Here is a 72089-nt window from a genome sequence, read left to right as displayed (position 1 = left end):
CCAAGCTCAGATTCCTCATTTTTATGTTGCCATTTTAGCCCCCGTTGCACATCCCCCAATGCACCATCTTGGCTTCTACTGTGCATGCCATAGCAAATGAATTTCCCTTGTACTGGTTCTCCTCTCCCTCCCACCGTGACACATGGCAATCTATAGGAGGGTGTCAGTTGTCCCCCAGGGAGATTGGAAAGCCAGTTCTTCCTGCCTGTTTGAGGAAGTTGAGGGATGCTAATCCCTTTGATAGAGCAATGCTGCTATCCCACAGAAACTTTAGCTTCCTACTTAATCTGGCTTAATTAGATGTCTGACTTCCTTCTTTTTCATTATTATCTAACTAGCTGTCTATGCTAACATTTTGTGTCTAAAACACTCAGAAATCCATCAACGCTATACTCATGCTATTCATTTTGTATGCCAGATTATTTAATTGACATGTAAATGTTAGGTTGTCATGGAAGTGTAAAATCTTGAGAAAATATTTAAGACTAAAAAAAGAAGCCTTAAAGACAATGAAAATAGTGTTCAAATTATATTAAATAAACTGATGGCTTCTTGATGATTGAAGAGAAATGATAATGACAAACTGGTTACAATAACATGTTTATTTTTATCCAAACTGGTGTCAGCAATTCTTATTTAATAATATATTTTGGGGAAATATGAATAAACATATGATAAAAAATTCCTGTATATGTATATTCAGTATAACTTTATATATTAAAAATTTAAAACCAACCAAACATTTAATGATAAAGCAATTATAAATAATAACTCTAAATTAACATGATATATTGGTAGTTGGTACATCACTTATTAGATAAATCTTTACAGACATGAGAAAATGGTCCTGATGAATTTAAAAAATAATGAAAATTAAGATTAAACATGAACATTATATACCATGAAATGTATAAGAAGTATATACATATATAAAAACAAAATACTACAAAAAAGAGACCGTCATGCTAACATTACTTTCTAAATAGTGGTCCTAAGTGCATTCTAAATTCTCTTGAGTAAAATCTAGGTTTTTCTGTTTTTAAATATATTCAGACAAGAGATACGATAAAAACCTTTCCAAAATTTTATACAATGACATCTAGGAGAAATGGTGCATTTGCCATCATAAAATTAAAAGGTAAAACAAAATAAATGTTGATTATGCCAAATTTTCTCATCCCATATTTACCATAGAAATATGTTATATGTGGATAAAATTAATTTTAATAGGAAAGCAATTAGCTTTCACTCAAAAATGATAAGGAAATTTCTAAATACCATAACATTATTAATGAAATTGTTTTATCCTGTAACTTCATAAATTAACTTTTATGTTAAATTTATTTCTAATAATTTATTTTATTTATATATTTTTAAGAATTGAGAATTCCCTTAACTTCTAAGATTATCTTTATCTTTTCAAATTTTGAAAATGAGGTCTCTTGGTTGAAGGATAACTTTCCTATGATTCTCAATTTGTCTTTTAAGAGTTCACTTGTGCCCTGGCTGGTGTGGCTCAGGGGATTGAGTGCTGGCCTGTGAACCAAAGACTTGTTGGTTTGATTCCCAGTCAGAGCACATGCCTTGGTTATGGGCCAAGTCCCTACCAGGGGACACTCAAGAGGCAACCACACAATGATGTTTCTCTCCCTCTCTTTCTCTCTTCCTTTCCTTGTCTAAAAAAATAAATAAATAAAATATTTAAAAATATGTTTTTCTTTACATTAAAAAGAAGAGCTCACTTGTTAAATTCTTAGGCTTTTTACTTAATTCAGATAGCAACCATGTTTAAAGATGCAAGACAAGTGCTACTGTAAATAAAATGGTTAGCAAACACGGAGTTATGTGTGCCAGCATGTATTTGTTTTTCTTGGGCACATTATATTTCTTAATTATAGTTTACCTAAATATATGTTACAGAAAAAAGAAACTCAGTTAATATTTGCAATTATTACACTGAGACATTACGACACAGAGGTTTAGTACTAAAATATTTCTGTGTAGTATTCAATAGTAGGTTTGACCATGGATAATCCATTACTTTGAGTATGACTGTACATATAAATAGCAATCTGATATCAGGTAATAAAAATAAAAATGCTGATCAATAGAAAAATCTTCTATCAAGATTCTAAAGTATTCTTGTCAGGCTTTCTGCTATAATTATCTCTTGATGGAGTAACATGTTTATTGTCTGTGAAATTGTACTTCTACAGAGACGATGCACATCTGGAAAAACAGCATGCACTTCAGGAGCCTCCAGAGTACCACACTGTGGAGCACACAACTTCAAATAGAGTCCTCACAGTGCAAATGAAGCGTATTCTTTGATATGCTAATGCCGTCTTGGCTGGGTCTCATTTTAGGCTTGCCAGTACCAGAGATTCTTCAGTGTGTGTGTGTGTGTGTGTGTGTGTGTGTGTGTATGGGGGTACCCTAAAGTTACAGTAGCATTTGCTTATTTTGGGGAGTACACACTCTTACGACTACATAAATAGTTTGGACCTTCTCTGTCTCACGATCACCTTATCATCTTTAATTAGTGCAAAGCCCATGAGTACCCAGCCTGTGAGATCAAATGGAAATGCCTGTTTGATGCTCCAAATGCCTTAAGAGGCAATTGAAGGAGCAGCTGTTTTATATAAAATGAAGGAAAACAGAAGGTGGCATAGAAGAATAGTGTGTGAAAACTTAATTATCCCCAAATGCTAAATGGCCTTGTCATAGTTATAAGATATGAAGGGTAATAACTGGAATTGTTTTCTACTGAGGGTTTTTGCTTTACCAAGAACTCTACCCTCTCAGCTCTAGTGCAGAGGGTTTGCTTGGTTCCAGAAAAGCGTAGCATCCCTTGGGCTAGTGTTAGGAACTGCTGGGTTTAGGAGTGTTCTTTGAATGCAATTTTGCAGTTTGAGCTCAAGTTTCCGCCCATGGAGGATAAACCCCACAGCCTGGAAGAGTTGCACTATGAGAGTTTGAAGTTCTGTGTCATTAAAGTGACAGTTCATTCTCATAAAATCTGTACTGTTTTAAGCCTGTGATACTTATGCTTAATATGTAATAAGATACTGGTATTCATTAGGTTTTTAAACACACTAGAATTATATGGATTACAAATTAAATATTGGGCTGGGTTTTATTCTTGGACATGAAGAACCAAAGCCCAAAATCCTACTATTGATTTTGTTTAGTCATAAGATTTGTAAAACAGAGATTTTAAAAAGTAAAAATGATTGTAATATGAATAGAAATATATATGTATACAGGGTGGGGAAGAGTAGGTTTTTAGTGTCTGCATGAAAAATGATACAATAATTGATAAATAACCTACAAGTATAAACTGTTTCACATACCAATGTAAATCTACTTCTACCACACCCTGTATATACATTAACACAAAAGTATTATCAATTATCAAGTTGTAGAGACAAAAAGTAGGTTTTTATTATGAACTTTGAGAACAATATCAAAGTACAATAAGACAAATGGAAATAAGAGACATAATGAAGTTGTTCTAATTATTATGTGATTGGAACTCTGGACTTAAGGCTATTATTCACAACTCATGATACTAATTTGACTAATCATAATTTATCATTCTTAGTTGAGAGAGTTAGAGAACATGATGCTTCATGTTACTGGTGTATTAAATTAAGTTAACTCAGCAGCTCAGAGAAATGGCCCTACAGATGAAAATTTCACTTTGGCAGCAGCTCCACCTCCAATATAGCCCTAGATGTTGATGAAGCTATTTCCCTTCTCCTTAGGCCCCAGAGAGTGACATCTCTAATACTATTTCATATTCTCATTGAAACAGAATGCCAGGTAATGCACTGTTTCTGAATAGACTATGGATTTTCATGTGCTTAAAGCAAGGGCTATTAGTTTTAGTGCTCTTGAGTAAAGTGATTAAACTATTGGCATGCATTTTGTGAGGGAGTACATAAGAAGGAGTGCAATCATCTTGATAAGGCATCAGACACATCAGAAAGAATGGATGTTTTCCTTGGAGCGTGATACAAGCAAGAGCTGCTACAGAGAAGGCAGTCCATTAAACAGCCATGGCCTAATTCACATTCAGTTCAGTAAGTGGGTCAGGATGCAATAACTCTCTATGGGATTATACAATTTTTAACCTAAAAGAACCAAGATGCTATTATGTGTACCCCTCTTACATAACTGAAGCTTGGGCTAAAACAGACTTAAACTCAAAAAGGAAAATGTGGGTGAAGTGGTAATGAGAATTTAAAAAATTTAGAATAGAAATAAATTTACATATACGTATTTCTTGTCAAATCTTTCATTTTGAGTCAATGAAACAAAGCTCAGAAAAGACATATGATAGGCTTATGACCCCATCTCTGATTACAGAACTGAAATTACACCTACGTGTTTTTAAAGAAGTCTTTAAGTCATTAATGTCACAGACTAGGTTTAGAATCTCCCTCCAACTGCACCTGTGGCTTCCAATAGGCTAATGAAGTCTTTTTGTGTGCCTTTGTTTTCTCTCTTGTGAAATGGGAATGAACATAGAATCTATTTTTTAATTCATATATCTATAGCATCACTTGTGCTGAGGTTTAAATGAACTGAAACATGTTAAGTGCCTAACTCAGTAATTAAAACATAGAAACTGTTCAGTGTCTGGGTGTGTGTGTGTGTGTGTGTGTGTGTGTGGTTTGTGAAGGTTGGGAGAATCATTGGGATATATTTAGCAAATGTGATATTTCCTTCCTAAATAATTTAGCTTTGTCAAGCTATTATCCAAAGGCCAAATCTGGCTCACCATCTGTATTTGTAAATAGTTTTTTAACTATAGTTGCCTTATTATTTTTATTAATAAAACAACAAAATTTGTAGCCTACAAGTGAGAATGTTGGATTTAAGAAAAAGGCAGTTATCCCCTAGCCATTTATACAATTATTTACTAAGCAGCCATTAAATGTGCTAATCAGGTAAGATCCCTACTTTCACAGAGCTTGCTAAAGTGGCGTAAATGACAAAGCCAGTATCTTTAATATTGACTTTAGTTTGTATTCGGTGTATTTGTAAATAGTTTTACTGGAATGAAGCCTTGTGCAGACATATTGCACATAGCATATTTCATGCTACAGCAGCAGGCTTGAGTAGTTGCGCACAAGGCATTGCACTACCGTAAATATTTACTATCTGGCCATATGCAGAAAAGCTTGAAGACCCCTGCCCTAGAACAAGGGCATTCTCTTACACAACACTAACATTATCACACCAAAGGATTTTAACATTGATATAATATTGACTAATATCTAGTCTATTTTCAAATTACTCCAGTTATCTGCAATGAGTTCTTCCACTGATTTCCCCATGCTCTTTCAAAGCCCTTCCTTTCTATCCCCAGTAGTCCGTGCTCTGATCCAAAGGTTCACAACCGTATTTTCTGAAATAGAAAAGGCCTGCATCTGACATGGAGTCAGGTTTTCACTCCTTGAAGGACTTTGCTACTTTATTTTTTTCCACATGATCTCTACCTAAAACTCCACTCCTGAGTGACACTACTTACATAAAACTGAAGTTTTTAATTTCTCTTATTTATGTTATAACCATGTGTTTTACTAATCTGTATACAGGAGATATGGATTGAGCACCTGGAAAATTCAAAGGCTCCCTTTTTTCTTTGTTCTGTCTGTTTTCCTTTTATTTCTTTAACCATTACCATCATCATCATCACCTTTTTCTCAACATCTCCAACCAATGTTTTGTTTTTTTTTGTACATTTAACAGTTAAGACTACAGAGATAGCAGTATTTCTGGAACAGACCAGAATCTATTGGGAGGAGGTGTTTGTAATATAATTGTTAAAATTAAATTGTACTTCCTTATCTTGCATTTTCTTTTTGTTTGTTTCCCTGTTATCTGAGTATATTTTTTATTCCTTGATAGTGGCCTTTTTCCTTCTTACTTATTTTCTACAGATTCAGGTATCTCTACCTTAGTAATGTTACATGTATATTTTATAACATTTTAACATTTCATGTTATAAGAAGGAGTTATATGTTAATTACTTGTATTTCTATTAATATTTCCAATTTATTACTGGGGAGGAAAATCATTGGCTACTTTAGATCTGGAAGGGACTTTAGAGATAATCTAGTATAGTGTTCTAGTATAAAGTGGGGTTTGCATCTTAAATTACTGAGAGTAGTTCAGCAAATGACACTATTAATTAAATATTCCATGGAGTGATTAAGATTGGTAGCCACTCATCTCATTTAAAGAACTCATTTTACAGATTTGGATGTTAAAATGTAAAGATTTTAAGTAGCACTGTTAGGATCTTAGAGAAAATTAGTATTGATTCTTTATTTGTTGGTTTATTTCAGTTTCCTTTATAGAAGAATTAGTTTAAAAAGCATCAAGTGAAGCTCATTGGAGAGTTTACACCCTGTCTAAAGGTAGATGTATGTTTTTTCCTCAATTAGTCATTTATTGTAAATCCCAGTAGAACTGTCGCCCAAACTCTTTTTGTTGAATCTGGAAGCTCATTTCAATCAAGTCCTTGTCTTCTAGGTGACAATACTTATAAATACTGAGATAAAATTTAAAAAGGTAAAGAGTTTTTATTTGATGGCTCCTTAGAAGAGAAAATGGTCTTAGCCCCAATAATGAATCTGCTTATTTTAATATACAATTTAATAATATATTCTAATGTCCTTATCCAAGTTCCAGCAAGTATTGATTAAGAAAAAGTACTGACAGAAGGATGCTTCCTCAGCTGAACCCCATTCTGAGTTGTCCCTATGCTACACACACAGAAATGGGGGGTATTAGCAGGGCCAAAGTATCAAAAGCAACATATTTATACTCATCTAATTGTGAGAAGTTAACTCCTTTTGCCCAGTGCTGATTTATCCCAAGCATCCTGGAATTATTATGTGACTACGTCACAATTATTCTGCCAACACGTCCTTTGGTTGGCAGCTGCTTCATACCACTCTCCTTATTTCCTCCACAGGTTAGCTTGGCCATGTATCCAGGTGTTTTACTTTAAAAATGGCATGTGTGTTGCTGATGTACAAAGACATTGCTATGTACTAAAATATTCATTTTAATCAGTGACTTCTAATCTCCAAATTTAGATATCCATGCTGCCTTTAAAATAAATAATTATTCTTGTCCATTTGCTAATATCAGTGCTGTAGTACATTCAGTAGAAATAGTCATAAAAGAGATCTTTGAATTTTATCTTGCTTCTATTATAGTCTATATGCCTTTTACCTTAGATACAGTTCATGAGTATTAATTAATTATTTAAAATATTATTTAATTGAATATTACATTAATTAATTAAAAGCCTATTGAATATAAATAATAATGATTGAATATACTATAAAACAATGAATGTTATAATTGTAAAACCACAGGATAATATAGAACACAGATGGGAGGCTATAGTGACCACAACAAGACTGATAGATAAATTTGACTGTAAGAAGGGAAGAATATTCCTACCACAGGAAAAAAATATAAATCACATGGCGATAGTTAGAGGTATGCAATATTCTTATAGTGAATGAAGACTAAGTAACTGAAACAGTCCCATCATCTAACACAATGAGGAAGAAAATTATAAAATAAAGAATGATGTGCTGACTGCTGTGGCTCAGGTAGTTAGGTGTTGTACCACAAAGCAAAAGGTCACTGGTTTGATACCTGGCCAGGGCACATGCCTGGGTTGTTGGCTAGGTCCTATGTGGGGTGCACTCTGGAGGCAACCAACTGATGTTTTCCTCTCACATCGATGTTTCTCTCCTCTTTTTCCTTTCTTCCCCCTCTATAAAATAAAATACATAAAATCTTTAAAAATAAAAAATAACAAATAAAAATGTCATCTCATAGGATTTAAAAAATTTTTTAAAAGTTTGATAAGTATTCTAATCAGCATTCTCACCAGGTCTTCGAAACTTAAATCTCAGGCAGGCAAATTAAAATAATCTTATGGAGAAGAGATATGAATTGGGCAGGGAAAACCTTGGGGGTTACATATTTTAACAGATCTTGCTCCTGATACAAATCATTATTACCAATATAAGAGCAACTGAGTGAGCAATCTAGAAATACAGTTTTTTTTATATCAGAGAATTTGGAGTCTACATTTATTTTAAAAGTTGTATAATTTCTAAGAAGTAATAATGTCTATGATGTAATCATGTGAAATGGGATGTAGAAAATCACTAAGGTTGAGGAGGTGATAAATTACAAAGCTCAGTTGTTGAATAAATGTCCATAATGACGGCATGATACAGAGGAGAGAGGAAGGCTCTGACCCAGATATAAAACTTTAATTGACAGAGAGGACTGGTATATTGCAGTGACATGGGTAAATGGAGCCTTGTACGTAGGGGTCAGTGATTTAACTGATAATGAGGAGAGAAATACTTGAAAGTATTTTGGCCAACATTACCACTGATGGATGTTTAAAGTCTTCTAAAAGTTGAATGAGATGGTTGAAATTAGCAAAAAAAATTGTCCTAAAATTTTGATGTGCAGGCTGATTCTGTTGTCTTGTTCTATGCATAATCTAAATAAAAAGATTCAAAACCAATAGTCTAATCTAATACAGGTTTTTCCTAATTATGGAATTAAAACTTATTTTTAATTCATCTTAATATGGCAGAATGGAGTCATCACTCAAAAGGGGAATGGACTTGGAATTGAAAGTTCTGAATATGAGCCCCACTTCTGTATGTTATAGAGCCTAACAGCTGAGTAATCACTCTGTCCTTTTGAGTTCTAAATTTTATATGCACTTAGGGTTATGTCTATACTTTATTACTATAGTGCTCTGTGTTTTTCATAACTTCTTTGCAAAGTACTTGTATTTTAAAGACCCTTTGACCATGAATTTTTAATTTTATAGACCCTGTTATAATTTCTTACCCACTTGTGACTAAAGAGTAATTGCTATCACATTTAAGAGTTACTTTTTATCTTCCAAAGTAAAATAAATAAATAAATAAATAAATAAATAAATAAATAAATAAATAAATAAATAACTTTCTGTTGCTCCACATTTGAAATACTATATTATTAGTTTGTTGTAAGCTTTATGCAGATATATTCAGCCTATGGCAATCAAACTTTATTGTTTAATCAAATGATAATAATAAAGTTTGGATTTGAATCACCTGAATTAGAATTCATAACATCGAACATAAAGACAAACTTAAATTTAATTTAATAATATTTACTATCTTCTAAGAATGATTGAACTTTGAATCATGAAAACTTTATATCATAAATATAGTAATAAAATATTTTTTCTCAAGAGGAAGCAAACATTGACATTTATAAGGAGAATAATAATAATAATAATAATCTTTGGAGAAGAAAATGTTAAAATTCAGTGTGAACTAAAAGTAAAAAAAAAAATAAAAAGTTTTTATGACACTGAATTTAAGATTTCCTTTTTTTTCTTTCACAATGCTATGCAGAATTACCTAGGTTTAGGTAAAAATTCTTCACATTCAAAGTAGAATGAAAAACTAACAAAAATATATTATTTATGTTTATCAATGTTTTTATTTATAGTATGCCATATTGATTTTAGGGAAAAATTGAAGGAGTGCTTGTTTTTGTTCCAGAATAAATAATGTTAATATTAATGGGAAAATAAGTATACCTCCATGTGGAAGGAATACTGTAGAGAACTTTATCTCTTGGGACTTTATAGGAATCAATAATCTTGAGTACAAAAATCTATATACAAATGGCAATAGAAGAACACAGTTATGTTAGCAATATATAACATTAAAGCAATATTCTAAGCCTGATGCGAAAGCTGTTTAAGATAATAATTAAGCTTATGTGACTACAACATCTATTGTGACTCCATGTCAGTTCTCTGCTCTAATGACTTGTCATGATGTACAAATTAGGAAACTAATCGCACTTTAACATTAAAGATAGGTTTTTTAAATATCAAGTTTTCATTTTTGTAGGGTTAACTTTAGAGTCTTTTTATTCATCATTTATCATGAAAAATATTTTGACCGAAGTTCTTTTTAACTTTATGTCATTAAAAAACTAAGCTTCTCTTCACTGGCATTAGGAGACATTAAAATGCTTTTTGAGTTAATGATCAGGATTACTGAATCATACCTAACCCTACACTGGCTAAAAACTAAATTAAACTCATTGATATTACTTAAAAAAATGAAACATAACTTTCAGTTTTTGATAAATGTTTTATATAAATCTATTTACCTTTTTCTTTATTCTTTATTTCCAGTTGGACAGGCTTCATTTTATAGCACTCCACCATGGGAAACGTCCCATTGATTGGCAAAGAATGCACACTGATGAATTCCACTTCGTCATACATTATGCAAACACCAAGCAGCCCGAAATATCTCTATAATGTGTTATTGTTCCCTTTGACAAAGAAGTAAAACTAATGGTGAATGCTGGTTGATTTTCACAACATTTAGAGAGGTCTTATGATTCTCTTTCTTTTTTCTTATTTTTACTGTTTCTGATTTTAGATTTTCTTTGTCAACACATTATATTTTCAATTTTACTCTATTTCATAGACTAACTAAGTAAATGATTTTAATTTGCATTTGATTACATTTTTCCCACTATTGTTAATATGGTGGGTGATAGTATATAGTCTATTGGAATTTGTGGTCCTTTCAAAACTAAATATTTGCTTTTTGCATCGATGTATGACAAAATTCATTAAATATATATGTACTTAGTTCTATATTTTCATGCATGTGCTTAGTTGATAATTATATGACATTGAAGCAGGGGATTCCAATTACTGCTAAAATAATTTTTAAAAGTTATTCAAATATTCCAGTAAAATATCAGTGTTTTGAAAGAACCCTGCCATCCACAAATAAATCTGGAAAAACTCTGGTTTAAATAAAGTTAAACATTTTATTTGTTGAAGAAGTTCAAATTTGATGTTTGTTCACAGAAAGTTTTTCAACACTGTAGGATTGTTAATTATAAAACACACTCATAAAATTGTAGTTTTGTCTTTTCCTGTTAATGATAATGCTTGTGCTTCTTGATTTCTTCTATAAATGAATATTATTCCTGTAACTAAGGTTTCAATGGAGCTCTCTCAGTGTTTAGTGACAGCAAAAGAAAGAAATACACTATAAAATGAGTCTTAGTCTAAATTTTTTTCTTTTTTTTCTATGAAGCATAATATGCCTATTTATTAGTTAATTTATACCATATACTGGCTATACACAATTAAGCTTATTTTTCCCAGACAAAAATCTAATTTTAGTGGTAGGATGTTAAAGTCATAAATATTATTAAAAGTATTTGCCAGTCATGATGTTTATACCACCTTCTTTGTTCATTTAACTGCCTAGACTTGGCTATAGAAAGACACAAATTTAAATATAGAGTTTACCATGAATGTCATGATACGAAAAATGAATTAAAGCAAAATATTAAAACTAAGGAGGAAAAAAGTGTCCCTATTAACATCTTTAAAAAATAAACAAAACGAAACAAAACAGATCAGTTAAAAGTTCTACATTTCAGATCTCCATTTGTTTTAGCCTGGAAGAAATTTCAGGGTAATATGGTTGAAATCATATCAACCAAAGATGAGTCAAAGCACATTTTGTAAATGCTATTAAAGACTCAAAGAAAATGGGGAAACGTTAACATTACTTGGAGAAAGAAAGTGTCATCTGTGGAAATCAGGCATTTCCATGTCATTGTGAGGAAGTATTCCAAGGACCTACGCCTGGGAGGTTGTGGTGTGGTAATCTGGTTTACTCAAGTGGAAGCTTACCCCTGGGTTTCCAATTTTCCATCTCCCTTCATCCTGTGATGGAAAAAGTTCAACTGTGTCCTCAGCAAGCCAAAACAAATCGGTGTCCAGTGTTTCTGCTTGATATTAAAACTTAGTCCTTTGGAGTCTGCTCTGGTAGCTGCTAGACTCTCGTGGTTACATGCTCTTGAGCAAGAGAGATGGTGCAAACAATTTTGGTGAGTTCATTACAGGGTGGATAAGAGAGAGAGAGAAAGTGCTTCTTTGTTTGTACCCTGTGATTATACCAGCTTAGGTTTGGGACTGACCAGGTACTTTTTCAAAATGACCAATCAATTTCCCATGCTTTTGTGGGCTTTTGATAGTCCCACAACCTAGTTAGATTGACAGGCCTCTTTGGCCAAGCACCTGCCCCTAGACCCTTCTAACAATCCAGAACTGGAAGAAGAAAGGGAGAAATGTTAATCCCCTGGTGGAGTGAAGCTATGATCCCATGGGGGTACGAAGTTATAGCTTCCTGATGAAGCAAAGAGGCTCACGCTTCCCAGTTTATTAAACTCAACATTGTAATTCCCTTTTCCCTTTTTTCCATTATTAATAACTAGTTAATTACCCGCAGTAACAGAAGAAATGCAGTTTTAAAATCAAATTCTCTGTGAAGCTAGAGACAAACTGCATTTCCATTTATGATCTATTCTGTTGGCAAGTTGTTCTTAAGATGAGGCAATAATAGAAAGATTATTCATCTTTGAATGAAAATAATGCAAATATTTAAAATTAATCTATACAAACTAATATTTTCCATATTTGAAATTGATATACTAATTACTTAGTCCTGGATTTAAAGTTGTTGTATCTTTCCACAAACAACTACAAACTAGTTAGAGCTAAGAGTATATCCACATGAAATTTAGTAAGTAATGTTTACTTTATCTTTGTAATTTCCTACACATTAAAAGGATAATTAATTATATACCTTTCAAATAATTTTCAGATTTGCTTTTGATATGTGATGGGAGAAAACATCATATGAAATAAGACGAACTTATTATATTTATCCTCATGATTACCTATTCAAAATTTAATTTTAACATGCAAAAATATAAAGCTGTAATCCACTTGTTTCTAGAACAATCTGTTATTTATTGTATGAGATACATACATACATAATGTGTGCATGTGATAAGGCTAGAGCAGGCTTAGCTCATTTCAAAGTGTTTGGTAACTTGGTCAACTTTTCTTTTTTAATTTTGTTGCTGTGAATAATTCACTCAATAAATCTGGCTAATTGGAACTTTATATATGCTTTGTCTTAGAAAATCCTGCAGCTCTCACAAGCATTTACTATTCTGATTTATAAGTATGATAGACAGAGAGACCTAACTTGATGTTTAGTGTAAAAGATCTCAGAAACCAAACAAGGCTGATGAGGCAAAGAATGGTATCCTTAGGAAACGCACAGTGAATGAAATATCACCAACAGCGCCATCATGTAGATACCATTGCAATGTTACCATTGCTAGATCTACCATTGCTAGATAGCAATCTACCGTTGCTAGATACCATTGCAGTGTTATACGCAGTGCATTAGGGTCAGTATTGACCCTGACTTTTTGAAGCTAAAAATGGTAAATATCAGAGAGATAAGATAACTTTTTAAGGCTCACACCTATTTATTAATAAGAATTCAAATCTGACACTTTCTAATGTTAATCTTCTGCTCATTCTAGTACAACAAATATCTTTACTTCTCTTATTAGTTTGAGATACTCATTCTTATTATAGAGTACTTCTATAGTACCTGAGGCTTGTTCTGACAGCACTATCATTTTAAACTGCTTAGCATAGGTGTATTTTAAACTCAAACTTTTAATTAGTTTTAGAAGATTTCTTAACAGAATAAGGTCCCCATCTCCTGCAGAGCTACAGAAATATATTCTAACCAGAGAAGATACACAAAGACCAACCAACAAACAAACAATACAAAAACAAGAACAAGATTATAAATGCACTAAAAATGCCAGTATGTTCAATCAGACATTCCATTCTACCTGTTTTCAGACATTAGGCTGGTTCTTCTTCAGAGAACAATGGTACTTAACTTACATGAGGAACAGTTTTCATGCCAGCCATATCTAGAGAAATCACTAGATGCACTTCAAACATCTAAAACTTGGACTTCCATTGTACTTTCAAGAGAAAAAGTCATTTTTCATAACTAAAAAGAAAAAGCTAAACCCATATATATCAGGTTTTTTTCCTCTTTATCCTTCTAGGTTCTCTGGCTGGGGACTTGCAAATTATACTGACAGAAGACAGATTGACAATGGAAAAACAGAGTTTGCATGTGTTAACAAAACACATGCAAGAGAAACCCAGTGATGAGTAACTCAAAGAGGTGCTTAGTTTGGGTTTATTTAGCATTTTAGCAAAGGACAATGCAAATTCTAGAGAAGAGACAAAAGAAAAGACAGAGGATTTAGACTTTGAGAAGTGGCAGACTGAAAATGTAAATATAGGGGGCAAACTAATGGTAGATAAGAATTGTTTTAGTGTGGTGTGTTACATAGGTTCCTCTCAGTCTACCTGTCCTCTGGGACGAGTGAGGGGTAAATGAGGAGAGGGCAGGAGCTCTCTGAGGTGTCAGCTGTTTCTTAACTGTCTTCAGTTCAAGATAATCCTTATGCCAAACTAGCATATGCTGATCCTGTGCACCTACATATTTAAAAATAATAGGGCTTTGCTAATTGTTAGACTATTTACATAATTAGTGATTCACTAAACAAAACCAGATAAAAAATAATGAGTCTATAACTTAATTCTTTATTGAGTTTGCTAACTGTTTCAGGAAGAAATTCAATGGTATGACATGAGAAATGCTTTATGTTTGCAAACATCTTTCTTTTCAGTATAGGATACATATATACTTATTATAATTTCCTCCAGTCAGTCTTGGGAAAAGAAGTAAATAAAATATTCATGTTTTAATGAAAAGACATAATCATCACTATATAAGGATGGTAACAGCATGCAAATCTACCCATTATGGCTATTTTTATTTAACCACATATCAGCAGACTACCAGCACAAAGAACAGTTAGTAAATTTTGTCATTAGGAAGAAATAATTTAGTGGTTGTAAAGTTCTTAGGGTAGCATTTGATATGTAGACAGTTCTCAATAAATATGAGCTACGATTTTATTAGACAACTACAAAACCGTTTTTTTAATGTAAAGCTTTGGTTAGGCCTTCAAATATACTAGTGTGTGTGTATGCAAGGGACACATGTGCAAAGGTGTGAGATCTGTAAAAATGAGACAGTGTCCTGTTCATTTAGAAATTCACCTAGAGCACCTACCAAATGATGAATTCCAGTGTGTTAGTATAAGGTTGTCTGCAGCCTGTGTCTTTAATCTACTGCGCTACAGAGCTCTAAATGTCGTAAATTGTACTACTTGATGTCCCCCGAATCTGTTCTGCAGTTTGCCCTCTGCGCTAGCTCTGTTCTTTAGGGAATATATTTTCAGATATTTATTTTGCAAAGGTTAAATTCATCAATAGCTAGCTAAAATGTATTAAAGTGAATTTTCAGAAAAGGAGGTTACAATACTTATTGTCCGTATTGATGACCAACCTCCATAGAGAACATAGAATTTAACAGGAGGAATAATGTCATTTACATCATACTACTTAGCAATACTTAATGAATGTGTTATTACCTTATTATTAATCTTTATCTTTCAATTTATCCTCAGCAGGTAAACCTATGAAAATATACAATATATGCATATAATATTTTATAAGTTAAAGAATCACAGGTGAGGAGGAATTAAATTACTTAGAATGATGCAATTTGAGAAGTGAAAGAAAGCTGATTAATCATCTAAGTTAGGTTAAAAATCTTGAATACTCTTAAGAATCACAAAGTTTTTAAAATCGCTAATGACTGGGCCCTAAACCAGTTTCAATTCATTTGATTTCATGTATGTTCATGGCCCTGTTTGTTTGTTTTAATTTTAAGAATACTAAAAAATTATGATTATGTACAAGGTTGAGAATCGCCAATCCATCGTAAATCTTTCACTTCATAGACAAGGTGATCCAAGTTCAGACAGCGCTTTTCTATGACCCTCTAATTATGCCTCCTTTAGAGACAGAACTAACCCTGGAAATGGCTCCTGATTTTTACTACAGGGTTGTTTCCACCAGCCAACAAAGTGGCCATCATCCTCTTAGCAATTTTCTAAGCATTTTATGTGAATCAACTCATTTAATCCTCATAATAACACTTGAAAGTAGGTCTATATAATTTTATATTTCTTATTTTACAGATGAGTATAGTGAGGACAAGAAAGAGTAACTTGAGTAATTAAACTTCCTGAGGTAATTTGGCTAATACACCTTAGAGCTGTGATTAAAATCTAAACCACATGGCTCCAGAGAATTTTCTCTTAACCATTGTTTTTTAATGACTCCATTCTTTCTATAGCGTGTGCCAAAATGGGTTGTTTTATTGTTATGAAATGGCACATACTGAGTCATAATTTTGGAGAGCTATGCATAGTTTATCCCAAAATGTTCACCCTTATTTAGTATATTCTATGAAACACTCTTGACTAGATTTTTAAAAATAAGTGACATACTATTGTTTAAACCTATAGCTATAAGACTTTAATTCTCAAAATTATGATTCAAAATGTTTTATGTTTACATTCACAGGTTGAAATGTGTTAGTATTCATATGTTCATCATTTATTTTTGCAACTTACTTTTAAGGATAACTCTATTCTATTATTTCTTCTGCCAATTTCCATATGTTGTCTAGTCATAAGAATTGTCCATATTAAAAATGACACTTGTGTTACATAATGAATAATGAAAAGTAATTCTTTCTATATTTACTAAATCATCAGTAAAATTGCTCAAATCAACAAAATGTTTTATGTACTCTGTAGGGACATAATTTATTGTCAATCAGTAATGATTAGTTTAATGACAGAGCTAGTAATTGAGATGTCAAGAACTGAAAGTCACTGTAAGAAGATAGTTTTTAAAAATATCATGAGTAAAGAGATTATGAAATATCAATATTCATGAATTTTTCAAACTTTGTGTGTAACAATTTGTAAGTGAATATTAGTCTCGTAAATTTAACATGAAATTTTGCAGTACCTATTTCCTTGCCATTTTAAAAGGGTTTGAATTCAGAATATCTTTAGTGGTACATGTTTTGTAGATCAGAGTTAAGAATATAAATAGAAAATGGATATTTTATAATAGATAATAAGTTAATATTTTATTTTATAAACTGTGAGCATTATTAATTACTGCTGACATATTTTTATCTTCAAGACATTGATAGCAATAGTCTTTAAAAATTTTTCTTCTTTGGGGACTTCCTCCAAGATGGAGGTATAGGTAAAAGCACTGCGCCTTCTCACACAACCAAGTTTAAAAACAACAAAGTTTTAGCAACAAAAACGCAGCCAAACCACAGAAAATTGAACTACATGGAAGTCTGACAACAACAAACCCTTCAGCCAAACCGGTAAGAGAGGCAGAGCCAGCAGCAGAGTGGGGTCAGGCAGGAAAGATCCACCAGACTGACCCTGCACGCAACCCAGGTGCACCGGCCGCCCTAGGCGGATCCCAGGTGTGGAGAAGCGGGTGACCCACTGAGGGCACAAGGCAGTGGACCCACTGAGGGCTGAACACAGTTACACGTTCGAGTGCAGATAAACCGATGAAGGAGCTAAGTGGTGAGACAGACCATGCAGGCCCCAGTGGCAGAAAGTGGCAGAGAGGACTGCCATTGTCCCTCTCTGACCCCGCCCCCACATACAGCGTCACAAACCAGCGACCTGGGTAGCCCCGCCCTGGTGAACATCTCCTCTTACATAACAGGCATGAACAGATGGAAGTACAGATAAAGTGTTTCTCAGATAAGATCAAATTCAAGGAGTTCATCATCACCAAGCCCTTATTCTATGAAATGTTAAAGGGACTTATCTAAGAAAAAGAAGATAAAAATATGAACAGTGAAAGGCAGCAAACTCACAGTTATTAACAACCACACCTAAAATAAAAGCAAACTTAGGGGACAGCTATATCAGGAGCGGAACCATAGAAATGGAGATGACAAGGAGGGTTAGCAATAGGGGAGTGGGAGGAGGAGAAGGGGGGAGAAGGTACAGAAAATAAGTAGCTTAGATGGTAGGTAGAAAATAGATAGGGGGGAGGGCAAGAATAGTATGGGAAATATAGAATCTAAAGAACTTGAGACACGTGGCCATAAACTAAAGGGGGGAATGGTGAAGGAGGGGTGTGCAGGGTGGAGGGGAATGAAGTGGAGAATAGAACAACTGTAATGGCATAATCAATAAAATATATTAAAAGAATTTCTTCTTTGTATACTCTAAAATGCTATAATATATATCCTCAAAATAGAGTGTTAAGCTATCTTTGAATAAAATCTAGTCTTTTTATTTATACTAAAGTTAATAACAACTTACAATTTCTGTGCTACTTATTAGCAGTGTTTAATTATCAGGTTTTAAATATTTTAATAACTATTTGTAGGACTTAAACTTCTGTCCCCTTATCCTTGGTCATGATAATTATCCTCTGGGAAAGCAAAATGAAAAAAATAATGCTGAGCAAATGCCAGTTTTGATCATTAGGCTGCGCATTTTCAATGTAATTTTTTCAATTTATCATGAAGATGTAAATGGATTTCAAAGTTGATTTTGTTTTTGATTAAATTATTTATGCAAATCATGATGCAAATTGATGCCCTTGAGTTTAGCACAATTTGACAATTGAATACCACTGAGACAAGCAAAAGAAACATGGAATATGGAAGTCAGTCTGTAGAGGCATTATGAGTATGGTCACTGGTAGTTATGTTAAGTTTGTCTTATGCCCTGGGCCAGATAGAAACTTAAAGACTAAAAATATTTGTAAATTCAAGCAAAATTATTACTCATGCAATCTTAGCTGAGCAAAAACATAGTGATTTTTAGAACCTGCATATTTAGGGTTTTTTCCCCCCTAAATTGGACTTGGTAATTTGGTTAAACCTATTAGATAAATGGTCCATCTACATCAATTCAAAGACATATATATGCTACATATATAAATAATATGTATATATCACAATGATTTTATGAAAAAAATAAGTTTATTTTGCCCTGGCTGGTGTAGCTCAGTGGATTCACAGGCCTGTGAACCAAAGGATTATAGTTCATTTCCCATTCAGGGCACATGCCTGGGTTGCAGGCCAGTTCCCAGCAGGGGACGCATGAGAGGCAACCATACATTGATATTTCTCTCCCTCTTCCTCTCTCCCTCTCTCCTTCCCTTCCTCTCTAAAGATAAATAAATAAAATCTTTTTTAAAAGTTTATTTTAATTTTTCCAGCTGAAAATAATTTGAAATTATGAGCAAAAAAATCTATAGTAGTTTTTCTAAATCTTAATTCTTAGAGATAAGGTGAGATAAGGGTATGGTTACAAAAATAGAAAAAATTTTGGCAATCATTTCAAATAATTTACGTGAAAATACTTTATAAACTTCAAACAATAAAACTCATAGTTTTGATAGAGATAATCTTATTTTCAGGCTTCACTTACATTTATTGTTCTGAGGTACTGACAAAAAGGAAGGCAATTTGGAAATACAAATTTTACTTTTAACAAATTTCTTCCACTTTTGTATTTGTTAATCTGAATTAATATTCTCTATATCTCTCCTGAATTAATAAAAGATCCCATGTCACATTGCTTATTACATATTTTTAACAACACCCTTGCACTAGTCACATCATGGAAGCACTGGAAAGCCCTACACAATGCAATTAATTCAAATTCACTTACGTTTATTACTAATTATGCAAAAAGATTACTAATGTCAGAAAATAATTTAACATAGAAGGCTTTTGCAATTTAAAATATCCAAGACTCAATGGAGTTTATTGTGATTCTTTACAATCTGTACACATTTTATTTAATTTTATTGCCTTATGACATCAACAAGGACTTCTAGTTTGATGTTGAAAAGGTGGTGCGGCGAGGCACACTTGCCTTGCTCCTAATCTTCTGGGGAAAGCTTACAATGTCTCACCTTGAAGTATGATGCTAACTGTAGGTTTTCTTGTTGCTAATCTTAAACAAGTTGAGAACACTGGCCTCTATTTCTATTTTGCTGAGAGGTAGTTTTCATCATGATAGGTGCTGTATTTCATCAAATGCTTTTTCTGTACTACAATTATTATGCAATATTTTTTATTCTGTTGATATGATGGATTACATTAATTGAATTTCAAATGATTTACCAGCTTCATGTACCTGGGAAAATCCTGCTGGGTTGTGGTATAGTAAAAGTACTTTATAATGACAAAATAATGAGTGACACGAAGAATGGAAGAGAGAGACTAGGAATTAGTACAAACTAGTGATAGGACTATAAAGTTACATATGAAAATTAATGTAATATATGAATGTATAGTTCAAAATTAAGCAGTAGATTTAAATTCAATTTATATGTAAATAAAATAGTGCATATTACAAATATTAGCAATTGAGCTATGATAAACAGTGCGTATAAAGATTGGGATGATGTTAAATTAATATTTAAAAAATAGAGACTAAAAGGAAACTATTAAGAAAAAAGGAAATATTGAACACCTATGAAATAAGCAATAGTTCAAAGTTTAAAAAGTAAAATATTTCAAAAAAGTAAGTAAGTAAGTAGAAACTCTTCATAAACCACCCATAGAGTTTATCTAACTCTGTTATTTAAGTATGATGCTTTGGAAAAAGCCTACAAACTTGATGGACCTCTGAAAAGATTAATAAAGAATAACAAAATTGGGCCCTGGCTGGTGTAGCTCAGTGGATTGAGCGCAGGCCTGCAAACCAAAAGCTCGCAGTTCGATTCCCTGTCAGGGCACATGCCTGGGTTGCAGGCCAGTTCCCAGCAGGGGCCAGTCCCCAGCAGGGGATGTACCAGAAGCAACCATACACTGATATTTCTCTCCCTCTCTCCTTCCCTTCCCCTCTAAAGATAAATTAATAAAAAATATTTTAAAAAAAGAATAACAAAATTAATAATTCAAATAGTGAAATATCAGAAATGATAAGTGTGACATATATACATTCCAAATAGATAATAAAATAAGATTAAAAAACTTTACGTCACAGTGTTGTAAATTTAGTTAAAAATGAAAAAAAAACTCCCTAATACTTATTAAATTGATACAAGAGCAACAAATGACTTGAATATATTTGTAATAGCCACAGGAATTGAATCCACAGTTGTAATATTTTCCATATGAAAGAATTCAGAGCCCACAGCTGGGTTTGTTAATTCTTTTTTGCATCTAAAAATAAATAACTTCAATTACTATACAAACTCTACTAAGAAAACAAGTGGTAATATCTCCTGAACTAGTTTAAGATGCTATCATTAACATAACAAAATCTAACAAGAAAATTAATGATGAAGGGAATAAAAACCTCTCTATGAACATAAATGTAAAACTTAGAAACAGGTTATTACCAAAACGAGCCCCTGATATGTAAAAAAAGGAAATATATACTGACGGAGTACTTTCAGAACTCCAGCTTAGCCTAGCAGAATTAAGGAGAAACATCATTCAGTCACTACAATAGATGCACAAAATAGCTAGCAGACAAATTGACATCTAGTGTGACTTAAAAATGAATATAAAGTAGCATCCTTAAACTTTTCAGTGTGTAACTTGCAAAAACCTGCAAGAATCATATGGTACAACATATGTTCCAATTGTTAAATTAAGTGAATCGCATGTTAAATTTACCTTAATTCAGAATTCGGCATTATACTAGAGGTTTGGGATTTGCAGTATAAAGGAGAAATGTTATTTATTCCAAAATATCAGGAAGAATTTATGCTTATTCTCTGACAGTGGGACTTAACACATAGTAAATCTAAGAATGATGACGTTCTCCGAATCGCTGTACTGCCTTGAAGAAAGTGCCCTTCAACCCTTTTCACCTGATGACTGGAAAAAAAAAGAGAAAAAAGATCTACACATAAAAACTAGATAGACTGATAAGAAAGGTCAATTAGAATTGCAAGTATAAAATCAACATACAAAAATCAATTCTATTTTTACATTGCCAACAAATAATTAGGGAGAAACAGACTTCCAACATTTCATTTACAAAATTATAAAGACAGTGAAATTTCTATATATATTGTAAACACAATAGGATATAGTTTGCAGATAAAAATAAGACTTTATTGAAAGACGTTAAACACAATTCCAGTGTAGTGAGATATTATAATTCATAGATTGGAAGACTGAGTGTTGTAAAGGTTTTAATTTTTCCTAAATAGGTTTAGAGATTGAAATAAATCTCAGATAACCATATGTTTTGGAATTGATACATTTAAAAATATTTATAAGGGAATACAAAATGGGAGAAGATTTTCTTCTAGGTATAAAAAAAATAGTGACAAAATGAATGGAATATCCCTATCAGACCTAAATATAAGTGCACACAAAATTTATTAAAATGGTAGAACTATGAAGTAATAAAGCATGAATAATATTTTCAATAAATAATACTCGGACTATTGATTATCTTTTTAAAAGTAATAAAAATTATTTAAACATGTTTCTCAGAACACATTTTTTAAAAGTCCAGACTGATTATATATTTAAAAATCATATATAATTTATTATAATTATATATTACTTATATATTTAAAAGTGAACACTTAAAATTAAACAAAATTCACTATCATGCAATGATTGATACACAATACAAATTTCTGTATATCAAACTATATTATAAAGTAAAAACACAAAGAGTAAGCAGATGTATTTGTCATATGTGTGTGTGTGTGTGTCAATGAACCTATATACAGAATTAAAAAAGCATTCATAGGCCAATGTGTATCTGTAGATAGTCAACCCCACAGAAAATAAGTGCAAAACACTTGAGTAAGTGTGGCAGTATAGAAGACAGACACACAAAAACTACACACTGTATGATTACATTTTATGAAGTTTCAAATATGGGAGACCAAGCTACGTTGTATCAGAATGTATATTTAGATGCCTAAAGAGAGTACCAAAAAGGTAAATCATGATTTCTTCCTTCAGGTGGGGATGGTATTGAGATCTGTCAGAACTATAGGCAAAATCTGGAATTCTGGCAAATTTATATTTTAAATCAGGAGGTTTTATGTAGGTGTTTGCTTTAACATAATTTGTTAACCTGCATATTTATGCTTTTTTAGGTCTTTTTCTGCATGTCTGTTCCCTTATATAATAACAGTGTTAGATAAAAGAAATAGAGTGACTGGGAAATTGGTAATGTACAATGTCCATAAAAATAATATTGACACATGTAGTGGAAGCAAAATAATTTTCAATAATCATAATCAGTGAAATAATTCTACTATAGTATCTACTCTGGATATAAATTTATTATGTAACACAATTTTAGGCTTAGTCCTCTTAGAACCTGTTGTTGTTTAATGAAGACCTTTTGACTGTCAAAGAATTTTTGTCAGGCATTTTAATTAGATATTAATCATTAAAGTACAGTTAGCATTTAAGTAATACATCAAAATTTATTAAATGAACTTCTTAAAATGTTTATTTACATATGCACATAAAATATTTAAAATTCCTTTAATTTTTAACCATCTGCTTTTCTGTATGCAAAATTTAAATAAAAAGAAAAAAGGAAATAATGAATGGTGAAAGATTTCTAAGGGAAAATAATTGTATTTAAAATTTTTATTAACTTTTAGTGTTTCATTTGGTTAAAAAATAAGCTGCTAAATTTAATTGACCTAGAAGCTGAACATTATAATAGTCCCAACAGCCCTAATTAGTAGGAGAAACTAAACTTTTACCATACAACCTTCAAATCATCTGTTTGAATTTACATTTTGCTTCTAAATCTCACTGTTTCCCCAAGTGTTTTACTTGTCTCATTTCATATTGTTAATGAAACAACTCAATCAACAAACCAGGTTTGTATGTGATCAGAGTTCTACTGAGGTGGAATTAAAAGCCAACCATTGTCCTGCAAGCTTTTATTTTTCTTAAAAAAGAAACCTGTTAGTACCTTATAATAATGTATTTAAAATGTGCCTTTTAACATGATCATATTTTCTCTATACATCCCCCCCAGCGAAGCACAGATCTGCAGGAAAACCATCTTAATAAGATGTATCCAGCTTTCCTGTTTTACAAAAGGAAACACCGACACTTTGAGTATTATTTTATTACTAAGAGAGGATAAAAGCCTATAAGCACTTTAGTGGCATTTGGAGCTGTTCCTTGAAATAAATGCTCTGGTGCTCGCTGTGAACGTCAGCAACACCACCTGAACAGATTTGCTGGCTCCTCTCCATCTGGAAGTCACACAACAAAACTGTACTTTAGTTATACAAAGGGAACCTCTTTCCCCTCCCAATTTGGAATAGGAGACAAGTATGCCACAGCACAACTTGATGATAACCTTTGCCAGGCCCTCCAGAGAAGAGCCAGACTCTAAATGTTAAAGGATTTAGAGTCTTTGCAAGCAGAATGCTCTAGAGCCATGGGTACATAAACTTCGTGTGCATTGTTAGATTTTTTTGTTTCAAAGAGGTTAAGGCTGTTAATAGAACATGCAATAGGTAACTGGGCTCTGAAAAAAGTGAGAATAGTTTTCTTTTCCATGATACTTGAGGTACACAAGAGAGTCTAACCTCTAATGAAATTTTAAAAATCTGAAAATGAACAAACAAAAAAAGAGCCAGTTATTGAACCATTTAGGGTAGCTCCCCAAGATGGCATTTTGATAGTAAAATGGTAATAAAAAGGGTAATAGATGAAAATGAACAATAAATTTGCTTGATGTACATTCTCTTGTCATGTCTTTTATTGGATAAATTCATCTGGAAGCTGGCTCAAAAAGGAACTTGAGAAACCTAATCTTTCATGTGTCAGCCTGACCCTCTCTCTGTCCCATTACAGAGCAAAGTAAAACTAGAGTGAGAAATAGATCTGAAAGCAAATAGTCAAACTGTTAGGGCACAGTCCCCGAAAAAACAATTTATCTTCAAGGAATGCTGAGTAGACATGGTAAGTCATGGAAGCTGAAGTGAAGTCATGATCTTATATACCACAGGGCATCCAATCTACTAAAATGAGCTAGAGTTGCCCTGGTAGGTGTGGTGCAGTGAACTGAGTGCAGGCCTGTACATGCCTGAGTTGCGGGCCAAGTCCCCAGTAGGGGGTGCCTGAGAGGCAACTATACATTGATGTTTCTCTCCCTCTTTCTCTTTCCTCCCTTCCCCGCCACTAAAAATTAATTAATTAATTAAAATAATAAAAACAAATGAGCCAGAATGTTCACAGTAGCAAAGACAGTTATGTGTCTGTATGTGTGTACTGAAGTAACTAGTTCAATAAATTCAACATTTCAGTGCCCAGCTTTACTATTAAAATACTACCTTAATCACCCACACAGCCATCTGTGAACTTAACCCTGGAAAAGGAGTCTCCCCCTTTCATAATGAATAGGGAAGGGAGTATTCCCATTCCACGATCCTTTCGAAGCCTCGAACATCATGAGTTCTAATATTGTTACTGGAGCAAATAAGCAGAGCGTTACCCCTCGAAGTGTTCACATGCCCTTGCAGGGCAGGACTGATCTGTTGATGTGTCCATCCAGATCAGTGGTGCTATGGCACAACTCAGTGGACTAGAGACCTGTCCAGAGGCGTAGAGCACAGCGATGGCGAAGCCGCTTAAATGGCAATGATTAGTGTCAGAGCAGATGGATTTATGGCTGCGGGTCAGACCCCTCTGCGGTTTGCAACAAACCCTTGTTTATGTTAAAATATGTAGAGATAAATACACACATTTTTAGAGAACAATATTTGATTCAATAAGAAAAGATGGGGTAATAATATTAGGGTATAGATATTGATGAAAATGTTTTCTTAAATACTGGCAAGATCTGATACCTAGGCTACATGACATTATTAAAAAATTAATCAAAATAACATAAATCTAATAATAAGTTTTCTGTTAACTAACTGTGATTTTAGCATGGGAAATCACATCTAGATATACTGTATTTGAAATTTAATAGTGTAAATTATTGCTACTATACACATACACACATGCACATAAGACAGAATAGGCCTGTAGCCCATTACAAAAGGCCTGTAGCCTTGTCTCCAAAGTTGTGGAATACATTTTATAACATGAGCTAATGCAACGTAAGACTATAAATATAAGTAATGAGTTTACATAAGCTCATAGAGTATATATTATTATTGCAATTTATATTATTGGCACAAAATCTACATGGCATATTAATTACAATATTTATAAAAATTAAAAAATACAGGGTCTGGCACAAGTAATGCTCCTTTTTTATTACAAAAGCTGTTTTTACACAGTCATAATCATGTAATTCTGTAGCATAACAATATCACACTCAAGCACATTATATAACATCTTAGGTGTTATGTTCTAATTAAAACTATAAATTATTACACTTCTATTATTGCCGTACCAACCACACTCAAGTAGGCTGTACTTCTGTATGTCTGACCTTAAAAAGAGAATCAAAGACAAAGTCTGGTTTGTTATTTGTTAGGCAGTACGAGCCAGATGGTTGGGGCTAAACGTTTACTCTCGGGTGTCCAATGTGATATCAAAGAACAGGAAAGCAGAACACCCTGTCTCACAAAACAGAAACGAGTTGGAGGACATTCACAGAGAGGTAGGATCGGTCGATTGAAGGGGCCTCTGAGGACACTTTTGTGCTCACTGCCACATTAAACTATTCAGGGTTAAATTAGCCTCCTAGCTGGAAAAAAACAATGCACAGCAAATTGGGGAAAAATGGACAGAAACAGCGCAGGTAACACAAGGCAAAGTTCTTTCAAGAAGTGATTTAGCTCACCCCACTGAAGAAACAAATTAAAGTATGTTTTAAATCACCACCAAAGACAATATTTAGTTCAAAAAATCATGTTACTAGCACACTTATGTGTGGAGGCCTCTGCCTAAATTTTCACAGTGGTATTTCTGGATACTTTTTCATCTGATATTTTATGAAAAATAATCACCTGTGATATTCTTTGGTTTGCTGCTTTTATGTAGAAATGCTTGATGTGTATACTGTCTGAATTAGCTTAATATTAGTCGTCATTATCTACTTAAATAAATAATTTTCCTCTGCATTTTCACTTTGCTAAAAACCAAAATTTTAATTACATAATTGTAAATGAATATTTAGGCTTTCAGAAATGTAATTTTCACTCAAGTAGTCTTCTGTTATTTCAGGATTTTGGCTTAGTCACTCACACAAACGTCACTGACCCTCACCTTCCCAAGCCTCGCTGCTTCTCCAGAGACCCCATTTCAAATACCCAGGCTCTTTCTGCACATGAAATGCAAAAAAGTGCAGGTTTACTCATTCTTTACCTTATAAATTGATGTATATGTCTTATACAACTAAAGAAAAATATTATTGAAATAAATAAATAAATGAATGAAATTCTAGTTAGTGAAGAATCATTTTTACATAAAAGAAGAAATGCAATTTATTAGTTTTAATTTGTACCACTCACCAAGGGTGTTGTTAAACAAAGGGATTTTTATAACTGTCATCGTCTTCATACAGGTCATTTCCAGCTTAAGGGAATGCTGAGTGGTCAAAGAGAGGGCCTTTCTCCCCACTGCAGAACTGATGAGGATGTGAGGTGCGCAAGCGTTGAACAACCTGGAAGAGGTGAAAGTTCAGGGAGAAGGCAGATTTATGTGTGTAGTGAGAAATGCGTGTTGTAGATGCTGTGGTGGGCTACCAGGTCAGCACTTCAGAGGTCAGGCTCTCTTCTCTTCAGCTGCCCAGATTGTGGCTGCTGAGTCCTTCCTAAGTTACTGCCTGCTTCCAGCTGAAAAAAAGAGTTCCTTTGCTTAATGCTGTCCTTGTCTTTGGAATGACTGATTTGGGAGTATGAAATCTCTTTCCCCTTCCTTTAATTTAGGACAACTCTAAAGAGATAGCCCAGTTCAAGAAGGATTGTGGATCAGCAGAGACTTTTATTGGGATGAATTGAAGTTAACTTACTCTCTTTGCCAAGATTTCCTCTTCTTCAGAAAGCACACCAGTATATTTATTGCATGACAGTCTTCATCTCCATCCCAGGAACCCTAGCCTAAGTTCCCACAGGAGGAAGAAAGAGAACAATTCTTGGTGGAGTGCCTAAGAAAATGGTTTGGTTTGAAAGAATTCTCAGTTTGCGTTTTGACTTAAATAATTTAATTTTGGCTACAAACCTGTCTCTACTTACCCATCAAAAGCATTAATAAAATAATACTATTTGAGTGAATTTCTTCACCAAAAATATATGATTCTAATAATCATAACCTGTGAAAGGTTGTACACATTTCACAAATCAGTCTATTGCCAGACATCAGCTTTAGAATTTAGCCATGGTTTGGACAAAGGGATACAGTTAAATAATCTCAACTACATTTGAGAAAGCTATTCATCATTTATTTATTAATATGATTTGTTGATGATTTTTAGAAAGGAGGTGAGGAAGTACTTGGCCTGTGAAACATTATAACCTAGAAGTAGATGTTCAATTTATTCATAGATGTCAAAAGACAAAGATTGTCCAGTATAATAAAACATTTAAATAACTAAACAACAAGAGTCAGAGAAAACAATGATCACTTCTTCCTTGGAATATCCTAAGAGGTCTTCTAACACATTTCACGTGCGTAGCAGATAAGGTTGAAGGGAGAGAAGTTTCTAACTGTCTGAATGCTGGGGTAAAAGTTTCCATATTAATTTAAAATTAATTAGCAAGAATATGAGAGGAAGAAGAGCTGCAATGACAGGAGAGATGGCTGGTCATTAGGTTTATTATGGGAGCTGACATCCAAAATGGCATTTAGAATTGGGATACCCAATAGGTTAGCTGCTTGGGCCTCAAACAAAATACCACCTACTCCTTAATTGCTGAAGTTGTCATCTTCTTTGCATTGTGTGTGTGGAAGCTTGTGTGTCCCAAGCACCAAGAAATCAGTGCCTAGTCAGTGATGGTAAGAGGAACGATGCTTGCTACAACTCTCTGAAATGGCTGGGAGCCTTAGAAAAGAAGGCAGAGCATCAGTTTGTGGGCAAGACTTCCAACAGGTAACCACTCCCTGTCCCTCTGTTCCAACACACTACCTGATGAAGGGGCGGAGAAAACCATTTATTGACATTAGCATGTGTGTCTTACAAGTAATCTTGGAAGTGATGGGTTCTTTTCTTGGCATAGTTTGATTTTTCCTTTACACCTGACTTTCAAAATGAGTTGTTTCTACTTTTTATGTGAAAATGAAATAATTATCATTTACAACATGAAGTGTAACCAATCACTTCTTAATGGTCAGTGCCATGCAATAAAATATATCTATGTCAGATTGTCATTGTTATAAAATACACATAATTTCAACATTCTAATCTATTAATAAACTCTCATTTTAATATAATTCTTTGCTCACTTATTGCAGTTATCTGCATACACACACACAAAAGTGGAATTTATGTCACCTTATTAAATAAAATGTGATAATAGATAGAACATTTTAAGGATTAGTCTACAGCCATACCACTCTGAACATGCCCAATCTTGTCTGATCTCAAAAGCGAAGCAGGGTCAGGCTTGGTTAGTACTTGGATGGGAGAACATTTTAAGGATTAGTATACATCATAATTGACACATTAAAACGGACACATTAGCATACATCATAACTGGTGCATTAAATTGAACTGAATACAGTCCTAGATGGCTTAGCTCAGTGGATTGAGTGCAGGCCTGCAAACCAAAGGATCATGGTTTGATTCCCAGTCAGGGCACATGCCTGGGTTGCAGGCCAATTCCCAGCAGTGGACGCACGAGAGGCAACCATACATTGATATTTCTCTCCCTCTCTCCTTCCCTTCCCTTCTAAAGATAAATTAATTAATTAATTTTAAAAATAAATAAATTGAACTGAATACTTATATATTCTCTTCCCTGAAGTGGATTCAAAGACACTGACCCAGTCATCTATCTGAAGCAAGAATGAAAGCAACCACTCTGAAATTAGAACAGCAGTAGTTCAACAGCTCACAATAACACCTCTTTGGAGCAAGGCAATTAAATGCTGCATCCAGTGAAAACTACCATGAGAATTTAGGTAGGTAAAGTGTAATTAACTAAATTAGATGTAATGAAAATGCTGCACTTAAACAGTAGTAAGATTGTGTAGAGACTTGATATACTACGGTGGTTTGTGGTCCAGTTGAACTCCTAGATGCAATTAAAAGACATTCCCTCTGAAAAGATCAAGAGATTTTTATCAGGGAAAATTGCTGCTGCTCACCACTCCTTCCTAATGAACTTTCAAATGCCCATATTACACGTGTGCCAATTGGCCCTGTTTTGTCTTCCAGCAGGTGGCCGCATTCAAGCTCATGTCACTGCAATCTGGACGATAGTGATGGGAAGTCCCAAAGTCCTTCAGATCTAGTCTCATATTCAGACTCTTGCAGTTTGTGAATATTTACCATTTCCTAATAAAGGATACATGGGATATAGTTACACAGCAATAGCTATGATATCAAATTGCTTCCATCCATTATAATCCCAACTAAGAGCTAATATTGTAAAATAAGTATATATTTTAAAATTATGCTTCAAGATAGCAATTGTAAATTTATTACCTTAAAAATGACTTTTAAATAAAATACTTTATAGAAATGCATTGATTGATGTATATGTTATGTTAGAAAATTACAAAAATTTTACTATGTATGTATATAGTTTTAAGCAGAATAATTTCACTAAAAATTTTATCCATTTCTTTGTCAAAATGTAGGTCATGGAATCATTATAGACAGAGGTATTTCAGTTATCACCCAAACCCCACACAATGTTATTAAAAATATGTAATAAAGACTAAGTTTGGATGGGTTAATGTTGTCTGAATTTTAAACTATTTTTTCAAATCTCTATATACATTGCAATCACACTAACACATCCAACCAGAGTGCATTTTTAAGAAGATTGTTGGTCTGTAGGTGAACTTAACAAAAGCTATGAGATAATTATAATATTTCAGGTTTTTCTTAACCAAGATAAGTAATAGAATTTATATTGCTGAAAACATATAAAACATAGCAATAAAACAAAAAGTCAATATATTGTTTTATTCACAAAAATGTATGTTCTCTTAATTTGTATTTATTGTCCTACCAGAAAGTCTCTATTATGCTTCGTTTGTGTCCAAAATAATATAACCTCAAAATCTCACCCATGATTCCTCTGAAATGTAAAGCCCGGCATTGAATAAAGATTAATTAAAGGAAAAGGAGTGCTCATCTTATGATCCAAAATTATATTCTAAATTGTGAGTATACCACCTACTCACAAAGGCTGAATGCACTGTGACCATGAAAGTGGTTTTTTTTTTGTGTGTGATAGTGGAGTCAAAACTGGAATATTCAAAAGCTTTTATGAGATAAACACTATGAGGAGATTTGAAAATTTAATGTAATTAAGTAGACAATACATAACAAGTATTCCTTTATGGTTTTAAATACGACCTAGTAAGTGTCTACCAAATGCTAAACAAACATGTAACTATTTATATTAAAAATAGCCAAATTACATAGGATATAAACATAATATGCACATAAGCCTTCTATAAAATTGTTTAAAAAATAAGAAAATAGTTTAAAGAAATATATTAAAAAATACTTATCTTTGTAAAAAATCACTAAGAATAATACATTGTGTTCTCAGTGTTAATAGAAAAAATAGAAGTGCTGACATGGACTTAGGGTTTCAATTTCAAGTAATGTTTGCAAGAGTGCAACACATTTGTGTCAGATCTTGATAACACATCAACTCTTAAATTTTTCTAGCATATTGTCCTGAATATAGTAAGTTCTCAATGCATACTTGTTCACACTTAATTAAAAACACAAAGCTATTAATTTAAAGTTGTGAACAAGAATAGATTGTTAGGGTGTTTTATACAATCATCTTGTTTGGTTAACATGTTGGGTAGATGCTGTGATCTGTTCTTAGAAGTGAAAAATAATGACATAAAATACATAACTCTTTATAATGTACATAATTTGGTCACATGTATTTATTTTTAATATCACCATCACTTACAAATGAAACAGTCACATTATTTATAGCTATAAACCTGAAACATTAGTGCATCATTGAGGAAATAAATGCCTCTTTTTGATATTTTAGCATAACTTTTATGTTAAATTAATTATATCTGTTGAAAAATAGTTATCATTCAGCATACATTATTAATATGAGTTTTGAAGTTACAATAGGCCCCAAGTTTTTTGGACTAAAATAATCATTTACATTAGCTGTCCTTTTATTCTGAAAGCTATAAACTTTCTGTGTAAAGTGGATTTTATAAAGTTCATAGATTTTAAAAAGCCACAGTTAATCATTCTGAAAGTGACCCATCTTAAATGTACATGCAGAAGGGTTATGGTAATTTGCAAGGGTGATACATAATAAAATGTTGAAATTTGAATCATAAAATTAATGTAAAATGTACATTTTTGCAAATATTATCTTATTATTGAAATATCTTAAATATCGATATTCCTTTAATATATATTAAAAATAAAAATTCTATTTCTTATGTTTTATCCAATGTTATAAAATATCTAAGAAGGGAAGCTGAGGAAGGAAAAATGAAAATGTGTGATTTTAGAATTTATAAAACCAATAAATTTACAAAAGTTTTATTTAACTAGGCGTATTCTACAAAGTATTTTGGTAGAGTGATAGAGATAGAATCTATGCAACACAGTACAGTGTTCTGTAGCATGAGCAGATATGGGAGGTTGACAGAAAGGGGAAAGATACCTACTGCTATGGAATAAAGAACCAGCAAGCCTTGGTAACTGAAAATTGAGAAATAAATTTGAGACAACTTCTCAGGTTTTATATAACAGAGACTGTAATAATTATAACAAATTACAGACAGGATCATTAATAGTGGGATTTCAGTTAAATGGGAAGATGTTGATTTTTTTTTAGATATTAATAGGCAATACAGTTTTAGCTTAAAATTTTACATAGACGTAAACAATGTTTAGTTGCTCTTGTTTTAGTATGTATGGGTATAAGGAAATACATTTTTGAGCTCTAAAAACAAGATATGGATGAATAACCTTGTGGAAATTTAGAATACTAAATCATAATAGCTTAGGTCTTTAAGTGACTGTAGAAAGTATTTACCTGAGGTCTTTTATTAAACAGGGAGGTGGAAAGTCAGATTTTAAGCTATGCTTCTCACATCTGCATGGAGAGAAACTGACAAAACTATGACAGGAAACGAGAGCTCATGTACTGTACGTAGTTCAGAGCTGTGTCCTCACGGCCATGCTGCCTGATCAATGTCAATTTAGTGTCTTTGTTTGTATTTGACTGACTTATGTAAATAAAATTTTAGAGCCCTGTCTGGTGTGGCTCAGTGGACTGAGCACCAGACTGAGAAGCAAAGGGTCACTAGTTCGATTCCCAATCAGGCCACGTGCCCGGGTTGCAGTCCTGGTCCCCAGTAGGGAGGCATGTGAGAGGCAACCACACATTGATGTTTCTCTCCCTCTCTTTCTCCCTACCTTCCCCTCTATCTAAAAAGAAATAAATAAAATCTTTTAAAAATGCATTAAATTTTAGAAATAATACAATAGTGATAAATAATATTGTATATAAGTGTTTTGTCATTGATCATAAAGTACTAAATCAGACATTTAGTATAGCTTGAAAAACAGACATCTTAAACTCAATTATTAAGTGTGAAGACAATGGATTAATGAAAACCCAGCTTTATAAACAGAGTTATTTTAATAATTTAGGAGCAAAAACAATTCAATTTGATGGATGTGTTTTTTCATTATAAATTGTTACATAAAATAGCCCATTTTCACCAGTCAACCATCTTTTTTTGGTCACTTGATAATAAATCTGAAACTCTCAGTTTTTATTATAAATATGAAGTAGAGAATTTAATTTTATAGCATCATATTCTTTAAAAATTACTATGGTATAATTGAGTAGCATGATGGGGAAACAAAAAATATTGTACCAGTAGCTTGTTATTTTCTTCTTTACTTGGATGATCGGTGTACATCTATTAAAAACAATTCTTTTTAAATTTTTTTAATTTTTATTTTTTTATTGATTATGCCATTACAGTTGTTCTATTCTCCCCTTCATTCCCCTCCACCCTACCCCCATCCCCACCATTACCCCCCCTTTAGTTTATGACCATGTGTCTCAAGTTCTTTAGATTCTACATTTCCCATGCTATTCTTGCCCCTCCATCTATTTTCTATCTACTGTCTATGCTACTTATTTTCTGTACCTTCTCCCCCCATCTCCTCCTCCCACTCCCCTGTTCCTAACCCTCCTTGAGATCTTCATTTCTATGTTTCCACTCCTGATCTAGCTGTCCTTTCAGTTTGCTTTCATTTTAGGTGTGGTTGTTAATAACTGTGAGTTTGCTGTCCTTTCACTGTTCATGTTTTTTTAACTTCTTTTTCTTAGATAAGTCCCTTTAGCTTAAAAACAATTCTTAATTAAGATAATCTCTCTGGAAACTAAGGTATACAGTAAAAATATACAACAGAAACTTTTCTTTTTCCCACAGTAAGAAATCCACAACATGTTCAATATCTCAGTATAGTACAAAATGTAAAAGTAAAGTCGCTGCCAATTTCCAACATGGCATGTTACCATTCACATTTCAATATAACAACAGGGTTTTGTATCGCCATTAATATAATTAAAAACTTCAGAAAACTAGTAGAAAACAAAGAATAAGAGTGGTTTTGAGTCACGCCTCTGTTACTTTCAAACTATGTGACCTGGGGGAAATTACATTCCTGCTGCCTGTCTCCATTTTCTCATCCGTGAAGTAAAATTGATAATCTGATAATATGACTGCTGTCCAAATGGGATTTATGTAGGAATTAACTAAATTAATACATAGTAAGTGCTTAGACCTGTGCTTGGCATGCAGCAGGTATTTTCTTAATATTAGGTATTATTATCATTAATATTTTTCATTGTATATTCATGCCAAGTTTTCATCTTGTTAGTGGTGTAGAGAAAACAGGGAAGAAGAGTGTGAAGGATTTTAATTTAAGCACTTGAAAAAATGTACCAGATCATTTCAGAGCCACTGTGTGATTTTACAAAAAAGATCCAACATTTTTTCTTTACCACAATAATAGTTTAAACTTTCTGAATGAAAATAAATAGAAAGAAAAAAAAAGAATCACATGCTTTCACAATTACTCCATCAATTTTTAACACAATATATATTAAAAAGTAGTAAGGCTTTTCTAATGTGGATATTTACCTGAATCTGTATGTTAATGTGCAAATACCAAAAGACGGCCGGTTTCTTTAGTCTCTAAGAATATTGTCTAGAATAATTGATTCCTTTGAGACCACTTCAGGTAGAAATATCTGTGCAACATGAGAGCAACTATACGGGAATAAGAAAATGAAGATTGGATTGAATATTAAATATGGAAATATGATTTGCTACTTTTCTCATGATCCTGCAAAACTCTTTATTATATGCCCCACAAAATGAAATATAAATTTTAGAATTTCAGAAACAATTATGGGAACAATTATAGTATTGCATTTAATTTAAAGAGGACATATCAGATAAACTAAATTAAAATAAGAACTTCAGAGATAACAGAAAAAACATAAGTACATGCTAAGAGAGCACACTATTTTTTTATTGTTTGCCTCAAAACTATTTTATTTATGTGTGTGTGGTATTTATATAAGAAAGGGGGAATCATGAATAAAATGCGCGATGTGTATTGAATTCTAAATATTTAACTAATGTTTTGTCCAAAAAAAATTACCATGAAATTATCATAGCAAAAATAATATAGGTGATGACATACTATAAATTGAAAAACAATATTTGTTAACACACAAATTCATAAAATTACTTATATTTTCATTCTTAATTTAGCTCATACTTTATTTTATTCCTTTGATAATGGTAGTATTCAACCCAGAACACATTTAAAACTGATAAACCATGTTGCAGAATGAAACAATAATTTTCAGTATTCTATAAAGGTAGCAACTATACCCAAATTTATCTAAAGACTTAGTGCAAAGTCAATTTAAATTCCAAGGAATCTGTATTGTGAAAATTTATATCTCCAAATCAAAGTTTATGTAGAAATACAGGTAGTTAAAAATAGCAACATCTTGAAAATATATGAGCAAAACTAAAGGACTTACTCTACCACACACCAAGACTTATTTTACACTTGGTTTCATTTTAAAGTGTGATGTTAGTTTAGTGATAGGCAATAGGCCCGTGGGGAAGTGTAGGAGACACAGTAATAGGTCCATATGTACAAAGACACTTGATTTATGATATGAAAATAGGGGAAGAATATTTTTTCAATACATGACACCTTTCACAGCATTCAAAACACATTAGGGTGAAAGCTATATCTAAAAGTAAAAAAAATAAAATAAAATTTTGAGAAGAAAAACACTTTCAAGGAATCAATGGAGTAAAATCAGTCTTACAAAGCAAAAAAAAAAAAAACCACAGTAGCATATAAGGAGAAAGAGATAAATTATACCTATTGAAATGTTAGATATTTATTAGTTTCAGACAAATTGAGTGAAAAAGAAAACCACAGTGTGGAAGAAGCTGATTTCAGTGCATATAACCAATCCAACGCCTGTATTCAGTGAATATAAAGATGTCTAAATCAATAAATAAACAGAAACAACCTAGACAGGAGGCAAGGTACCTAAATACAAACTTCACAAAAGTGTATCTAAAAAAAGCGGCCAACGAACATGACAGTGAAAGGAAGTCCATACATCAGTTTTTCCTTCTAAGACTCCGACCACATATATTTTAGGCCTGTTAGAGGTAACACCTCAGATCTCTGAGGAAATGTGTTTTGCTTTCAAACATTTTTTCTTTGTCTTTTAGATTGCTTAATGTTTGTTGATTTAGAATCAATGTATTGGATTCATTCTTCAGTCATCTCCAAAGTGCTTAGAGTCCACCCAGTTCATTTTTAAAATTTAGATATTGAATTTTTCAAGTTTACATTTTTCATTTGGTTGTTTTATAGAGTTTTCATTTCTCAGCTTATGATTTCTATCTGTTCTTTCATAGTAGTCATTTATCAATCGGAATCCTTGAATATATTGATAACAGCTGCTTTAAATCATTGTTGGGGAAGACATATACCTCTTGACAAGATAAAATAATAGGGACTGAATATATAGTTGTCCCTATTAAGTTGTTTCAGTTGAAACAACTGAAAAATAGACTTAGAAAACAACTATTTCTTATGCAGTGAACAAGAAGGAAGGAAGAATAGTGATTCCTGACTGGCAGGAGATAAATGAATTTAACGTCTTCAAAAGAAGCCAGGGAAAAGGGAACAGATAATAGTTGGAAAAATAAAAATGAGTAGAAACTTGGTTTTAAACTCATAGTATCAAATATTACATTTAATGTATGTAATATGAATATAATAAACAGGCAGAGATTTTAAGATTAAATTTAAAAAGCAAAATTCAACTATATGCTGCTACAGGGAAGTCATTTTGCATAATAAAGTCATAGATGTCACAAAAGTGAATAAAATGAAAAAGGTGCACTATGGTAACATCAAACTAAAGGAACATGGAGACTATATTAATATCATATGAGGTAGATTTTAGTAAAAAAAAACACGGTGGTTAAAGTGGTCACTCTGTTATGATAAAGTGACAACATGTTATCTGCACTTTGCACTTGATGAAATTTTGTTGTTTTCTTTGGCTGCATTTGATCTATGTCAGTGTAGCAAACCACAAAATTCTGAGAATTCTACTCCTCACAGCGGATCCCAAAGTAATAAATGTATATAATAAGTTGTTTTATATACGAGGTCAATTGCCTATAATAAATCATAAATGGGGGGCAAATTATCGGGAGAATGTAATAATCCTAAAGTATTCTGTGTCTAGAGTGGAGTTTTAGAAAACACAGAGCATAAACCAAAGGAGTTGTATGAAGACACAGACAATTGCATAGTTGTAGTAAGATATTTTAGCGTTTCTGTCTCAAATGAAAAGAACAAGTACATCGAGATTTGACATTTATTTGGGAGACTAAACAACACTATCAACAGATTTGGTTTAAATGAAATTTATGAAGTACTCCCCATAAAACATGAATACACACCGTGTTCTCCTCCACACTGAAAAACGAAGCTGCTGTGGTGATCCTTGCCATGCTGGGCAGTGAAACTGCACTCATAATCCTAAAAGACTCCAGTTATACAGAGTATGTTCTCTGACCCCAAAGGACTTAAATAAAAAATTAACAAAAAGATAGTCACAAAATTCTCAAATATTTGGAAACTCAATAATACATTTCTAAATAACCTTTGTGTATTGGCTAGGGTACCCATAACAAAAACACCAGAAATTGGACACTTAAAGAAAATGAAAACATGTTTTCAGTTTTTGAGGCTAGAAATGCAAGAATAAAGTGTTGGCAGGTTTGAGTGCTTCAGAAGGCAGTCTCTGTGGCTTCACTGTGTCCTCACATGGCCTTTTCTCCGTGCACACATATCCCTGATGTCTCTTTTTGTGTACACATTTCTCTTCTTATAAGGACATCCACCAGATTGTAATAGGACCCACATATATAATCTCATTTAACTGTAAATGCTTCTAATGTCTCTGTCTCCAAATGTAGTCACTACATTCTGAGGTCCTGGGGAGTGGGTTAAGGGTTTGAACATATAAATTGAGTGGGGCTCGACACAATCAGCCTGTAAATACCATGTTTCTCATTAGAAACATAAAAAGAAAATTAAAGAACACCTGAACTGAATTCAAATGAAAGCATAACATACCCAAATTCATGGGAAATCATTAAAGCAGTGGTTAGAGGGAATCCATGGCACTGAATGCTTGCATCAGAAAAGAAGAAATCTCTCAAACAACCTCAGTTCCCAGCAATAGAAGGGGGGAAAGGACAAAGAAACCCCAAATCAACAAAAAAATAAGAAATAGTAAAAGACTGACAATAAGATAGAAAATAGAAATAATGAAAAAATCAATTAGAAAAATAAAGCCTATAATTGGAGAACAATAAAAAGAAGAGACAATACAAATTGCCAGCAACAGGTACGTTTCCATTATTACAGCTTCTACAGATATTAAAAAGCTGAGAAGAAATATTATGAAGTTTTATAAATTTAATAAACAATTTTTATGAAATGGCAGTATTTTAAAACACATAAACTATGAAATCTCATTCAAGAGGAAATAGATAACATGAATAGGTCATTCATCAGAGAAATGAAGTATGTAGTTAAAACCTTCATAAACACAATAAAATTCCTCCAGGAGCTGATGGCTTTACTGTGGAATTGCACCACCCATTTAAAAAATGAAATAACACAAATGCTACACACACACTTCAGACATTGAGGAAGAGGGCACATTTCTGTCCTTTTATGGTGTCAGTATTACTCTGATGCATAGTTAAGAAAACTTATTTTTAAAGCATTACATTACAAATATATTTAAAGATGACAGGGTTTTTTTGAAATAAATAAAATCCAGCAAAAGAGAAAATTATATACAGTTGATCCTCATTATCCATGGAATTTACATTTACTAATTTTCTATTGGCTAAAATTTATTTGTAACCTCAAAGTTGTTATTTGTAGGATTATCACAGTAATTTGCAGACATGTACAGAGTGAGCAATATTTTGAGTCACCTGATGCATTACTGAGATTAAATAAGGATATGCTCTTTTTATTTAAGCTCTTACAGTATAAAAACATGTGTTCTACTTGGTCTATTTACTACTACATTTTTAACATTTTTGTTGGTGGTTTTGTTGCTTAAAGACCTTGAGGGCAGTACTGAAGTACTGTTTTGGATTCTTCATTACAAGAAGAAAGTTGGGGGATACAGGTATTAAATGAGTTTCATTAAGGTGCATGTTATGATGCTGTTAGCTCTGAGTTCAATGTTAATATAGCAACAATATATATTAAGCAAGGTGTCTATACCCAAACACTAATTAAGGTTATACAAGGCCTGTTTAGAAAGTATCCAGCCATGTAACATGAAAAATAGACACATACATTGAAAAAGGTACAAGAAACATTGTATGTAGAACAACAACACCTTAATCCCCTTCAAAATAAGCAGATTGGGATCTCACACAGATCTTCCAACACCTTTTCCCAATTGAAAACACTCTGCTAAATCCTTTGTTGGAATTACCATCCACTGCCTCAATATGTTTCATGCTTAGCTCTTACATTAAAATTTAGGACACAGTAGTTTTTGAGTCCCCAGATCAGCTTCTAGTTCTCACACTGTCAGTCATCGATCTTTGTTGATTGCAGCCTGTACACGTTCAACATTCTTAGGTGTTCTTGGTGCAGGCCTTCCAGAACATGGATCGCTTTCGACAGATCCTTGACCACCTTTGAAGCATGTGTGCCACACTTTTATTTGTGCTGCACTTATTGCATCATCCCCAAAAGCCTTCTGAATCATCCCAATAGTTTCTGCAGTGGAACATTCAAGCATAAATGAAAATTTGATGCAGATTCGTCACTCTGCTCACTCAGTCATTTTGAATGTGACAGCCACATATTGCACATGCTTATTCAACAGCTTCTACTGCTCCCCACTGACTAGTAGAATGAAGTTGTTATTGTTCGTGAATGTCCATTTGGGTCCACTCTCCTCGGCTGTCAGGTTACATTGATGTCATGCAAACTGTTCTCATTATGTTAACAATGGTTGGACTTTTTTCTGGACACACCTCATGTGTTGATGGGTAAATGTATATGTTGTGACCAGAGGCTCACAGGAACCTAACTGCAATTTCTCTAGCAGCAGAGGTTTAGTATCTGCTAAGTCAGTGTTCACATTGAATTTGTACAATATAACTACCAAAGTGGCAGTATATTTTCACTAAGTGGGTAATATCCCATGAAGAGGAGGTTAGTTGCTGAGGTAAGGTTACAGAAAAATAATTTTCTGTAACTCACCACATTATCAGACTAAAAAAGAATGTTCATGTGATCATCTCTGTATATATTGTTGATCTTATATGTATTCTCAATTTTAAAAATCTCTAAACAAACTTGGAATAAAAGTAAATCTTCTCACCTTATGAGAATCAATTGCTAACATTATATTTAAGATGAAAACTGAATATTTTCTATCAAAGAACAGAAACAAAGCATGGATATCTACTACTAATATTTCATTTCTGTATTATACTGTAGGTTCTAACCATTTAAATAAAGCAGAAAGAAAAGAAACTATCATGATTGAAAAATAAATAAATAAAACTATATTTAAGATTGCAAATTTATCTGTATATAAAATCTACTGGAACAGAGACAAAATCTGCAAGATTCATTTAATGAATTTAACAAAGTTGTAAGGTTTAACATTTATATATGAATAAGTTGTATATTTATATACTAGCACTGAACACACAGGAGGATGATTTTGTGTGTGTGTGACTCAGAATGACTTTACTCAGGAGGTAGAGTGCCATGAGTGCCCAGTGGTCCAGTTTTTGCAGAACCTGGATGCGAAGAGGCGGCTCCTGTGTAGGAAAGGTTCAGGCTGCGAAGTCTTGCCTGCTGACGAAAAGAGCCTCCCCACCCTTCACGCCAGAGGTGCAGGCTCGGGGATCCACTACTGGGTCTTGCAGTCCCCATCACTGCTGTGAGTCATCTTTACCTTCTTCGGCATCTCCTGCAGCTCCGACTCAGCCACCAGGAATTTCTTTGGCTTCTTGTAAGAGATGGTCAGGGTGCAGTTAGCAGAAGCAAAGCACAGCGAAGAATCGCCCAGTGGCAGCTGGTGTCTGTCCAGGTCAGGAACAGAGAAATTCTCGTAGTACTTTTTGTTGGTTGTTCTGACGAAGACGCAGCGCTCCTTCCTGTCCACAGAGACACTATAGACATCCTTAGGCTAGGGGAGGTTTCGAATCTGCCACTGGAAACACACCTTGGTGTCCTTGCTCAGGAAGATGGTATTGTCATTGCTTTCATTGATGAGTTCAGGCCCCAGGTTTCCTGCTCCATGGGGTGCTGGCCCTCCCACCTCAATCTGCCTCTGGCCCAAGGCTCTCAGAACACTGTTTACACGCCATTTTCTTAGGAAGAGTTCCTTCATCTTCTCATCACATTCTTCGGCCATTTCCTTCCCGTCTGGGAACCAATAGTGCACCTTCCTTCTCCCATCGTGCAGCAGGGAATGGCTTATACAGCAGGGCTCTCTTCTCGGCATCCCGCAGTCTCTCCAGCCACTCCGTCACGCCATCTTCCCTCCGCCCAGGAGGGTGGGATTTTTCAAAAAACTAGTAATTTATATTTGCTTCAAAGCATACAATATTTATGAAATGTCTGAAAAAAACACTGTCTAAGATCTATAAACTGAATACTATAGAAAAGTCTTAGGGGACTTTAAAGAAGACCTAAGCAAGTGGAGATATGTCATGTTGAAGTACCTGAAGGATCAATAATATTAACATATCAATTATCCAAAATGTGTTACATAAACTCAGTTCAATCCCAGTTCAATTTCTACTTGTTTTTGGAAACTGAGAAGCTGATTTGAAATTTCCATTATTTTTTTAAAAGTACAACAGGTAACTCATATCGCAAAATGAAAAAGAAATGCTTTTGATGTGTACTATCTTTATATTTACAATAAAACTACAGTAATGCAGTGTGGTATTGGCATAAAAAATAGACAAATAGATTGAAGATGCATAAACTAAGATACAATATTATAAGTTGTGATGAAAAAGGAGTTTCTAGTATATTTAAAGTATATTTCAAAACAACAAAAATATAGAAACAGAAAAACAAATGCATTTAAAAAAACAAGCAAATGATTTGAACATAAATGATCTGATATGTACATACAAGAGAATATTATTCAGTCTTAAAAATGGACATTCTGCTCTTGTGACGTGACTGGATCTAGAAAACATTCTGCTAAGTAAGATAAGCCAAATGCAGACAAAACTGCATGTCTCACTTATGTATGGAATCTAAAATAGTCAAATCCGTAGAAGTAGAGTATTACCAGGGTGTAGAGGAAGAGAAAATGGGAACATAATTAAGGGCGTAGAGTTTTAGTTCTGGAAAATAAAAAAGTTCTGGAGATCTGCTATATAGAATAGTAGTTATAGCTAACAGTACTATACTGTACACTTAAAATTCTAAGAAGGTAAATCTTGTGTTGTGTTCTTACCACAAACATCATCATCATCATCAATATTATGATCATGGAGAGAACTTTGGGAGGTCATGAATATGTTCATGACCTTTATGACGGCCGTGTTTTCATGATGCCTAGTTACCGTCAGACTTACTGAGTGTACATACCTGTGTACAACTTTGTACTTGTCAATCGTAAATTTTAAGAAACTAGTAAAAACTATCATATGGCAGATAAGCACATGGAAACATGTTTATCACTAATAATCATTAGAAAAATAAAAGAATTATCTATCCGTGTTTGTGTATGTATATATATGTATACACACACACACATATATATATATATATATATATGACTAAAATTAAAGAATGACTATACCAAAGTTTGGTGAGGTTGTAGAACAATCAGTCTCATACATCACTAGTTAGAATTAAAATTTTATGACCTTTTTGAAAAATATTTTTATGTCCTTACTTAAATCTACATCTATCATATAACTCAACTATTCCACATGCAGAATGGATAAATAAAAATGGAAGTATGTTTGTATAATACTTTGTACATAAATATTCATAGTAGCTTCATTTGTAATAAATAAAAAGTGGAAGCAGCTCAAATGCCCATCAGTTGTGAATGAATACATATATTTTGGTATATGTATACCATGGACTATGCATCATCAATACATATAAATAAATCTAACAAAGACACAAAGATCAATGAATCTCAAAATAATTATGATGAGTAAAAGAAGCCAGAGTAAAAAATAGTTCAGGCTGCATGATTCCATTTTCATTAAATTTGGTTGTTGCCTTGATATGGGAATTTGGGAGAGGAAAGAGGGAGCAATTGCAAATATGTACTAGAATATGCCAACACTTACCAAGTTTTATGCTTTACTGTGTGCAATTTCTTTATATCAATTATACACCTGTAAAGCTTTAATGGATACTCTGTTAGAGCAAAGAAATTATACACGAAAAATTCTCAATATGATTCCGTTTATTTAAAATTCCATAGTAGGTAAACCAATTGTTGACTTTTATGGGATGGTGTAGGACTTGGACGTATTGGAAAGGGGTATGAGGGAACTTTGTGGAATGACTGTACCCTCTATATCTTTATAGGATTTTGACTAACACCTAAATTGGTCAAAATTCTTCTATCGATAAATTTAAGGTAAGGGAAATAAACCAAATCTTTGGTTTATTTTTACTTTTCTCTATGAAAAGGACATAAACAAATAGCAACCTCCAGTTTGTGATAGGCTTGCTGAGTGTTTAGGGGTGTAAGATGATGTCTGTAACTTACTTTGAATCACATTAAAAAATTAAGAATGGCTTATAGATGGTTATAGGGATTTATTGATGGATAGATAAGTTTTGAAGAAAATGACTGCCAAATATTAATTGTAGAATTTATACAATGACTATAAGAGAGTTAAATGTATAGTTCTTTCCAATTTTCTAAATATTTGAAGTATTTCATTAAAATATTCTACAAAAATCATACTGAATTGAGATTATGGACTCACCAAAATGTCTAAAATTAAAATACAACCAGCATTATTCACAACAGCCCCAAACCTGAAACAACTTTCATTTTCCTTGTCTTCTGATCATTGGACACACTATGCGCTGCATAGGTACAGTGCAGTCCTACTCAGCCATAAGAAGATGAAATGTTGCCACTTGTGACAACACAGGGGGAAAATGCAGTGAATTTGGGCCCCAAAGCGTATAGGAATATAATAATATTTGCTGAAATGATTTGAAACTGATAGAAAATGCTTCTATTTATGTGTCCTCTGTACAATTGAATCAAGTATTAATGGGAATGACAGTACTAACAGTCGTGTGTCATTTGTTTCTCAAGGTTTTTCTGAAGGGAGATCCTGCTTATTTCATATTATGGCTGTGGAAACACGGCTTAGAGAACTTGAGATACAAGTCTAATGTGAGGAAACCACTGTAAATATATGGGTCTGTCTGACCCCAGCAGCTGTGTTGTCTGATTTCATTTACTTCTACAGTCTACCAATATTTGAAAAAACGTACCTATATAATTTGTGTGTTTTTGTTTCATGTGTAATTTTTGGATGCCTTTTTGAATTGTAAAAAAATAAATTGTAAAAAATAAATTCAGAATTTATTTTCTTTCAACCAGCTTTCAGGAGAGAGGAAAGCAAAAGAAACTCTTTTGTGTCACCCTCCTCATGAAAAACAAAAATCAGTAGAAAATAAATTGATATTAAAAAAATCATGACATTAAAGCTGCCACCGCAAGGGTTACTATATTATATTTATATCATTTTTCTACTTTGCTGATCATTTTCTATATTTAGGATAATAGCTAATATTTTAAGATATTTTCAGTATTTAGAAACTCAAAGCTTTTGTTTTGTTCTGATGTATGAATGATGTTATTAACATTACTGTTACACTACTGCCCTCTTGTGACCGCCCAGAATTTCTATTTTTGAAAGGGTTTGTAAATTGCATAAGCATACTGTAGAGATGTTATGCTATTTTCCTTTGATGATATAATACAGATTATAATTAAGTATACTTTGCAACCAAAAATTATATTTAATTTAAAAGAGCTTTAAGTAACTTCAATATAAATTTTATGCAGAATCATTCTTTTTTTTTTTTTTTTTTTTTTTTTTTTTTTTTAATAATTTTATTTGGTTACTTTTCAAGTACATTTTTTTTCCCTCTTCCCCCCCCGCGGTCTCCCCCTTCTTCCCCCCCCAAGTCCTTTCTGTGTTTCACTTGTTCCTCAAAATCCCTCCCCCTTTTCCCCTTAAGTTCCCTTCCCTCTCCCCTCTGGTGCTGCTTGTTCTCTTTGGTTTTTTTTTTTTTTTGTTTTTGTTTTTTCTTTAGCTTCCTGTCAAAGGTGAGATCATTGGTATTTGTCCTTCAATGCCTGGCCTATTTCTCAGCATAATGCTTTCAGTTCCATCCATGTTGTTGCAAAAGGTAGTAGCTCCTTCTTTCTCTCTGCTGCATAAAATTCCATGGTGTATTGTCACAATTTTTGGATCCATTCATTTATGATGGGCACCTGGTTGTTCTCTTGGCTATTGTAATTGTGCTGCTTGAACATTGTGGTGCTAGGTTCTTTGAAATGATGTTTTAGATTCTTGGGGTATAATCCTAGCAGTGGAGTTGTTTTCCTTTTTTTTTTTTTTTTTTTTGGCATTCTTAGCTACTTATTTTAGCCACATATTTCAACTACTTGTATATGTACACATATAAAATATAACTTAGGCCAAATTAGTACATAGTAGATAGGACCTTTAGAGAACACACCAAAATTTTGAAGAGTAAACTTTTAAAAAGAGAATGAAGCAATATTTTCTCTCATAGTGTCTATTTTTTCCAGTAGCCTTATAAACAGCTAGGTTCCAGTGAAGAAACTTTGGTCAGTGCTTACAGAAGGTGTGTGTTGTTGATATTGTGAGTGTGTTTAGTGCTGGGAGTCTGATTCTTTGGGAACTAATCACGTCAACTCTTCATTTTACTTGCCATTAATTTAAGAAAAAGTTTTGGGGTATAACTATTAAGAAACAATAATTCAGCAGTCTTTCATCAGGAAAGTTGTCTTTTTTGAGCAGAACTAAAGTAATAACATATAATCTTTTGAGTCTCTGAATTTCCTGATGTTATTTAATATAGTCTTAATTTGAAAAGAAGACATATTTTCCACATTCCTATTATGTTTCACAGAAAATAACATGCTTTATTTAAGAAAATGTGTTAAGATAGAATAATATTTCTTTAGGATAGGTAACACTAAAAGGATAAAAGACATGTAATTATGTAATATGCTTGTAGCATTTGACAAGAAAATGAAGAAAATTCAAAGGTCTAAATGTTTATTTTATTAATTTTTGTCAAAAATTTTAAGTGATTGGTTGGACAACTTAGATGTTTGCCAACCATTGAGATCATAATATCACCTTACACTAAAAAATCATCTATTATATATCAATAACTTCACAAATGATTGTGCTGTATTAAAAATCAGTTATGCTTGCACAGCCATTTTAAGACATATTTTGTTCACCAAAATTAATTGTCTCTTTTCAAAAGAGACCTTCATACATACAACAAAAGTTGGGGTATTTAGTATGTAAGTTGAATTTAGTTTGTGGTTAACCTAAATAAAAATGTTCTTTAGGTTAGAGAAATAACTAATAACTACTAAAATACTAAGTGATATACAACTATTAATTACGAAGGAGTGAGGTTTTCTAGGCTAGCAAGAAGAAGGAAAGAGAAAGAAAAACTAAGAAAGGAAGAAAGGAGAAAGGAGAAATGAAGAAAAACAAAGGAAGGAAGAGACAAAATACAATAGGAAGCCTTTACGATCTGTAACAGAAAGAGAAACCCAGTTGGTTTTTGCAACTTTCATTTAGAATGCATTTACACATAACATGTGATTAATTTTCAAAATTTATAAAGTAAAATAATTCTAAAACCCAATTTTACTTCATAAATGCAATCATGTTTTTCAGAAGACTATGTAGAGGACTAGAATCAGAATGAAAACATGCTTTTTCAGGGCATATTTCTGTAGAGCAAGATTGAATCAAACAACTTTAGAGTGAAAAGCAAAGCTGATTCAGTAGTGGCTGTTTTAAATAAGTGATTTAGAACAAGAATGAACACAAGCCTTAAACAGTTACTACTGGTGGAAAAGCTGAGAAAATTAAATGTCATATAATCTCCTCTCTCAAAGTATGCAACGACACCAAAAGATTGCAACAAGACTGGCTATCATGCTATGATAAGTGAAAAATTACTGGAATGTTTCTTTTCTCTATGGAGGTTGTTTTCTTTTTCTGTTCTATCAGCTAAATTTTGCTTAATTTTTAAAGTATATTTTATTGATTGTGCTATTATAGTTGTTCCAGTTTTTTTCCCTTTGCACCCCTCCACCTGGAATCCCCCTTGCCTCCAGCAATAGCTCTCTTAGTTCATGTCCATTGGTGGTACATATAAGTTCTTTGACTTCTCCATTTCTTACACTTTTCTTCATATAACCCTGTATGTTTTGTACCTACCAGTTATGCTTCTTATTCTCTGTACATTTTCCCCCAATCTCCCCCTTTCTCCTCCCGCTGATAACTCTCCATGTGATGTCCATTTCTGTGATTCTGTTCCTGTTTAGTTGTTTTTTTTTAAATTCAGTTGTTGGCAGTAGTGAGTTTGTTGTCATTTTAATATTCGTAGTTTTGATCTTCTTCTTTTTCTTAAATAAACTCCCTCATATAATAAAGGCTTGGTGATGATGAACTCCATTAGCTTTACACTGTCTAGGAAGCACTTTGTCTGTCCTTTCATTCTAAATGACAGCTTTGCAGGAGTAATCTTGGTTGCAGGTCTTTGCTTTTCATCATTTTGAATACTTCTTGCCTGTCCCATCTTGCCTGCAAAGTTTCTTTTGAGATGTCATCTGATAGTCTAGTGGAAACTCTTTTGTAGGTAACTCTCTGCCTTTCTCTTGATGCATTTAAGATTCTTTATCTTTTAAAGGTGAGATCATATGGTATTTGTCTTTCAACACTTGGCTTATTTCATTCAGCATAATACTTTCCAGTTCCAACCATGCTATTGCAAAGGGTAGGAGCTCCTTCTTTCTGCTGCATAGAATTTTATTGTGTATATATACCATAATTTTTTGATCTATTCATTTACTGATGGGCACCTAGGAACCAGAGTGGAAGGGGGAGGGAATTTCAAGGGAAAAGGGGAAGGATTCACAGGAACAAGTATAAAGGACACATGGACAAAAACTAACGGTGGTGGAAATGGGAGGGAGGTGGGGAGCACTGGGGGGATGGTCTGGGATGGGAGTGAAAAACAGAAAACTGTACTTGAACAATAATTAAATAAATTTTAAAAAACATAGACATTAAGCCAAAACTAAAAAAAAAAAAGATTGTTTGTATTTGACCTTTGGCATTTTAATTATGATATGTCTTGGTGTGGCCCTCTTTGGGTCCAACTTGTTTGGGACTCTCTGTGCCTTCTGGACTTGTATGTTTGTTTCCTTTGATAGAGTAGGGAAGTTTTCTTTCATTATTTTTCGAATAAGTTTTTAATTTCTTGCTCTTCTTCTTCTTCTCTGGCATCTCTATGGCTTACGTGTTAGCATCTTTAGAAATGGGCCAGAGTCTTTGTATTTTCTTCTAATTAAAAAAAAAATTCTTATTTCTTCATTCTGTTCTGGTTGATTGTTTATTTCTTCCTTATGTTCCAAATCATTGATTTGAACACTGGCTTCTTTCCTTCACTATTGGTTCCCTGTGAACGTTTCTTTATTTCACTTAGTACAGTCTTCATTTTTTCCCTTATGCTTTTGCCATATTCAGTGAGTTCTCTGAGCTTGCTTGTCACCAGTGTTTTGATCTCTGCCTCTGATAGGTTGGTCATCTCTGTTTTGCTGATCTCTACTTCTTCTTTTTCTGGAGCTTTGTTCTGTTTCTTCATCTGGGCCACATTTCTTTGTCTCCCCAACTTGGAAGTCTTCCTGTGCTTGTTCCTGTGTATTAGGTAGAGCTGCTTTGACTCCCAGTCTTATAGTACCTGTTAAGTTGTGTGTGGCACAACTATAGGTATTCCCCATGGCAGAACAACCTGCTTCACCACTTTCTGGCTCTGTATGTAGGGGAGGAATTGGAGAGGGGACGATGTTGAGGCTTTCTCAGAACTTGCCCCATTTCCAGTCACTCCACCCATGTTCCACATGAAACTGGCAGCCTTCTAATTGCTGTTCTACTGGTGGTTCCCAGATAGGGTGCATTTGCATTTTTCTAGGACCCTGTGGGACCCTTAAACAGAATCTCCTGAGAGACTGGCAGTTTCTTCTGCTGCCCTAGTTCCCACTGGTATTTACAGCCAGAAGTTATGAGGCACTGGAACCCTGAGCTGTGCTATATGACCTGTGGCTGGTATCACTCACTCCCAAGGTATCCCTCCCAATTTTATCCACCACACGTGAATGTGAGACCACCTGTTCTGCTGTCTGCCTTGCTGCCACTGCCTTGCCAAGGCCACACTATGTCCTCTTGGCCCTGGCTCCCCATCTCCTCCCCTCCTACCCACCTGGCTGTATATGGCATCTTTAAATCCTTGGTTTTCAGACTTCTATCTAGTTTGATTTTATAGCAGTTCTGGGTGTTTTTATTTAATTTGTTTTGATGTTAGTTGTGATCCTTCTCATGGTTATGCAGGGAGAAGTGTGTCTACCTATTCCTCCATCTTGGCCTAGAGTCTATTTTTTTATTATTTTCATTTTTTAAACTTTTTTGTTAGGTTATAAAAAATAATGACTATAGATTTATCACTCTCTTATTAAACTGTCTTATAATGCTTAGCTCCTGGCATAAGAAGAATACATCTTCTTAAAGATAGTTGCATATACTTTTTTGCATTCACACAGAAATGTACAAAATTATTAACTAAATTATTATAAAATAACATAAAACACTGGAATTTCACCTCGAGACAACCAGCAAACAAACCATACTTGGAAAGAATGTGTCACCAATTATGACTAGTGCTAAATAAATTTTATTTGCTAATTAATGAGAAAAACTTGACTTTGGAAATTTTTTAATTTTGTTTATTATACTAATTATTTTCATTATGTTTCAAATAAATCCTCCTCAGTTAACATTGGCTGAAGTTTTGTCATTTTCGACTCCTAGAATCCTGGTTATGACATACTTCTATTTATAAAGTGAATGTTCCTATCTTTTACATGCTTTTCTGTTAGTCTTATCATCAACAGATTATTTGTAAGGCAGCCATTTAACCAAATAGTTTTGTTGATAGATTTAACCTAATCTAATCACCAGTCCCAAATTTTCTACTGGTTTATTTTGGCTAATTTAAACAATTTCTAAGGAGTTCCATTGTTCTTTTGAAATAACTTCATGTAAATAGTCACTTTCTTTAGCCATTAAATCCACTTTATATTATATGATGACCTCCTTAGTTGGTGATTTGACCTTTAAAATTACACTGAGAAATTAGAAAACTATATGTAAAGGATAATTTATATAAGATGGATATTTACTTTCACTAGTGCCCTTGAAACTATCTGAAAACGTTTGAACTACACAAAAATCCTTCTTATAATAAATCACAAAACGTGTTACTATTTCTATGATTGAGCAAGTCAATGAGTTTTAACTATGCTCTGCTGCCTGCTAACTTGCTCCAGTGAAATTTTATCTTATATTTATAAAGAGCTTGAAATTACCTCCAGTAATTTGTGAGGCTCATCAGTTCCTATTTATAGTTCTCTAATAGTTAAACCTGCAATGGGCATCACTTCACTGAACATCCCTGAGAGATTTATAATCTCATTTACATGTTGATCCAACATGGGCTGGCATTTGTGATAACCATCCAAAGACCTTTATACTCTTTACAAGACTCCCCAGTAAAACACTGGCACTAGTTTGGAAGGTTGAACTTTATGGTGTTTTAATTGTTGCTGTTCACTATTGTTTTAAATCATTAGAGGGCATATATGTTAAACATGCTGTAGTTCTTTATCAAAAACTAAAGAAAAACACAAAATGACAATTACTGTTGTTACTCAAACATTATAGGCATGCATCTGGAATATAATTTACTATCTCTATTATTGTAAAATGTTTTTAAGATCATTGATAGCCATTTTAGCTGTTTTATATTATCCAAAATGGGTAGTAAATCATTTGTGTCATTTTCATACTTGGTATGCTGTAGGGAAATATCATAGTGGTCACAAAACTAAGTCAGTTAAAATAGTAATAAATAAAAGTAACTCTGGGCATGATGCACCATACCTCTTGAAATATTTTATATAATGTAATTTAGGTAATGTAATTTCAGTACTAATTACATATCAATAAAAATGTTGTACTTGCTTTTTAATGCATAATTATTGCAATAGTTTTAAAAAGCTAGAGAAAATAACAAAATTATTTTTATAATATACATAAACTAAGAGATTAAATATAAGCTTTAGTTAGAGCACCACTATGTTATCACTGCTAAAGTCTCACCAATGAGATAGAAAACAGGGAGACAGAATTATTATACCACCTGGATGATATTAGAAATCTTTTTTACCTATTGTACTTCATTTGAATACTTATGGATTAAATAGTATCCTCATTAAAAAACCAAATGGATTACAAAGTAGTAGAAGCAGTATTGTACGTCATTATAGAATATTGAAAACCTGTTAGTCTAACCCAAAGTTAATAATTCACTGCAAAGGATTTTGGAGATATCAAGTGCTACCAGAACTCTTTATGTGGCTCTTGAAGGTCAACACTAACTTTTATAAAGGCTGCCACAAGTACTGTAAGACATGTAGTTTTGCATTTGTGTTGTGTTATACTATAAGTTAGAGTAGCAGACAGCATTATAACTAGAACTTGTGTGATCAGACACTTCAAATTACACTTCTATGTAGACACTGAAAGTTCCTAACTAAATACTGCATTCTATGAAGACATTACTTCCTTGTGAATTGGCACCACTCTTAGGAACCCAGGAATTATTCTTCTAAAGAATGTTTGAGGACTGGAAGCATTGTTACATGGTCTGTTTTTCTCTGATGACCTCCATTGTCTTGGTATCTATTTTTGAATATTGTAAATACAGCTACTCAAATTTTCCCATGATTAGTTTTCTCATGGTACAACACTTCCCCTTTCCTTTTTTAACCTGTCTGGGTCTTTATATTGAAACTGGATCTCTAATGTAACCCAGAGCACTGAACTATCCAAACAAATATTGGTCTTAGCCCTGGAGTGGAGCACTACTTGTTGAAACACCCCCTACTCAAGGCTAATGAGGAGAGAAGGCAGGGACTTGCAGAATTTTCTGCTGCTACTCTGTCAGGAGAAGAGTCTAGAGGGAGAAAACATCATGTACTCTTTTTTCCTAAAAATGGCTTGAGATTCTAGCATCTCATTGTAGGAATCACAGAAATAATATTAGACTCATAAACTGCTTTCTTCTACAGAAAAACATTGTTCATTTTTATATAATCCAAATCAAGAGTCTCTGATTTTAATTGTAGTGTTTTTCCATTTACTTTCAATCTAGTATTTGATATGTTTGTGTTTCAATCTTGAGATTTTCTGTGTGTTCTATTATCTAATCTGTTTTTGTTCCTTCATCTTTTCTTCTTCCCTTTGAATGTCATTGTTATTTTTCTTCTATCATGTTATATGTGTTTAATTTTGTTTTTATGTTTGTTTTATTTGTGCACATTTTCCTGCTTTTTGATTACATTGTAGGTTAGAATCTGCATCCTCCATTTGTTATGGTTACCTCGACTAAATATCATAGCCACTTCCTATGATGTAATAATTTATAACTATAATGTAACAATTTAAAACAAAATTCTTCTAAACATGCTACTCTCCTTCTTGGTTTCTTGTTATGCACTTTACTTCTTTATATTCTACACTATGACAATTCACTATTATCATTTTTCTTTAAACAGTCAGTTGTCTTTTAAAGACAATTTTTAAAAAATTAAAAAACTGGCCCTGGCTGGTGTAGCTCAGTGGATTAAGCACAGGTCTGCGAACCAGAGAATTGCAGTTCGATTCCCAGTCAGGGCACATGCCTGGGTTGCCGGCTGGTTCCCTGCAGGCCAGTTCCCAGTGGGGGATGCATGAGGGGCGGCCATACATTGATGTTTCCCTCCTTCTCTCCTTCCCCTCTAAAGATAAATAAATAAAATCTTTAAAAAAATAAATAAATAACTTCTATTCATGCTTTGGATCTTACCTGAGACCTCACTTTCCCTAGGATATATACTCTGACACCCTAAGTTCAGGTTCTTTGCCTCTCATGGTTGCTCCCCATGGCCCCTAGAACGCACTGCATCACATTTACTACGCTCATGTTTCCCTCCTCTGTTAATTGCTAAATCACTGAAAAAAAAGAAAAAGAAAAAAAAGAAAAAAATTAAAAAACTGTATTTACCCACATATTTCCCATTTCTCCTGTTTTTAAAATTATTTTGTGTAGTTCCAAATGTCTATATTTACCACTAACTTTCAGCAAGAAATAATAGATTAACTTACTGTCCATAAAAAGAATATATTAAATTATTTTATATGGGTTGTCAGTGGAGAAAAGGAGAATGCTCCTGTGTTGCTTAGGGAAGAACTCACAATTGAATAATTTTTATAGACTGAATGTTTGTGTTCTCCCAAAATTCACAAGTTAATGTTCAGTGTGATGCTATTAGGAGATGGGGGCCTTTGAAAGTGATTAGCTCATGAGGGTTCAGCCCTCAGAATTTCATTAGTGATGTTAAGAGAGAAAATCCAGAGAACTGCCTGCCTCTTCGGCCTTGTGAGGACACAGTGAGAAGATAGTTATAAATGAACCAGGAAGCAAGTTCCCACTAGACAGCAAATCTGCGGGTAGCTTGCTTGTGGCCTTCTCAGCCTCCAGACCAGTGAGATATACATCTTTGTTCTTTATAAACCACCCAGTCTCTATGATTAGTTATAGCAGTTCAAACAGACTGCTGCAGTTGTAGTGCAGGCTTTTGAGAAAAGAATTAGTGGCAAGCAGGTCAAGGAGATTGACTAAGACCTTAGGAAGACCCACACTCCACAGCTATTAATTCCATGCACTTTAGATCTTTTGCTCACTGTTCAGGGTTTTTCTTTTGTTTATTTTCCCCCATCTGAAAGCATAGGTGTTCCAGACTAAATTTCTTTCCCAAGTCCTAGTCCTTGAAACATCCCCTGGACAAGATCAGGAAGCTAACCATGAATGAACCTGAGGAGTTGCCTACTCCTACCTGGTCAGGAAGAAAAGGTCAGAGAAAAACTTCCTTTTTTCCCATCAATAGAATAACATGAGTTTCTCCCATCTCAGAATGGAATTATGTAACTATATCACTGTAGAAGTAATATTAGACTCTCAAACTGGTATTTTATGGAGGAGAAACTATTAATATATACATGAAAATTTGCATACAAAAGTCAACATGATATATAGTAGACCTATAATGTGTATACACTTAAAGGGTATACTAAGCTCTCACTATAGCATATCTTAAGTGTTAAAGGCAAGTATATATATTTATGATAAATGCTATATATTATATATTACTACATATGCACATGTATAAATGTCCATATATATACATATTCAAGTATATTCTACTTATCTGATTTTATATTAGTTTCCTCTTGCTATTGTAAGAAATTACACAGGTTTATTATTTTATAGTTGTTGAGATTTATAGCCTAGAATGGGTTAGCAGAGCTATTTTATTTTTTGTCCCTCTGGAGAGAATCTGTTACTTACCTTTTCTAGCTTCGCAAGGATGCCTGCATTTCTTTGCTTGTGCTCCTACATCTCCCTGACCTCTACTACTTTGTCACATCTCCTTTTTTGATCCTTCTTCTTTCTTCTTATAAGGACACTTGTGAACATATTGGGCCCAACCAGAGAATCCAAGTGAAGCCAAAAACTCCGAGATGATCTCCCCATCTCACCATCCTTAATGTAATCAGTGTTCTTTCTGTCATGTAAGGAAGCTTCAGGATTCAGGCATTCAGATGTAGATTTGAGTTGTGAGAGATGTATTTTTTCTGTCACTGCAGCTTTAAAAAATTAGAAAGATAATATCAACAATTTATACTTGGAGATATGTTGAAACATTTTTAGTTGTTTTACTCTAATTTGTTAAAATTATTAGTCATTAAACCAGACCCTCAAATAGATCTGAAGCTTTTAGGAATTACCATATGAAGGCAATCTTCAAATATATGACATATATTACTCTGTTGATAAAGTTTATTTTTCTTCTTCTAGATATCTACCTAATTAAATGTTTATTTTCAAAATCTATTATGTTAATATCGATAAGACCCATCAAATGCACTATTTCATTACCTTGAAATGACTCATTTTCTTCTAGGTAGTTGGTAAAGCCCCATTGCACAGTAATAGGTATTTAATGGCAGAGCTCCTCAATTAAATCTCCAGGATTCCAAGAATGTTCTTATCTTACCTTGCAAATGTTATTATCTGCAGATGCACTTATTGGCTCAAGATTGTCTCAAAGGTGAAAAGATCCTCATTATGAAGCCACAGGTTAAGAGGATAGTCATCAACCTGCTACTGAAATAATTGGAAGTGGTGATTTTGCATCCACATGCATTACCTTTAATGATGTCATATACCAAAGTAGTTTGGTCTTCGGCCCTTTATTAGAAACTTAATTTCTTCCTGAAATGAGTTTTACACTTTCTATCATTTTGTCCTTTATATTTTGCAATGGTTTAGCTAGTCTTTGGATCATTAATGTTATTTTGCCTATTTAGCCTACCTGTACCTTCTTGCCTGTATTTGTGTTTGACTCAGTCAATCTCAAATCTGAACATAATTCCCCATTAGTCTGAAGGTCAACTTCTGGGCATCTCAGTTAACCAGTTCAAGCCTGACATATGAACATACATCAATACACATGATACTACTAAAAGATAATAATTGGACATCTTTTGAAAGAAAAGGAACAAAATATCAAACATAGTATGGTATCTTCTCAGAATGAACATTTAGAGGGTCAAAATTTTCTCTATCTTTTAAGAGAAATTTACAGGTATAGATTTAATGCTCAAATATCACCTGTATGCTATCTATTGACCATGATACCCATAGAACTTTGAACTGCTCAAGAAAATACTTCAAGTAGTCTGTAATAATCCATAATTTATCATCACTTTCACTGTGTAAGTTTCTCCATTCCACTGTATCGGGGGTGGGGGTGGGATAGTGCCTTAAAAATGGAAACAGAAGCCCTGACTGGTGTGGCTTGGTTGGTTGGGCATCACCCTGCAGAGCAAAAGTTCACAATTACCTTTCAAAGTATGTGCCTGTGGTGTGGGTTCAGTCCTTGGTGCGGTGCATGAAGGGGAAACCAATTGATATTTCTCTCTCACAATGACGTTTCTGTGCCTCTCTTTCTCCTTCTTCCCCTTTCTCTAAAAGTAAGTATATAAAAGCTAAAAAATGAGACAAGGTTAAAAGCATTTCAAATATTTTAACAATATGATTTTCAAACATTAAGTTAAATATTTAATTTGAACCAAATATGTTCTTCCTCAGCATTGTCCCAAATAAAGAGAAATTATTCATACACAGTATTTCATAAATAAATTCTGTAGTGAAAATATTTTCTTTTTTTTTTTTTTTCTTTTCACAGTGTTTATTTAACTTGCTTTGTAGTCAAGGCACATAAGAGACTTTGATTTGGAGAGGTTTTCTTTTGAAGGTGACAAGCTAGCTTTCACTAAAACATTAATCCTCTGGCTATTTATCAGAGACTAGAGACCATAAGGGCATCATAGAAATATACTAGGAGTATAAAGAAAATCTTAGTACTTTTGAAACTCAAGGATATTTCCACACTACACAAAACATTTGAAAAGTATATATTTGGAGTTAAAATAGAAGTATGAGACTTCAATCATTTATAATAAACAGATTGAAAAAAACTATAATTTAGTGAATTTCTCATTTTTTTTCAAGGGAATGTAACTCTACTTTTATTTTTTTTTAATTTTATTTAGTTATTTTTCAAGTACAGTTTTTTGTCTATTTTTCCCATCCCAGCCTCCCCTGCCCCTTGCTCCCCACCTCCCTCCCATTTCCTCCCCCCCCTTAGTTCTCGTCCCTGTGTCCTTCCTATTTTGACCCAGCAATTCCACTGCTAGGATTATATCCTAAGAATCCTAAAACATCAATATCAAAGAACCTATGCACCACAATGTTCATAGCAGCACAATTTACAATAGCCAAGAGTTGGAAGCAACCTAGGTGCCCATCAGTAAATGAATGGATCCAAAAATTGTGGTACATATACACAATGGAATTCTATGCTGCAGAGAGAAAGAAGGAGCTACTACCCTTTGCAACAACATGGATGGAACTGGAAAGCATTATGCTGAGTGAAATAGGCCAGGTGCTGAAAGACAAATACCATATGATCTCACCTTTAACAGGAAAATATTTTCTTTATTTTATGTCATCTTAGACTGAATGAAATGGTAATGAGTTCCTAAAAAAATATAAAATGGATAGATTTGTGAGAAAGCTGGGAGCTGCAGGAATGTGCAGACCTAAGTGAGAGATAAGGGGAAACAAGGAGTGCAAGAAAGTCTTGGATTCCCCAGGACAAAGGGTAAGTTGATTTCCAGCGTGTTAATAGGAGAATTCATTTTAGTGATTGCTTAAATGCAAAGCCTTCTTTGATTCCTTTTCCATTTTAGTCAGTATTTATCACACTCTTAACATAATTGCTCTAAAATGCTTGCATTATAACATAAAATACCTTCTTTGATGGGTAGCAGTACATTGGTTTTCCTTTTTTCTTCTCACAGCTTTTCAGTGTTGGGGACCACCCATAGTTCCCAGAAAGGAATAAATCATCAGGAAACACAAATCTAGATGCTTCTCAATTACTGAACATTCATAATGGCCCTTTTTGCTTTTTTACTTGTACCTCTGATTTTTCAGAACTGGATTTACTGTCAACAAATCTTTGCTCTGTGCAATAAATACCAATGTGTTTAATGATGGTAAGAACAGCGCATTATCACAGTCTAACTTTCAACATTCGGTTCACATTTTATTTGGATCATACAATATTAAATGCATTTATTTTTTATTTTTTCATACAAAATTGAACATATTTAGTGTACACACCATAATCAAGGTGCTAAATATATTAATCACCTCCAAAATTTCCTTGTGTTTTGTTTGTTTCTGTAATAAGAACACACCATGAAAACTACCCTTTTACTGTATTTTGCAGTTCACAAGACTGTATTGCTAATTAAGCTCTGGAGACCTGTTGTGAAACAGGTCTCCAGAGCTTATTTATCTTTTATAACTAACCCTTTACACCCATTGACAAATTACTTCCTCCTTTTTCTCTCCCCAGTCCTTAACAACTCCATTTTATTTTCTACTTGTATCAGTTTTACAAATTTAGGTGTGGTATACAGGTGGAGTCACACAGTATTCATCTTTTTGTGACTGGCTTTTTGTCTTAGCATAATTTTTTCTAGGTTCATTCATGTCATTATAGGATTTCCCTTTTTTAGGCTAAATATTTATTATTTATTATGCCATATTTTCTTTAGCCTTTCATCTGTGGATGAATTGTTTTTTCATAAATAAAATATTATCTTTTGATTATTTTCCAAGTAAACTTAGTAGAGTAACATAATTGTGAAATATAAAGTATAGAATACATTAACAAATTAATCTGATAAATAAAATTTATAAATAGAACCTTAAATAGTACCAGAGTCCTCATTATGTTCCTAGTGTCATCATATATTAAAGTTATAGTAAACTGGTTACAGTAAATGAGTTTTAGAGATTTAGGAAAATGCAGTTTTTCTTTGTCTTTCTCTTGAAACAGAAACTTTTATCTTCTGAAAATAAAAGTAAATTATTAACTTACCTGTGATTCGATTGAATAACAGAGTTCAAAATGATTTAAAAAATACTTTATCTGAGACACTAGAAGGTATCACAAATTTATTAGAGCAAGTAAGTAACATTTTTCTTTGCTTTCTAATCATTTTATTGTATTATAGGAAAAAAGTCTTATGAGCTTCTGTTTCTTTCTCTGTGTGGGTATAAATGTTTGTGCATTTGCCTAAAATCATATTAGAATAGTTAATTGTTTTTAAAAGTTAGGAATATTTTTAAGAAAGTCTTGCAAAAATATTTTCAAAATCAAGAGAGTGAATATAGAAGGTAAGAACTGTTATCTATAGTTATCTTTGTCATACACCTTATTACTGAAAAATTCTAGCAATTTTTCTACATTTTTCCTCATTTATAGTCTTCACTACTTCTGGTGGATTAAGCCAAAATCTACATTAGACTTTCAGGTACCTAGTTCTAATTTTTATTTTCTTCAACCCATAATCATCCTCTCCCATGGTTGTATTCTTGGTGGTCATGTCATCGCCAATATTGTACCAGCACAAAAACCGTCCTTTCAGGTTTCTGAATCTCTTAGTCCTAGGTTCATGTGAAGCATCCACTCTTCTGCCTTCATTTTCTTCCTTCATTAGGCTTTGCTACAATTAATATCATGGTGCATCATTATTTTCAGTCTGTTTATTCTTCCTGGTACACAGCTTTGTCATGTCATTTTTCTCTGTAAGATGATGTATATATTTTGGCACTTACTCAACACACCTTAGATGCATCATCTCGAGCTAGAGAATCTTGTGATAATCACTACATCAGCTCCCCACATGACCTCTTGTGGTCCAAACTGCTATTAGTTAGATAAGCAAGTTAACTCTTTCCTACTTTCTGTTTATATGATATCAGAAGGAAAGTAGGACACCAACGATAAATATTGGCATTTGTAACATCAAAAATAGAAGACACAGAACGAACAGTAATTGACAGCATGTGTGAAATTCTGCTCAGCCCCAGTTCCCTGGTTCTGCTCCCAATGTATCACTCTTTCGTACATCGTCTCCATACCTCTTGGTTCTGCTGTTTGGAGATGCATTTTCTGTCTTTCCACTTGGTCACTTCCAAATAGGGAACTGCACAATGACACTCCTCCCCATTCTTTTGCAGCCTAGTAGGTTTTTCAGATGATTTTCTGTCCACTGAAATTTGGAGATCCATAAATATTTTTAATATCTCAAATAATCTTGGTTTCTTAAATTCCAAACTAGAAACGATTTGCAATACCACTGTCTCAGGCAAATTGTGGGCATTTGATGCATTTGATTGCAGTTAATTATATGCATAAATTGTCCCCTTCAAATACATATGAAATATGATTTTCTCTCTATATGTATGTATCTTGAGTGAATAGACCTTTGTGAGACTGTAACTTTAAGCTTTACAGAAACCTTTAATTCCAATTGAAAAGATTTAATAAACGCAATTTTGACCCTTGCAGGATTCTTTTAAAAGTGTGTCTGGGTCTTTGCTCCAACTCCATGTTTCAGTGCAGCAACTTGAATCAGTTTTTCTCCTCAGTCTGTGTGCTAATGACCACATATTTGATTTAGTGAGTTTTTTTCCAATTCTCATGCAATTTCTGAACTCTATATGCTCACAGAATTCTGCTGACACTATGATGTTATATCTTTCTTTAGTGTTTTATCAAATACAGTCAGTTAACAACCTGACTTTCAACATTCTGCCACCCATTTTTCCTCCAGCAGTAAAACTAGATGGGTTTTCTAATGTGGGAGAAGGAAGATGAGCAGGGCAGGGCAGAGTAATAGGGGGAAATGAGTGCAACTGTCCTTGAACAGCAAAAGATAAAAATAAAAATAAACAAAGTTAAGGTAGGTGAGTCATCAAATATTTGCCACTGCTCAACATGAAAAACAACTTTCCAAATTTCTACAGCATTTGTCATGCTGTCTCCAACTGGTTCCTTAAGTCAATTAACCTACTTAAGTCAATTAACATCACACATTTTAATTCTTTGTTACATTTGTGATAACTTCTGTAAATAAGATATATGAACAATAATGCTGTGCAATAAATCACCCAAAAATGGTGTAACACACATCATCTATGTGTTACAACGATAAACATGAATTTCCTTCTCATGCATTGTTTATGTAAGTGCTTAAAACAGCAAATAAACAAACATGATTTTTTATTTCCCATGACCCTGTGGGTGACCTGAGTTGTTTGGAGGGGTTTTGCTTGGGCTTATTCGTTGGGTAGACTAGGCGCTGCACACTCAGTAGGAACAGATGAGGCAGCTGGGGGCCACCTTTATCCTGAATTTCTTCACAGGGTGATAAAAGTGAAAGATTGAAAATTCCTGAAAGCATAATTTTATCATTTCTACATCACTTTATGGCTGAAAGGAAGTAAAAAATATAGCCCAGAATTTTCAAGGAAAAATACAGACAAGAAAAAAGTGACTCAAGAACAATCAGGAAATAACGGATTAATAATAATACTAAGCATGATATAAACAGAAAAATGATTTATTTTTGAATTGTTTTGCATACAACTTAAGCACTCCATGAAAATATCGGTTTCTTGTAAAAAAGAGATATTGCATAATCCTTAGATTATAAATTCAAATAGTATTGCTTTGGGATTATTAACTTTTTCTCAAATCAATGTATGTGTTAACCTCTATAGGTTGTCTTTAAATTATTATTATTATTATTTACAAAATTAACTGTCTATTTAGTTTATATATAAAGGCTACTTGCCTTTAAATATGTTTGAGGGTGATATTGGCACTTGTTGAATGATGTGTACATATCTTCCCATCTATTAGACTAATTGTGCAATTTCTTAAAAGTTACCATTTTTCACTTGAAAGGTTTTAAAATAGAATTTAACTTTACTTCAGTCAAAGATGTATTCATAGAACTACTTAATTAAGCAGAATATTATGGATCCACAAATCTCGACAATGGTTAAACTGTCCATACAGAAACATTTAATCCCAATGATAATGTAGTTACATGATTACAAAATTCATGGGTGGATCCAAAATAGAATGAAACCAGATGCAATTATCTACTTTATTTAAAATAAGAATAAGTACCAAGACAAATACATATGAATACATTTGTTAGTCAAATCTGACCATGCATAACACAGCAAGAAAAAATATATCACTAAAATACATTTTACACTCTTGAAACAAGTTTATTTCAGTGTCTTTGAGGATATTAACAAAGCATGGTGTTCTGTTTTACAGAAACAATTTGTGTTGTTGAATAATACGCATGATAAATAATGTGTGGGATTTTGTTATTATGTATTCAACTAACACACTTGTCAGATAAAAATGTCTATATGGCAGATAAAAAATTGTTAAAATGTCTAATGCATTCTTGTTCCTTTTGAAAACTCAGTGTAAGATTATTTGATAATAGAGGGCTGATAAATCCATCTTAAAAGTGGGCTGCAAGCCAATTCTGTTGTAGATGTTCTGTATCCAGACTTCCTAGTGCTGTCAACTAATATCACTTAATATCTATTTGGTTTATTTTTTAAATCCTCTGTGCCTTAGATTCCTCATATTAAAATGGACAGCTTCCATCTCCTAGGGCAAAATAAATAAAGGAAAAAATAAACAAATAGGACTACATTAAACTAAAAAGCTTCTGAAAGGCTAAAGAAACCATCATCAAAATGAACAGGGAACTGACTCTATGGGAGAACATATTTGTCAATGATACATCAGGGTTTACTCTCCAAAATATATGAATAATAGATATGACTCAACACCAGGAAAAGAAACAATCAAATTAAAAAATGGACAAGGACCTGAATAAACACTTCTCCAAGGAGGACGTAGAGATGGCCTAGTGATATATGAAAGGGAGCTCAGCATCACTGGCCATCAGAGAGATGCAAATTAAAACCACAACGAGATACCACCTCACACCTGTCAGAATGACAATCATTAATAAATCACCAAACAAGTGCTAGTGAGAATGTTAAAAAAAAAGGGATGATTTGTGCACTGTTAGTGGAAATGCAGACTGATGCAGTCATTGAGTAAAACAATGCGGAATTTCTTCAAAAAATTAAAATGGGACTGTCTTTTGACTCAGTGATTCCGCTGCTGAGAATATACACTAAGAATCCCGAAACACCAATTCAGAAGAACCTATGCACCCCTACATTCATAGCAGCGCTGTTTATAATAGCCCAATGTTAGAAGCAAACTAGTCCCCATCAGTAAATGAGTGCATCAAAGAACTGTATTTCATTTATACAATGGAATACTATGCAGCAGAAAGAAAGAAGGAATCCATACTTTTGTGACAGCATGGTTGGAACTGGAGAATATTATGCTAAGTAAAATAAGTCAGTCAGCTTAAGACGAATACTATATGACTTTACTCATAAGAAGAATCTAATGAACAAAATAAATCAATGAGCAAACAGAACCAGAGACATGGAAACTCAGAACAGACTAACAGCTGCTGGAGGTGAAGGGCCAGGAGGGCAATGGTAGAAAGAAGGGGAAGGAGTTAGTCAAAGACACTGTGTGAATGACCTGTGGACAATGACAACAGTGTGGAGATTGACTGCGGGAGTGAAGGGTGGGCTGGGCAGAAAAAGGCAAAGGGGGAAAATTGAGGCAATGCTAATACAATTGATGATAATAAAAAAGTGTAGACAGTTCCCTGCCGTTTTCAATGATATGTAATAAGGATGAATGTATTCATTAAGCATCAAATTTATTATTGGGTTTGGTCAAACTATGATGAAGGTTCAGTTACAGATATTTCCACAGGAAATGATCAAACCAGTGTAATATTTTTATCTTAAACTGAGCTTGGAAATATGCTTAAAGTTTTTTTGATATGCCCCTTAAAATGTGCTTTATTTTAGCTCCTGCTATTTTCACATTAATCATAACAGACTAATAAACATTGGTTGACAAACTGTGAGTTATTGGTAACTGAAATTCTTTTTAAACCAGTATTTTATTATTATTTTAAAGAAACTTTTTGCTGAAAACTTTCCAGCATTTGAAAGCACCATTACACTAAGGAGTTCTGACCAAGTTGGAGGCCTAGGTAGATATGCTTTGCCTCCTCACACAGCCAAAAGAAACAATCATTTAAAAAACAAGAAAACAATGAGAACTGCCAGAAAACTGAACTGTATGGAAGTCTGACAACCAAGGGGATAAAGAAGGAACATCCATCCAGAATGACAGGAGGGATGAAAACAGGTAGCTAGGGTGGAGATGATGCCCCGCAAGGTGGCAGCTGGGGGACTGGGTGACCAAACATTCATGTGAGGATAAACCAGGAGGAATAACTGGGAAGCAAGATAGGCTGCACAACCCAGAGTTCTAGGGTGGGAAAAATAAAGCCTCAAAACCTTTGACTGTAAAAGATTGTGGGGGTTGTGGCAGTGAGAGAAACTGTCAGACTTTTGAAAGCAGGGCGAGAGATAATCAAGCAACACTGCTCCCTCTCTGGCCACTCCCCAACAGCTCCACAGCCTGGCAAAGTGGCTTGGCCCTCCCTGGTGACTACCTAAGGCTCCACCCTTTACAACAACAGGTGCACTGAGGCAAAAAAATGTGGCACAAATGGAAGAACCAATCAAAACTCCACAAAAAGAACTAAGTGATGAGGAGATAACCAACCTTTCAGATGCAGAGTTCCAAAACACTGGTAATCAGGATGCTCACAGAATTGATTGAGTATAGCTACAAAATAAAGGAAGAAGTGAAGGCTGTACACAATGAAATAAAAAAAAATACCCTGACTGGTGTGGCTCAGTAGTCTGAGTGCTGGCTGGCCTGCCAACTAACGGGTCATTGGTTGGATACCCAGTCAGGGCACATGCCTGGGCCACAGGCCAGGTGCCCCAGTAGGGGGTGAGTGAGAGACAACCATACATTGATTTTTCTTTTCTTTTTTTCCTTCCTTCCCTTCTGTCTATAAATAAATAAATTAAATTAAAAAATAAAAATTATACATGTATATATAAAACCAACAGTGAAGGGTAGGACACTGGGTCTCAAATTAATAATTTGTACCAAAAGGAAGAAATAAGCATTCAAAAGAACAGAATGAAGAAACAAAAATTCAAAATTTAAGGGGAGGCCTAGGAACCTCTGGGACAACTTTGAACATTCCAAAATCCAAATCATAGAGGTACCAAAAGAAGAAGAAGAAGAGAAAGAAAAAAAAAACTCCCCCAATCTAAAAAAGGAAATACACATACAAGTCCAAGGAGCTTAGAGCTCCCACCGAATTTGAACCCAAAGAGGAACACACCAAGGCACATCATAATTAAATTGCCAAAGGTTAAAGATAAGGAGAGAATCTTAAAAACAAGGGAAGAGAGTTATCTATAGAGGGCTCCCATAGGACTATTAGCAGATCCCTCAAAAAGAAATTTGCTGACAAGAAGGCGCTTGGAAGAAGTATTCAAAGTCATGGACAGCAAGGACCTACATCCAAGATTACTCTCTCCAGTAAAGCTTTATTTGTCCATTTGGAAGGACAAATAAAGTGCTTGCCAGATAAGGTAAAGTTAAAGGAGTTCATCACCATCAAGCTCTTATTATATGAAATGTTAAAGAGTTTTATCTAAGAAAAATAAGATTCAAACTATGAGCACTAAAATGGTAACAAACTCACAACTATCAACAACCAAATCTTAAAAAAAACCCAAAACAAAAAACAAAACAAATAAAACAAGAATAGAATCACAGAAGTGGATATCATATGGAAGATTATCAGCAAAGAGAGGGGAAGGGGTTAGTGAAGGAAAAGTTACAGGGAATAAGCATAATTGGTAGAGGTTAAGAGTAGTATAGGAAATGGAGAAGCTGGAGAACTTACATGTACCACCCATGGACATGAACTAAAAGGGAAATGCTGGAGGGAGCGATGGTACAGCATAGAGGGGGTTAAAAGGAAGAAAAGAATGGGACAACTATGATAGCATTATGAATGAAATATACTTAAAAAGAAGAAAGCACCATTACATTAGATGTTACTATATAGATCACTATGAAGAAAAAATGAGAAAGATTTTGATTTTGAAAATAATGACCATTTAAAAAATATCTGGAATTGTAGTTAACATGTCCACAGTCATTCTATTTTGGAAAGTTATTAAAATTTTTATCATAATTTATTACAATAAGAGCATAAAAACAATAACTTTATGCAACTTTAAAAATATACTGAGCTTCAACATACTGAGCTTTTTAAATTATTTGATTAGATAGGCATTTTTTTGTTTCAAATTCTGATACATTACTTGCTATGGTCTGAATGTTTATATCCCTCTCAAAAGGCAGATGCTGAAATCCCAATCCTTAATTTTAATGGTGTTAGGACCTGGGGACTCTGAGAGCTGCTTAAATCATGAAAGTGGAGTGCTCATGAATGGGGCTAGTACTAATAAATAAGACCACACGGAGGTCTCCAGGTGCATCATGTGAGGAAATAGCCCAAAGAGGGCCATCTGTGAACCATGAAGCCCAAAGAGGGCCATCTGTGAACCATGAAGCCGTCCCCGGGCACTGAGTCTACTGGCACCATGATCTTGAACCTCCTGATCTCCAGAACTGTGAAAAATAAATTTCTGTTGTTTGTAAGCCACCCACCCTGTGTTATTTAGTTAGAGCAGCCCAAACTGACTGAGACATCACTTATGGTAGATAGCTTCTTCTACCTTTTTAAGGCTTTAAGAGGGATCCTCATTTTTCAGGCTTATGAGTTGTAATTAAAGGTTTTAAGGGGCTATGTAATGACCAAATATTCTTTATTTTGGGAGCCGATCTCGGTTTTGTAGAAGGATGAGGAGATTGTATTAGGCACTGAACTAGGTTGTTTGTATGTGTTATGTCATTTCCTCTAAGATGAATATCATCAACATTTTAAATCCAAAAGCAAACAAAAAATAAAATTTAGCTGTCAAGTAACTTGTCCAAAAACATTCAATTAGAAAACAGCAGAACATGTCCTCACTTTCCTAAGTCTCCTATTTCTGTCTCATAAATTATTTTCCTTAAAGACATTTCACTTCATACACAAATACTTACTTTATATATTTAAGTCAGACTGCATTTTATTCAAATTGAGAAACTCTGAAGTTTGATTTTTTAAACTCAGGCATTATTATCAAAATGGAAATATCTCCTCTTTAAAATAGCACACAGTAGATTCATTAATAATGATTTAATGACTATCCTCATATCTAATAACAGAGCTATGAAAGTAAGACATGCAGGTAAACAAACGACTCTCCATGGAGAGAGTTACTATAAAGTTTTCTGTGGATAGTATGTATCTAACAGAATAAGCAGAAGTGATTCATAGAGCAAGTTTTTGGCAGTTTGAAGGTCAGCTCTCTGGGATAAGAGTAAGAAGACTGGGGACTGCAAATACCAGAAAAATGTAAAATGGATGAAAACTCTGAAAATAATGTATTACTCATATCAATTAACTTAGTGAAATGTTTGTACATGTATTTAAATATACTTTTTAAATATAAAATTAAATAAAAAGAAAAAATATTTTGTATTGGGTAAATCCAAATAGATTGAACTGAAAAACGCATTTTTACCTCAATACAAATCATTACTTTTTCACCTCCAAGCAAAAGAAGAAAATACGCCATTGTCGGTGATTTGTTTGTCTTTATGATAGGTTGAAATTTGTGTAATAAACTTGATGATGCTGTCAATCTTTTATACTGCATTGTATTTTTCCCTTTTATAACAAAGTATTTTTAAATAATAAATTGGGTGTGAGCTGTTTTAAGGAGGAAAAAAATAAGGTAAAATACCTACCTATATCCACTAGAGGGTAGTATTGTAATACTGTTGCATCTCAAATCAAGAAAATTCTCCACAGGTCTAAAATAATTTTATTTTTTCCTGGAAACTGGAGGATTTTTAAAATTTTATATAATTTACTTCCCCTCACATTTTATATTTTTGTTAATGTCTCCTGTGATGTTATTTATTGAATTGAAAAAATGTTTAAAATCAGCAAATTCAGCTGAGAAACACCAAAAAAAATACTATATTATAGGAATTTGTTTTTGTCCTGAATATCCTCTCTGGAAAAATAATTGAAATGCCAAGTAAAATGTACAAATTTTAAATGCACTGCAGGGCTAACATTATAATAAGTACTTTATTTGGCTAAAAATTAAAAGGAAGATTTTTAACAGATATGTATGTGCAAAATTTTCTCGAATTCTGAAACTTCAGTACAGGCTTGGGAAGCCCCTAACTTTCTCTTTTTGCTGTATGAGATTTTGTGACAGGAGATAATGCCAAAGTCTCCCCAGAAGTAAAGTTGTTCCTGGAAGTGAAAATGTATGTGTATATGGAGGGGGGGGAAACATAGCACATATGAGCTTTCAGTACTACCCAGTTTCAGGCATCTACCTGGAGTATTGAAACTTACCCCCTGTGAATGGGCAGGGGGCTACTGTCTTAATTATGGCCAATTCTCTAATGGCTAAGAAAATACATTCAAACAACGCCACTATATTCAAATGTGTGAATTAAGAAGACAGCCTGTTAACTGTGCCTGAAGGCCATCGTTAAGCCTTAAAATGGGGTAGTTTAAAGAGGTGAAGAGGATTTCTTTGGAGACGGTTAATAAGATTTTATGCTTTCTGTAACACCTTCCTTTTCACAATGGGGATGGTGACATACCTCCTTCAAATCAAAACAAGTGAGAGAGTATTAATGCAAAGCAACTGGAGAGTGTTACACCTTCCCCAATATTTTAAGGAAGCTCAGAGGCTTAGTATTAAGAATGGACCTAAAATGATGAACAGTGAAGGCTATGGCTTAGTTTCTTGGTCTCGTACTTCAAGTTCTATATATCCTCTGAAAATAAGGCGAGACTGCTGCTTTCTTGAACTCATTTTCTTTTGAAAAAAGCCACAAGTCCAGAAGGCCTTCTCGCCAAGAGGTGACTGGTGATCAAGTATCACATGCACAGCTGAGAGGGATGTTTAAAGAAGCCAGCTCAAGGGCAGCATTAACCATATCAAAGCTTACCCATATCAAAGTCTCCCATAGAGGACCCAGAGGGGCTGGCTTAGAAGAGCCCATTGAATCAGTCTGAAAGGAATTATCATTGAGAATTTGCCTGACCCAGGAGCCAACCATGCTAGGCTACATTCAAATTGCTAGGCTGCACAGCAAGCAATTAAGTTCTTTCCTACCTTTTATCTTCTCCCCTCTTTATCCCAGAGGAGCCAGAAACAGACTCTGATGTTACAGTAAAGGAGAAGCATGTGCTTGCCAGGAAAATAAGGAAGCTGCCCACGTCCTTATGTACTGCTGCTGGTTTTCCAGCCTGAAGCAGGCACAGCAGGGGGGCAAGATGCTTTCCATTAGACCAGTGGATGGAATCCTGTTACTAAGATTCTGGGCTGAACATTTTAATTATTAAAATGAGACTGTGCTTAGTCATCAGAATGACCATTGGACTTTTATTATCTAAGAGGCCTCAAAATCAAGATACAGTTTTCCATCATTTCCCTCCTGTCTCGTCATAGTCCTGTTGGCTCCAGGCACCTACTGATATGGTTTTTATTATTATTATGTTAGATTACATTTTCTGGAACTTTATAAAAACGGAATCATATATTATTTAGTTTTTTCATTTCTGGCATCTATTACTCCATGTCATTTTAACATTAAAACATGTAGTTACATTGATCAGTGGTTATTTTCTTTTTGTTATATTGCTTTCAAAAATTATTTAGTAGTATTTTATTGTATAAATACACTATGTATTTTTAACATTTTAAAAAGATTTTATTAATTTTTTTAGAGAGAAGGGAAGGGAGAGAGAAAGAGAGGGAGAGAAACATCAATGTGCGGTTGCCTCTGGCATGTGCACAACTGGGGACCTGGCCTGCAACTCAGGCATGTGCCCTGACTGGGAATCAGACTGGCTACCCTTTGGCTCACGGGCTGGAACTCAATCCACTGAGCCACACCAGTCAGGACTGAAAATACTCCATATTTTTAAAATCTTTTCATCATTATTGGATAATTAAATTGTCTTCAGTTATTGCTATCATAAAAATATATTTGAATATTAATGTACATATTTCTTTGTGTGAATATCACTCTCTATATTTAATTAGAAAAGAGAAATGAAAGGAAGCAGACAGTGAGTTAAATAAACTGGGAAATAGGAACCTGTCTGCTTTCCCAGGAAGTTACAGCTTCACACCCCAGAGTTACAGCATTGTGAGGCCAAACTCATTAGCCCTCCTTCCTCGTCCTCTCTGATGCCAAGTTGCTGGGGAACACAGGGGAGGTGCTGGACCATAGAGGCCTTATATCAAAGCTCTATGGATGGGGGTGCAGACCCATCTAAAACCCAAGAAAAGCTTGGTAAATTGATGCATTCTTAAGAAGAAGTACCTGGTCTGTCCCAAACCCAAGCTAATATAATCCCAGGGGGAAAAAAAGAAGCTCTCTCTCTCTCTCTCTCTTTCTTGCCCACTAGGCAATGAGCTCACACTCTGCACACATATGTTCTCTTTTCATAGCCATGTGGCCTTACCAGCCACATGCCCAGCAGCCTGTGGAGAGCAGAACCAATAAAATGTCATTGTTCTGTTCAAAATAGCATAAAGTACATAAAACAAAGTGGAGTCAGTCATGTCAACCAAGATGGCTGCCAATAAGCTATGATGCTTTGGTTCAAGAGGGAAACTACCTAAGTCATGCTAGACACATCTGGCAAGGAGACACATCTCATATATCTGCATATGTGACCAGAACAGCCGGCCACCCACAAATAGGCTTCTGGGGAAATCCCCCACTTGGCATCAGGGGTGCCAAGACATTTATCAAAAAACCCAGGGATGTGGAGTACACTACTTTCAAGGGTGTAACTGAGGCAGGGTTCAGGCCACTACTGAGACAGCTGAGCTCCACACGCCAGAGTATTTCCACACCATGCTGATGTCCCTTGACATTGGCAACCAGAACCTCTGTCCTGCTGGACTGAGGACTTCCTCTGCTCCACTGTCCACCTGCCTCCGGAGACTTTTCCTGTAAGATACTGACGTCTCCGTGCTCACCATGCTGTCTCCTGAACCTGCAGACTGAGACTCTGGGACCTGGGTTCATTGTCCCCTAATTGTCATGCAACATTATTATTGATGTTTCTGAGTGATTAGTATTCTGGCACATTATGTTTTGCACTAGTAGTACACCAAGTCTGGTGTGGGGAGGACAGCTTTTCTCCATGAGGCCTGACAGCTAAGCCTTCGTGACTGCCTGTGGTCAGGTCTGAAAAAAATCACATACATGTTTTAACCAGCAGCTGAATTTTTAAAATATGCTT

At 33.8% G+C, this 72089-nt stretch overlaps 1 protein-coding gene and 1 non-coding gene across 2 annotated transcripts; one reads left to right on the top strand and one right to left on the bottom strand.

Annotated features, from left to right (window-relative positions):
- The first annotated feature begins 21754 nt into the window (after window positions 1–21754).
- On the top strand, window positions 21755–21836 carry LOC119041027 (small nucleolar RNA MBII-202). The gene has a single exon (XR_005080967.2). It is a non-coding gene; the product is annotated as a small nucleolar RNA MBII-202 (small nucleolar RNA).
- A 19793-nt stretch (window positions 21837–41629) lies between these two features.
- On the bottom strand, window positions 41630–71872 carry LOC119041017 (protein DPCD-like). Its single transcript, XM_053655012.1, is given in 5 exon segments — window positions 41630–42208; window positions 42210–42296; window positions 54080–54131; window positions 60139–60326; window positions 71621–71872. Coding segments are annotated over 5 exon segments (1158 nt in total).
- Between the last annotated feature and the right edge of the window lie 217 nt (window positions 71873–72089).

This window comes from Artibeus jamaicensis, unplaced genomic scaffold, assembly GCF_021234435.1.
Source record: "Artibeus jamaicensis isolate MK-2021 breed Jamaican fruit bat unplaced genomic scaffold, CSHL_Jam_final contig_908, whole genome shotgun sequence".
NCBI lineage: Eukaryota > Metazoa > Chordata > Mammalia > Chiroptera > Phyllostomidae > Artibeus > Artibeus jamaicensis.
The sequence above is the reverse complement of the archived record's forward strand: the minus strand, read 5'-3'. Positions and strand labels throughout refer to the sequence as shown.